This window comes from Haliotis rubra, unplaced genomic scaffold (assembly GCF_003918875.1).
Source record: "Haliotis rubra isolate DU_JTF1 unplaced genomic scaffold, ASM391887v1 Scf100, whole genome shotgun sequence".
Classification (NCBI taxonomy): Eukaryota; Metazoa; Mollusca; class Gastropoda; order Lepetellida; family Haliotidae; genus Haliotis; species Haliotis rubra.
Window position 1 is genome coordinate 1173179 of NW_025764893.1, and position 72089 is coordinate 1245267.

The following is a 72089-nucleotide window of genomic DNA, read 5'->3' on the forward strand; positions in this document are numbered from 1 at the left end:
TGGTTATTTAGGGGATGATATGTAGTTGATTTTTTAAGTGTTCTGAATATGACAAGTGTTGCCTTTTCTGATTGTCTTATTCTTGTACTTTAATGTACTCCACAAAACGAAAACTGGACTACAGGCAAATCAGCATTATCTTTGGCTAGCTCTGTTCCATATTTAATAAGTATATGTTCAGTGTTTCTTCCTTAATTCCTGCTGTCAAAAGAGGACTTCACCTTTGAGGATCTGAATGAAATGTGACTAGTTTTACATCTAGACAGTATGCCAGATGCCAGTGAATGTATGTCATGCATTGTTGGAGCTCTCATGATCACAGTGGGAACTGGGTCCTGTTGACAATGAAAATGATAAATATGACTATTTACATATACTCTCAAAAAAAAGTAGGGAAACCTGAACTTTCAATTTGGATAGAAAGCATAAGCGTTAACAAACTTTTCAAAAAGACATCTTATGAACGCACCACCATTTCTTGTCATCACCACCCTAAACGCAACGCATGGGATGCACGTACACAACGCAGTAGCCCCATACAGGTGCATGGGGTGTCATTCTTGGTTTTGACGGTTTTCAAGAAGGTCGATAAATCACTGCGGACCATTAATTTTGACGATCTGTTTTGACAATTGTAAATTATGAAGTTCCCCTACTTTTTTGGAAGTGTATACTCATATTTATGTCATGATATACAGCTTCATTGTACAAAACATTCTGCTTTGAGAGATAAAGACATAGATTGTAACCATTTGTTTGAAGTTTTAAAGATTGTTAATTTAGCTTTACAAAGTTTAAAGAGTGTTCTGTATTATGAATAAACGTTGAATGAAAATTGTGTTGTCGCTGTTACAATATTCCTGCCATGATATGACCAAGCTGTGGATAATCTGGTCCGAGATAAGCCAACCTTTCGTCACTATGAGCAATGAGGTCATCTGCAGACAATGTTCATGTAATAACGCGGATTCAGCAATTAATGCATGTTAACTTTCCTATCTTAAAGGGCTACTCAACAAAACAACTTCAATATTTCAGGGCATAATCACAAATGCTTGACAAAAATTTAAATAAACAATTAGACAAACGCATGATAATAAATGAAAAGCAAAATAGTCCCCAAAAACAAAAAATTGGCCACTGAGGGGATTCCCCTTTTGGGCAAAGACAGGATTGATTGATTGATTGTTGTTTAATGCCGCACTCAAAAAAATTCCAGCTGTATGGCGTTGGTCTGTAAATAATCAAGTCTGGACCAGAAAATCCAGTGTGAGTCAACTAGGGGACCGTTCATAATTTATGGCTGGGGGGTGGTGATGATGATTTTAAGGGTGGGGAGGCCCATTTTATTCTGGATGGGTGGGGGTGTCATCACTTTTGTACACACTAACTGGGGGTGGGGTTGGGGTTTCCATCAATTTTGTACATAAAAATATGTTTAAAATTATGCTTAGAATTTATGGGTAGGGGTAATTGATTTTGTACATGACATGCAGGGGGGTCACTTATTTTGTACATAAATTTTAGGGGGTGTGTGTGTCATTCACATTGTACATGCTTCTCCATAAATATCATCATCAAAGCCCCCTAGCCATAAATTATGAACGGTCTCTGACCAGTGAGTCTGACCATTTGATTCCGTTAGTCGCCTCTTATGACAAGTATGGGTTACTGGATCTTCTAAGAAAGATTCCCAGTGGTTTAAAATGCAATTTCACTTATTGTGTTGGTGCCAAGACTGCCTGGTTCTCTCTGGAATTTCTTACATTACGTGACATTTTCTGTCTACTTGGGATTATCCCTTAATTTTGTCGAATAGATTTGTTTGTTTGTTGTTTAACGCCGCACTCGGCAATATTCCAGCTATATGGCGGCGGTCTGTAAATAATCGAGTCTGGACCAGACATTCCAGTGATCAACAGCATGAGCATCAATCTAAGCCATTATGATATGACGTGTGTCAATTACGCGAGCGAGCCTGACCACCTGATCCTGTTAGTATAATGTGTTAGTATCATGATGCATCACTGTAGCCATACAGTTATTCTCTGTAGGCAAGCAACTTGAAAACAACTCCATACAAACGACAAAAGTCTACATTATGGTGGATACCCTCAAATCATTTATTTACATAAAGCGAAGAGTGCTGACAATGATCATCCATCATTTCTTATCTCCCTTGTCGTCTATATCGTCCTCATCAATCTGGGAAGAAAAACACAAGAAAATGGATGTAATTCACAGTGATGAAGACTATGATATAGTTTTCACCTACCATGTCAACACTGTGTGAGAGAGAAACGATATTGTTTTGTGCCATGCAATCTGGTTTTCATTTACAGCAATATTCTAACTATGAGCGACTGAATGAGGTTTTATGCCGCTTTTAGCAATATTCCAGCAATATCACGGCGGGGGACAGCAGAAATGGGTTTCACACATTGTATCCATGTGGGGAATCAAACCCGGGTTTTTGGTGTGACAAGACACTTTAACCACTAGGCTACCCCACCGCCCCTTCTAACTGTGACAGTGTCTGTAATTAATTTATTCTGGACCAGACCACAGTGGCCTGTAGATAATCAATAGGGGTGGGTATTGCAGAGAATTTTCATATTGCGATGCGGAAGCGTATATTGCAATATGTATTGCAATATATTGCAAGGATTATTTTTTAACAAAAACTACTTATGATCGAGTTAATGCTTGATTATAAAGCAAAAACACAACAAAATCACTATGATTGATTAACCTTTTATAAAAACTTTTAATCATGACAAAATAAAAATGTAAGTAACATTTGGCACTAATGAAACAGGGAAAAGAACAATTAAAAAACCGGACATATCCGAAGATTTCCGAGTGTTACGAAGTTTTCCGAATGCATGTCAAAATACCGGTTTTCGATCAGCGTATCGCAATACGTATCGTTTTCATGTCTGAACCGGTAAATACCGGTAAACCGGTTATATTGCGCAGCCCTAATAATCAAGTGGTTGATATCATGAGCAACAATCATCTACAATCTGACCACCCAATCCACATGTTATGCCCAGGATCTGACCAATTAGATCACAAGGACTCTCACTGAAGTTTGACTCCCATTCTATGACACCTATCAATTAGAGCAGGGACGAAACACTATGTCACGTTACGATACATATCGCGATATTTTACCTGCGATACGATACGTATCATGATACATACACCTTGAAAGAATGACACGGTATCAAGAATTAAAATGATTTATTTCAAGGTATTTGTGTTTAACAATAACACTATTGTAATAAACAAACAAGTAACTCCATTATAATTCTCTAAATATGTACTGTTTTTTAAAAGAGTTGTGCATCGTTTCGTATCGATACACCAGTTGATGATACGATAGCTGCATCAAACTTAAATGTATTGTGATACATCGGTGAATCGTCCCGGCCTTACCATCAATACATAAGTATCTACATGATCGGGAACAGTGCTCATGGGTGAGTTAAAATGTTTACATCACATCAGCAATATTTCCGCCATATCCTGACAATCGACAGTGCTCATGAAACCAAGATCAAGCATTGACGTAACTTACAAAATATCAAAGATCTGCACCATTTAACCTCGGATGTCCACCCTTAAAGAACATTCAAAGCCATATGTACCAAATAAATACTTAATCCTGTCTTCAGTATAAAATTTATTCGCCTCATGGCAACCACAAACTACCAAGAATTATGCCTACGGGAGCAGAAACTGGTTGAAATGAAGTGTGAATCTTTCCTTAAAATGATCCTATGCTTTGCCATATGCACTTCATGTATATGGGCCTAAGGCCTTTCACACAATAAACTACACGTGAAGGTCTTCAAACAGACTACAGACCGCCACCATATAGCTGGACTATTGCTGAGTGAGGCGTAAAACTAAACTCACTCACTCATACAATAAACATTTTAATTTTAATTTTAAAGCTGAACTCAGCAATATTCCAGCTGTATGGTGGCGGTCTGTAAGTAATCCACTCTGGACGAGACAATCCAGTGATCAGCAGCATGGGCATCCACCTACACTGTTAGGATACAATGACTTGTGTCAACCAAGTCAGCGAGCCTGACGAACTGATCCCATCAGTCACCTCTTGTGACAAGCATGGGTTGCTGAAGATAATTTCTAATCCAGATCTTCATGGGTCATAAAGACACCATGATGCTCAAGAAACCAAGCACCAACGTTACCTGTTTCCATTTCTCTGGAAGTATGTCCCACAGATCGTCCTTGACATCGCCTTGGATGACTATCTCATCCTCGCCCATCACTGACGACCCACAGGAAAACTTGGTGGCGAAGAACTTGCAGGCATCCTTCTGGTCGATTTCTGTACAAAGACATAGGAACATGTATCACAGACTGTACCCATATGGGGTCATTGAACCTGTGACGAACGAATGCTTTAACCCAACACCTGTATCGTGTATGAAAAGCATGATATCAGAGACCATTCATTTTTAATGTCATGATCCAAGAGAACTTGCATAACAGTAACCTTGTCCAGAGACCTTACCTCGGACAATATTCAGGGGTGTTCTGGCTGTCACAGTGATCCCTATATCGTTACAGACCCACCCTAAAATCTGTGATGTTGAGTTATAGTGACACCACCAGACATGTCAATTCCTACCCAGAAAGTCAAGAGTAAACATGGACTAATTTGAAAACATTACATGAGACCATGGACACTTCTAAGCTCTTGACACCATTACCCACTGACTAGAATGTGTCAGTTTGGTCTGACAGCCACAACACATGATTGCTGAGCATGCAGATTATTGTTTATCAAATGATCAGTATCTTTAAATCCTGTGATTCATGTAAGCAGACAGCGATATGATTCGCTGTTAGGGATGATTTCTTAAGCCTTGTGATTAATGACTGTGTCTGTGTCAGACATCTGTTCCAAAGACTGCAACTCGCAGACTGAAGCAATGAACATACTGCCTACCTGTCACTAAGTGTGAGTCTGCATGCCAATAGCCCTTCACATTCATGTCAAACACTCGGCAACCCCACTGTCCCATGTCACACTGTAGAGGATGCTATCCCAATCTGACTACAAAATACAGCGCTAAGGCAGCTTAAACTGACTGACTGAGTTTGGTTTTACGCCGCTTTTAGCAATATTCCAGCAACATCACGGCGGGGGACGCCAGAAATGGGCTTCACACATTGTACCCATGTGGGGATTTGAACCCGGGTCTTCGGTGTGACGAGCCAACGCTTTAACCACTAGGCTACCCCACCGCCCTAAGGCAGCTTAGATGCCACTATGGATCACGAAAATCAGCAAAACTAATGATTAACTTGACAACCTTTCTGAATACGCTGAATAAACAAAATCAAAAGTGACCTGCATGCATGGAAAAGTTTCATGGTCCCTGAAAAGTGTTTTGGGGGTGTTGGACGTATTTTGTTCAAAAACCTTGCCATCTCTGCCTGTAATTTTTCAAAGCTGATCTTTCTGTCACTGGTGATGTACAGATGCATTACAATTGTCTTGAAATGCAAGTCAGGTGTCATGTGACATCCCCAGTATTAACATGAGAGACAGGAAAAAAGTACAGACTTGTCAACTGAATAATCAGCCCGATAATTTGCTTGGTTGACAACCAGTGTTCACGAATAGCGTCTGACCCTCTGACAAATCCGGCAAATTCGCCAACAGTCTGATAGAAGTCTACAACCCACCGGCCCCAGTGTCTGACTGTCACAATGACTTTGACTGAAGTTGTTGTATGTGACATGTGACACTTGTTTGCTGTTTATAAATCTTATGTTTGTCAATAATTTCAATGCCAATTATAAGAAATGTTAAATCTGAAATGTGAGTTTAATTTTATTGTATGGGTCCTGTAAATTTTCAATGGGTCAGACAGACACATGAGACTTACAGGACCCAATGTCGTGTTACTTTGAAACACCATTCGTGAACATTGGAACTTAGTTGTTTAATGCAGCAATATTTCAGCTATATGGCAGCGGTCTCTAAGTAATCGAGTCTGGACCAGACAATCCAGTGATCAACATCATGAACATCGATCTATGCAATTGGGGAACGATGACATGTGTCAACCAAGTCAGCAAGTCTGACCCTTCAATCTCAATAGTCGCATCTTACGACAAGCATGGCCTGCTGAAGACCAATGTCCAACCCGCATGTTCATGGGTTGTATATAGTTTGTTTGAACTAGAGTGACATGATGATTAAAAACATGCAGAAAGTTTCACAAAGGATAAAGCACACACGTCACTTGCATTCACGGTATTTGTGTACCAGATATTGGTTTTGCTTGAAACAATCTAAAGGGAGGTAATTCAGGCATTACCATGGACACTTGTTTCTGAAGACTAAATAAAAAATACAGTCAAGGCAACGTTTCAATTTCATCAGTTGTGTTTATAAAACAGTTATTGCTGTCTTGAGACCTTCCTCGGATTTTCTGACTATCACACATGACTTTCTGTACTTTTGCAAACATTATAAACTTCTATATGTCCTATCACGAGTCAGAGCTAATTACCTCCCTTTTGTCCAATACCAATCAATGCTTTGAGAGAGAGAGATTTTCGATTGAGAGATCCCTTGCTACTGTCCTCACATGAGATAAATATTAAAATAGTATGCTTAAAAATCATGGGAAAGTTAACTTACCTTGTACATAAATTTGGGGTGGGGGATGTGTTGTGAGGTCATTCACATTGTACATGCTTCACCATTAAAATGATCACCACTCCCCTTGCAACAAATTATAAATGTCGCTTACATGGTATTTTTATTATGCATTTTATTATGTTTCCTGGAAAATCATAACTTGACAACTTTTGCTAAATATAGTGCCTTTTTAGGGCAAGTCACTGGCAATTAGGACCTTTTCAAGACTAAAATGACTTTTGTAGAAAAATGTCCCAATTTCAAGACTTTTCAAGTTGGTGTGAAGCCTGCTTTATATCAACAATGTTCAATTCCTTCAATCCAATGGTACTGATTCTGTCAAAGTCTGCAATGACATTTCAGCTAAGTCTCCTTACCATATGATGCCAAGCCAGCAACAAATGTGACCTTCTTCTTCTTGCCCCTCGTCGCTGTCCACATCTTGATCCCCTGTGGTTCTGTCTTCTTCTTGGCTTTCATCATACCTTTCCCCCCTCGGGTCTGTCGCTTCTTCTTCTCCCCCGTCCTCTTCCCCAGCCTTCCCCTCCTCTTCATCTTTGTCTGGAACAAGCACCAGGTCAAGGTCACACAAGCACACCAAGGGACCATTTCAAAAGTTCGACTCAGATAGAAACCTCCTTAAGAGTACAGGTGCAGTTTAATGGCTCTAAATTATTTGTCAGTGATTTAAATATTGACTAAATATGCAGAAACCTGTATCCTATTTCAAAAGCCTGCTTTACAAGATCATTATCTAAACTGTTAACTTTTAAATAATCATGTGTTTAAACATTTCAAGATATTGTTTATTTTACACATGTATTAAAATATGGAATCGGACTTAACTATGTTTGTCTTGCTTAATGACAATATGTTCTTGGGTACTGCAAGGAATATAACATTTTCAAATCAAGTTTAGGAGGTATGTTGCAAGACTAAATATGCTTCAGGAAATAGTTTTCTATTCTACTCTTGACTTTTGAATCTGGCGCGAAAAGAGTGATCATGGTGCTGACAGATTATTTTGGTAACATTAATTTGTTTGTTGTTAACGCTGCAATCAGCAATTATCTTAACTACTAGTATATGGCGGCTGTCAGTAAATAGTCGAGTCTGGACCAGACAATCCAGTGATTAACAACACTAGCATCGATCAACGCAACTGGGATACGATGACATGTGTCAACCAAGACACAGAGCCTGACCACCCGATCCCGTAACATAAAGGTTGGCAGTTTCCTAACAATGACATAATGGGCTTCACTCATTGTACCCATGTGGGGGGCTACCCCAAGCCCCTCCAAACAATGACATAGGGCACTCATGATGGGCCAACTTGATGAATACTGTTGATCCATCATCAAACCTGTGAATATCAATAAGATAATCATGATGAATGTATTTTTTCAATTTTGAAAGTTTGCCCATGTCCATTATACTGAGACTGATAATTCCAGTTTTCATTTCTGTTTAACCAAGATCTTCACAGGTTTACAGGTCTATGGTCCCTCTGACACATTTAAGAGCTACAACTGTGCACAGCAGATTGTGGCACCTTAGATTTCTGGTGCCTCCTGTCCATCAAGCAGGGGATTTTTACTATGAGTGAGTGAGTGAGTTTGGTTTTACGCCGCTTTTAGCAATATTCCAGCAATATCACGGCAGGGGACACCAGAAATGAGCTTCACACATTGTACACGTTGGGAATCAACACGGGTCTTCGGCTTGACGAGCGAACGCTTTAACCATCAGGCTACCCCACCGCCCCTTTTTTTACTATGAGGTTTTACAGGGTAAGTTTTGTCCCCACCAACCTGCCATGAGCCTGGAAAACTCCTCTGGAATGTTACTCTTCAGCCATTCCTTGCACTTCTCGTAGTTGGGGTAGAATTCACAGTACTGCAACCAATGGTAACCACGATAATTAGAGGGATGCACACATATTTCACCTGTGTCTTTATGAGTGAGACCCTTCCCCATCATGGCATATTTGAAGGGCTCTACAGGAGGACCCCAAATTACCAAACACAGACATGTAGCTAATATTCCGCTGTCATGTAAACACTGTAACTGTTCTTACCTTCAAAACTCTCCTCAAATTCTTTCACAATCATATAGCTGGATACGTTTTTACTGACACACCCTGTCCAATCCTCAGGGAGGGACGGAGTATTGTTTTACATACCGGTACTAGTTTCATCATCATCATCATCATCATCAACATCTCCTCTGATAAATTATGATGTCTCTCTGTGAGAAGATAAGACAACGTCCACTGGAGGTCCATTAGGTGAACTTATTCATCAGCCAATCAACATAGAAGCTTCTATCTCTTGTAATACTGACTGAGTTTGGTTTTATGCCGCTTTTAGCAATATTCCAGCAACATCACGGCGGGGGACACCAGAAATGGGCTTCACACATTGTACCCATGTGGGGATTCCAACCCGGGTCTTTGGCATGACGAGCCAACGCTTTAACCATTAGGCTACCCCACCGCCCCCTATGTAAGTGAAGCATTCAGACATGCATATCTGACTTTCATATTGTGGATATTTTATAAATATTGTACTTTCTGAAAGTCACAACATCTACACCAATGTACTATCAAGAGTATATGCATGTTCTATGATGGCATCACTTTTTGCAAAACTAAACCCTGAATCAAGGTGAATCAAGGTGCCTCAATATCCATGCATGTGTGTGCTTGCTAGTCCTAGTTCACCAACACTAAGACAAAGTTTCAACAAGTACCATCTTGTATTGTTATTTAGGGACTGAACCTCTGACAATCTACCCCCCTGGGTAACTGCTCTATCCACTAGACCGATCTGAGATGGTACAGAAAGAGTGCCAAGTCTTTATAAGATGCTAAAGAGCCCATGCATCCTTCACTTAGACTGGAAGTAGTGGAAGGTCATTACTCAGTGGGGGTTCACCTTCTGTGGAGGTGCCATCTGATTTTCATGCAAAGAGGTATTGTATCACAGAAAATATGATGAATGACTGATCCTTAAACATGAAGATTCGTTTTCTTGACCATGTTGAGTGAGTTTAGTTTTACACCACAATCAGCAATATTCCAGTTATATGGCGACAATCTGTAAATAATCAAATCTGGACCAGACAATCCAGTGATGAACAGCATTAGCATCAATCTACGCAACTGGAATAAGATGGCATGTGTCAACCAAACCAGTGATCCTGACCACCCGATCCTGTTAGTAACCACTTACGACAAGCATGGGTTACTGGAGATCAATTCTTACTCGGATCTTCACGGGTTGAAGATTCTGAATAAACTCTGTCTTTTTCATTTCCTACTTTAATTCAAGTCTGATAAAACATGAGGTCTATGTTAACAATGTTCCACAGTGATGAAGTTTCGGATAAGACACAGACTTAAAGTTACTCCTTAAAGTTACTCCTCATAGGTCATATCCAACCAGTCCAGCCCTCTTTCCGAAGTGGAGTTTCAAAAATATAACTAGACTGGAGAAATATCAACTTGTCCCTCAAGATTTCACTAGTTTCTGACCAGCCGGACTAACAGACCACTGGCAATGTTGATGCACTTTGTGTCTTTTCATGATTTATGGATAACATTGAGCAAGTAATGGTCGTCAAATATCTAATTATGAACCAAATACTGGAATATTCACTTGAAAACATGCATGAGAGCCTAATACATGCTTCACTTGGATTGGAAGGTCATTACTCAGTTGGGGTTCATCTTCTGGGAAGGTTTTATCTGATTTTCAAGCAAAGAGGTATGGTATCAGAGAAAAACATCTGATTACAGAACATGATGAATGACCGATCCTTGAATATGAAGATTTGTTTTTATTTATTGAGTTTATTCACTTGAATTCTCACCCTTCAAAAACATCAAACTTACCTCCACAGGCATACTACACTCTGAAAGACAACAATGGAAACAGTTACAAATTGCAAGATTGGAAAGAACATTGGGGTAGTATCTAATTCTAAGCATTGACTGATTCCGTAAATCATTGGAAATTCTGTAACATGTAGTTTTCATATTATTTACTCATATTTGTACACATGCAATTCAAAATTAATTTTTTTATGTTTTCTGTGGAAATGCCAACTGTATACAGACTCCTTCTTGAGCGATTGTTTTAAGTATGTTGTGAAAACAAATGTCGCATGATCATACTGCTGATCTCACCTCCACAGTAGAGAACCCTCATTGGGTATTTAACCCCCTTTCCTTGGGCCATCATACTCCAGAAACTTGTGATCACCACATCCTGATTCTGCAACATCTGCAGCAGCCATTCTTATAGCTTTCTGTAAACAATGGTAGAGTGACTGTACCGACATATACAAATATTAATTCATGACTCACAAAAGGTGGTAAATTATTTAAACCCAGCCTCAACAAGTAAAGGTTCAATGCTTTCAGGGTTTTACATAGCTCTTTGAAACTGGGAGTCCTGGGGACTCAGGGCATATGTATTCTGAGAGTCCATTTCCAAACTTGGGAGTCTATCAATTTGCATGAAATCAATGATCATGGATGCTTCCCATTTGATAATGATTATGTTATAATATGTGTTACTTTCAATGTCATTAGAATAATGATTGTAAATAGAATGTTTATATTTTAATATGGGATATCATTACAAACTCAGAAAGTTCTTTCCTAGAAAAAAATTATATTGCGTCCAAAAGGACTCACTGGATTTTATTTTGGGGTACTTCATCAAATTTCTGCGTCCAATACGCAGGAATCAAACGTCCCGTAAAACCCTGTGCTTTAGCAATATTCCGTCAAGATCACTATGGAGGACACCAGAAATTGGTTTTCGTGATGTTTCTGTCAAGCGAACACTTTACCCACAGTGTTATCATGGTTATAGTTCTGATTACGTCAAAACTACAATGGCCCGGACAACCAAGACCTGACCCTACATCATTATGAGTATATCTTGCAGAGGCCATAAAATTTCTGAGTCCCATGGTGGGATTCAAACCATGGACCTTATGATTTGAAGTCAGACGTCTTTACCACATGATCATGATGACCAAACAGGTTTAAGTTTAAGCTCGTCATGACAAGGTAAGGATATTAGGGCTGCAAAGATTCACACAGACCTCGATTTGATTCGAATTTCAATATTGGACCCTTGATTCGATCATTTTTTATTTGACTTTTCATACAAGTAAAAACATCAGATTTCATTTAACTCTCAGAGTCAGCGTTTTTAGCGTGAAATCCATCGTCAACTTGGTGATGTCTACTAATAACAATTCTCACTGGCTAATAATCACTGGCCCCACGACAATCATCATGTTTCGCCTTGTTACAGCGCTCAAAACTGCTCGAGTTGGGGTCAAAATTACTTTCCGGCAGTGTGGAAATAATTTAAATAGGTATTCAAATAATGAATTGAAATAGTGATAATGGTTATCGAAAATCAAAACTAATGCTTCAGATTTGATTTTTAATGAATGGAACCCAATCGTTGCAGCCCTGAAGGAATGCAGGGATGGCAACAGGTAAATCAATTTTTGGCTGAAAACTTAATATTGTGTCATCAAATTGGGGGGTTGAGGGGGGATTCAACAGATATAGACGATTCACAGAAATGATCAATTTGAAACAAAATTGGCGGAACTCTGCAGATCCGCAGAAAATTGCCATCCCTGCGAATGACCATAAAAGCCTGCCACAATCACACGCAGTAGGGTCATCAAGGTCATATCTTGACCCCATTACAGTTTGGGGTTCTGACTAACCAAGGACAATAGTTCTGACCATCTTTCAAAACACCTGATTGTTTGTAAACTTTGATGTCGCTAGAAGTTGATAAAAATCATATGGACTATCCTTAAATCAATTTGCTGTTATTCATTGAAAGAGGTCAACTTAGAACTGAGGATCAAGGATCATCCCAAAGGATCATAAAACATACTTTATACTTTCAGCCAACGCTTGTAAAGGAGTATTTGGTTAGCATGGGTTAGCCGAGTGAGTGAGTGAGTGAGTTTAGTTTTCACGCGGCTACAAATCTTATGATGAAAACGAAAATAATCAAGTCTGGACCAGACAATCCAGTGATTAACAGCATGAGCATCGATCTACACAACTAGGATACGTTAACAGTGTTCACGAATGGTGTTTCAAATGTCTGTCTGACCCATTGAAAATGCACAGGACCCATGGAATAAAATTAAACACACATTTCAGATTTAATATTTCTTATAATTGACATTGAAATTATTAACAAAAATAAGATTTATAAACCGCAAACAAGTGTCACATGTCACATAAAACAACTTCAATCAAAGTCATTGTGAAATATAGAGTCAGACACTGGGGTCGGCGGGTTGTAGACTTCTGTCTGACCGTTGGCGAATCTGCCGGATTTGTCAGAGGGTCAGACGCTACCGTCGCCTCTTGACAAGCATGGTTACTGAAGATCAATTCTACAAGCAGCGCCAAAACAAACTGCATTACTGTCAGTCCGACAAGTGTCTCTGCCTTTTGCCCTTGATTATGCGTGAATGAAAACTTACCTTAATGAACTTCCAGTAACCAACTTCTCTAAAAGCAGTCTCTCAATGAAATTATATTCCAATCTTCTGCCAGCCTCATGCACAGGAAGGAAGTAGATTGTGAAAGAGTCGTGCGCGCATGCGCTAGAATATTTGTCTTGTAGCGAACAGTGTAATACTAAAACGGAAATATTCTATTCCTCTTTGCTTTAAAGTAACATGTCTAATTTTGTTCAAAGCACATCTATTATTTTCTATATTTTTATTATCATGACAAGGTATATAGGCGTATACATACATGTTCAGTAAATTTTGATTTAATACAAAGAGATAAATAGTATAATCTTTCTTTTATTATAACCCATTCGCCGGATGTTTGGGACTGTGGCTAACGAACGTGATTGAACAAGCGGAGTTCTTGCCAACTATGTAAACAATGATCAATGAAGGAAAAAATATATTTTTTGACGAGGACATTTGTGGACAATGATATTTTGCGTTTCGTTATGAAACAGAATGGTCATAGGATACGTTTCCGAAAAGCAGACTCAAACCGACAAGTGTGAAGTGAAGCAGGTGAACAGATGAAACTCAAATTATCGTTGGCAGAAAACTTCAGACCATTGTACAGGATTGAATCACTGTTACAATCAGTTAGATTGTTTTACATAAAACTGCCCATAAAACACACCGTGCAGCAAGTAAGATAATTCACGTCGTCGGTTAGAAACGGTTTTGCATTTGTCCATGATGATATTGGCGATTTAACGGGCGCTTCAGTTGAATCGACCGCTCTCAGTGAGTACTGGTAGTAATAGGCGGCCTGTAAAACACTAAGTGCTACGAGCATGGTTCAGTATCCGCTATGGGAAAAAAATCCCATCCTTCCTGATACCTTCTTTTGATGGATCCTGTCCTCATTCATTGCTAATTATCTTTCATCTCACTTTAGTTTTGACTTTAATGCTAAGAATGCATTCATAAGACACCTTCCGTCATATTCCATTATTCGCAGCTTCCATCAATTTACTTTGATAGGTTTATTTGAGGGTTTGGGAGGTAATCCAATGTGGTTGGTAGGTGTCAGGTGTAATGCATGTGTACCTTGTTTAATTAATATAACTCGCATATAATATTATTTAATTAAGTGGCTGGAATGATTTGAAGTCTTATTCTGCCCAGAGTCTGAGAATTTTACAGTAGATAGTGAAGCCATGTTCTGGTGATGTCAACTTTGTGTTCTTTTGGGGGAGCACTTAAATGAATGAGCATGTAACAGTTTTGATAGGACAACGCTGTTACAGCGTAAAAATTGCAGCTTCTGGTTTGATCACCCAAATACTGCAGTCTACCCTCAGTACTTGTCAGCTACCCCTTTCTTACACTCAGGTTAGTTTGACAGCAGGAGATATTTCACCTTTTAAAGAATTATTCTAATAAAAACGAAAACACTTATGTGTGATAGCTTATTAAACAAATACCTCAGCTGACACTGTGACAGTGCCTGTTTCCCACTACTCACACTGTGCTACTTGGAATGCGAAAAAAGTGCACACTGTAAAGTACTCTCACTCTCTCACTCACTCACTCACTCATGTGATGACCAGATGTAGTTGGATAATTCTGTGATAAATCAGTGTTTGTAGTACCCATTCAGTAAATTACCATATTTATTCATCTTTTATATTCTTACAATCACCTATCTATTTCCAAGTGGGACAAAATATGAAATTCGGCTTTACATTCACCCTGTTTTGGCTCTTTTATTTATTGACATTTGCTTTCATTACTCAGATTGAAACAGAAAACAACAATAAGCATAATAAATGATGTGGTGACTGAAGGAGTTCCAGCCATGAATACCAGATTGTTCTCAGTGAACATAGGCTTGCTCACTTGGTTGACACATATCATCGTATCCCAATTGCGTATATCGTTGCTCATGCTGTTGACCACTGGATTGTTTAGTCCAGGCTTGATTATTTACAGACTGCCAGCCGCCATATACATGATATAGGTGGAATATTGCTGAGTTCGGTATTAAACAAATAAACAAACAAACTCAGTGAACAACAGGCTTTAGTTGTCTTACTAGTGAGGGTTTGGAATCCTTTGGGACTAAACCCCAAATACTGTACTTTACTGAGAGAGTGTAACCTCGAATATATCACATGTTGCACCTTCTCCGAGTTGCTTGGGGCCAGCCTAATTTCTCTGTCATACCATCCTATTGTTCATTCATGTATTTTCCATCTTTTTCATTTTGTTGGAGTATCCTACAAATACCCTTTTAAAAAAAAGGACAGATAAAAAAAGAAAGAAGAGTTGTGTTATATTTGGCAGAATCTGAAGACCAGAAACATGTGTCTTGTTTTTGGCCTTTCCACGTTTTCATCTATACAATCAATCAATAATGCTGAATATTTGCAGTGGTGTCCTCCGATTTGTGAGAACTCCCAGTTGTGAGACACATTAATTAATGGTTCAGTGCACATAGGTGGTGTTTCCACATCCCTACAATGAAAGTGGGATCAGCCCAATTGTTGAAGAGAACCCACAGGAGGCATAGTTCATTGACGAGTTGATAAATGAAATAGATTATCAAAGATTTTATTTACAAAGAAGAAATAGTTCATTAAATATTTTATTTATTCAGAAGAATATGTAATTATGATAACACATTTGTATTGACTATTATGAAGTTTGAAAATCATTTTGGTTTAAACATATTTTATTATCATTATCAAAGTGTTTAATTTTTAAGGACATTTACTGGAGTATGTTAATCAATATATCTTATAAAGTTTCATTAAGTTACCTCCAAAAGATTTAGTTACATAGCAAATCAGTAAGTAGCTATGGTTAATCCATTCTATTAGACAGGGGAGCATGGTGTGTTTTCTTTGTTAATTACCTACTCCACTCTCATAACTGGGAGTCTAACAATTGGGAGTTCTCACAAATGGGAGTAGACCTTTGCAGTTCAAGCTACCTCATACGTCCTTGATGTTTGTTTCAGTATATTGATATCTCTCTGTGATTTGGACCTGGTGACAACTTCAGATTACAGAAATGTTTGGAGATGAATCTGGTAAGAATTTCTGCACATTCTGGCTTTGAAATGAAGATGTATTTATTCATTATATATTTTAGAATGGTTTTGTGAACATGTCAGTTGTGCTTGTTGCTTTAGTGAAACAAGTGAATTTGTAATTTACAGAAAATATATCACACTGAAAAAAAGATAGCAACACTGGAAATGTTGAATATTCTCACAGGAAGATCTGGGTTAGAATTGGTCTTCAGGAACCCATGCTTGTCATGAGAGGTGACAAACGGGAGCTGGCGTTCAGGCTCACTGACTTGATTGTCTTTAGTATATTATGTATATCTTCTTTTCAAATATCCTGCAACTGCCTTTTGAGGGCCCTTGACTTCCATACTAATTTTTAACACTCATGAAGTGTTTAATTAACAATAAGTTGTTGTTTTTTAAAGATGTTTTTTCTGAGAGTCTAGTGGAGAGAGAAGGTCCGCACCATAGCACACCTATCAAGGTAAGAAATACCGCTGATGATTTTACCGATATGTATTGTAGTGAGTAATATGCAGTAATATTTAAAGGTTCCGTCTGTTCAAATGCAATATACATCCGGGCTAGAATTGGTCTTCAGTAACCCATGCTTGTCGTAAGAGGCGACTAACGGGGTCGGGTGGTCAGGCTTGCTGACTTGGTTGACACATGTCATTGTAGCCCAATTTTGTGGAATGATACTCATGCTGTCGATCACTTGATTGGTTCAGACTGGATTATTTACAGACCGTGGCCATATAGCTGTAATATTGCTGAGTTTGGCGTAAAGCTAAACACACTCACTCACTCACTGACACTCCAAATGCAATATGTGTTCTGAGAACCGGTATTTTGGGTAAAACATCACAACAAAATTTGTCCTGATTGCTACAGTTTAGGTTAAAATCTACTCAGACTTTTATTCACCTCTGATGTTTCCCTTTGAATAATTGACAAATAATGTGTACTTTACACACTAGAACTTGTATAAAAGGGAAGAATCTTTAACAATCTAACCTGTTCTTGAAATTGATGTTATCACATTGATATCATTTGAGTTCAGGGACTTAGTATGGAAAAAATAGGATCTGCTTGTACAATCAGTGTTACTCTGTGTCAAACACTTCCACTCCCACATATCACATATCACAATTCACCTTTGTTATTGTTATCACATTATCATATGTACATGTATCCTGTATATAAACTGGTGTACCCCATCATTACCCCCATATGCTTGAAGATGGTATGAGAAGCTATACCAAACATTGCTATTGTGAAAATACAAAAGTTGATCATGTCCACAATTCATATGCTGTATTCAAAATTATTGCAATACAGGGGTGGAAATAACTTTAAAATTGCTAGTGTACACCGGTACAGTGGCACATGTAAAATCACTTGCCCTGATAATTTTTCCTCTATACCAGCCGATTTTCTTGTTGATTGTTTAAATAAACAACATAATTAACATGGAAAGTCAACTGGACATTGGTACAGCGTGATATACAAATTTGCTTGCCCGACTGGAAAAAACACTGGACTCGGGCGTCGGGCAATGGGTTATTTCCACCCCTGCAATACAATTTATTTGCCTATACACAGCATAATTATCGACAGATTATTTATCATCTTTCTGAGTTTTTGTAAGTTAAGATTACAAAACATGACTTGAGGCAGTAAAGGAGGTAAACTCACTCATTTCTTTAATTAGTGCATTTTTCATGTCACAAATGTCACAACACAGCTATTGATGTCCTGCTTTATTCTAACAACTAGGATGGTCCCTTCAAACGCCCTCTTCGTCCAGTCCGTATAACAGCGAGAGTGGAGCCCTCTTCTCCAGTACGTCAGGTTGTCAGTGATGGTCACCAGTCTGAGAGGAACGGGGATGTTGACAGATCCAATACCTCCATGAACTCAGAAAAACAGCAGTCACCAGTGAGCCTACATTCTCCAAGACATGTATGTATTGACTTTGTGATCTAGAACCGAAATCCCATTTACCCCACCCGACATTTATGCTCACTGTAAATCTGAAGAGTTGGATACTAGATCTCAGATTGGGAAGTGTTTTATAAGAACCCTGGCAAACACTATCTAGGTACATGTAATCATGCAGAAGGGGTCATTGTAGCAAAGGCACTTCAGACTAAACACAGGTACGTTTTTGCATACAGAAATATACCCTAAACAAAGTAAACAAACAGAAACGTAGCCGGTACCCTAAAGGGCTTAACAGTCCATATTCCTCAATACTTAACTGAAACTTTTTGTAGTATTTACTTTACTGTAGTAGTTAGAGTGATACAGTGCATCGCGAAAAATATTGTGGAATACTGGAGATTCTTGTTTCATAATAAGCGCAATCAAATTCATCTCCTACAACAATATGACAGTTCCAATCAAGGTAACGATGAAATAGGGATTTGACTTGTCATTGGGTACATTTCTGTATTCTGATTTTAGCAAGGGTTCATTTCTGTGTACTGAAACTTGTCTGTAGTACCTGTGCTGACCCCTTCAGCCATTATGATTGATCTGATCATCTGTACATTGAATTTGACTGAAGCGTTATGTTTTTTCTTTATCTGAAACATTAGAGATCTGAACATTAGCAACTTGCAGTGTAACTATTGACTTTCATTGTTGTTGTCAACAATGCATCACATGACTAACCACAGGCTCAGGTTGTCCTTTGGGTACCAGGTCCTTCTCAGGACGCAACTCACCTGATTATCTTGTGGGTACCAGGTCCTTTTCAGAATGCAACTCACCTGGGTATCTTGTGGGTACCAGGTCCTTTTCAGAATGCAACTGACCTGATTATCTTGTGGGTACCAGGTCCTTTTCAGAAAGCAACTGACCTGATTATCTTGTGGGTACCAGGTCCTTTTCAGAATGCAACTCCTTATTAGACTGCAACCGACCTGGGTGTCCTGAGGGTATCATGTCCTTCTCAGAATGCAACCGACCTGAGTATCTTGTGGGTACCAGGTCCTTCTGAGGACGCAACTGAACTGGGTATCTTGTGGGTATCAGGTCTTTCTCAGGACACAACTCACCTGGGTATCTTGTGTGTATCAGGTCCTTTTAAGAATGCAACTGACCTGAGTATCTTGTGGGTACCAGGTCCTTCTCAGCACAACCAAACTGGGTCCCCATATTCTCTGTTACAAGCCCTGGAGTAAACACTTACTGAGCTTGTTTAGCATGTATCAGTTGTCTGGATCAGAAAGGGACATAATGTATGATTTTTTGTTAATTAATTTTATTTTATAGTTTCATTGATTAAAAAAAGTATGCTTGAATTTTTATTTTTACACTTTTTCAAAATTTGGAGCTAGTAAATACTTTTCTTGCAATAAAATATATTATGCTGAAGCATGTTCCTTCCTATGAACCTACGACAGTTTGGCATGTCTTTTCCAGAATCCCACATCTCCTATAGACAGCACAACGCTACAGAAACAGCGACGGGAGATTCAGCTGTTGATTCAGGAGCTGAGGGAGCGAGACCATGAGCTGAATGAGACAGTGACAGCTCACAGCAGTCAGCTCCTGGCCTGGGAGCGGGACAGACAGAGGCTGTTGATGCTGGAACAGAAGTGCTCTCGATATGAAGGTCAGCAGATCCCAGCGATAGATTTGTTTGTTTGTTGTATAACACTGCACTGTGCAATATTCCAGTTATATAGCGGCAGTTTGTAAATAATCAAGTCGGGACCAGACAATCCAGTGACAGAGCCCACTTTCATGAAGCGATCTTTGTGTTACAACTATCTAAGTCTATATTTGAGCATGTGAGTTACGATCATCGTAGAGCTAAGATCGAATTGTGTAAGTGGGCCCTTGACTGATGGTGAACTCTTATCTGTATCAGATAATATACCACTGAACTTTTAATTGGGTTATTCTGAGTGTCTGATGAATTGATGTGAGTGTTCACTGAGAGAAGTTATGCTAATAGCATTGTCACATAAAAGAATTCAATATTGCCATGGAACTTACACATTTTCAGCATTATTACTAATAAATAAGAAAAAAAGCTTGATCTCCTTCAAAGTACAATGTAATAAAGTATAGTTTTGCCCTGAAGATTTTAAGTTAAAGCGTCAAGATGTACAACAAACATCTCCAAACAATCAATCAGATTTATTCCCTACCTGGACATGCTGAACCATCCTGTCCCATACCTGTCTGCATACCTGTCCCATACCTGTCTGCATACCTGTCCCATACCTGTCCTATATCTGTTCATACCTGTCTGCATACCTGTCCCACACCTGTCCCATACCTGTCTGCATACCTGTCCAATACTTGTCCATATCTGTCCCATACCTGTCCCATACCTGTCTGCATACCTGTCTCGTACTTGTTCATACCTGTCCCATACTTGTCCATACCTATCCCATACCTGTCTGCATACCTGTCCCATACCTGTCTGCATACCTGTCCATACCTGTCCCATACCTGTCTGCATACTTGTCCCATACCTGTCTGCATACCTGTCTGCATACCTGTCCATACCTGTCCCATACTTGTCCATACCTGTCTGCATACCTGTCTCGTACTTGTTCATACCTGTCCCATACTTGTCCATACCTGTCCCATACTTTTCCATACCTGTCCCATACCTGTCCACTTTCCTGTCCCATACCTGTCAGATGCTGAGTTGTACAGTATTGTCCTTAGCCAGAAACACAATCACCTGTTGATGAGCTTTTTATCATTTCCAATGTGTTAGAAGGCAGGATTCCTGGGATTGTTATTTATACACTCTATTCAATTCCAGCACTGTGACAGGATTAAAGTTGAGATGTGGGGTGGATGTATTAGCTTGTCTGCTATTTCCCGTCATTTTTCTTTGGATGAAAGCTGTGTAAACTGTTTCTCCCTTTCCAGGTGAGCTACAACAAAAGAAGAAGCAGGTGGATATGATGAAGGGGAAGCTGAAGGCAGCTCGAAGTTACCAGGAGACCCACAATGCCAGCCTCATCACCACCAAGGAAGAGCTGGAACAGCTGAGTCGGCAGAAACAACACAGTGTCGTTCATATGGATACACTGGAGGTGAGAAAAGAAGTCCTGTCGACTGCACCAACATTTACATGATCATTTGTTAACAACTTTTCCCTTTCTTCTGCCCCCCGGACAACTGCCTCCCGACAACTGCCCCCTGGCTTTCTGCCCCCCGTCCATTGTACCCCCCGGACAACTGACCCCTGGCTATCTGGCCCCCGTCCATTGTGCCCCCCACTCCGATAGCAGTACCTGTCAATCATCTCAATAAGCGTGCAGATCTCTAAGATGATCACGTGATGGTCTCTGCCTGTCATTCTCTTTCTTGTCGCTACACCGAGTGGACGTGTGTTGTTCTCTCGGTTAGACATTATTTGATTGTCAATATGGGAAGTAAATGGTATCAAAGTTCTTCTAAGAAACACAAACACTATGATCAGTGCAACAGCAACTTTTCCGCTGCTTCCACACGCTTTGTGTGTGGATTGTATAGGCTGTTGTAGTTGGTCACATCGGTCTTCTGTTTGTTCACACTTGAATAAGGATGAATGATGGGTTGCATCTAGACGTAGATCAGACAGAGACTGGCGTTCAACTGCTGAAGGTCCTTCAACTTTTAAGCATGCTATATTGTAACGCCGTTCGAAGAGAGCAGTTTGTTGATCTAAATCACTGTCCCCGGACGTAAATTTTTTAGAGGTGACCTCAGACTCCTACTTGAGCGAGTATCTCTGTCGTCTCTGTCGTCATCAAACGTCTAGTCCTGTCTCCAGACAAGTTTTATCTCCTCCGAGAGTGGTAGTGCTAACAACTTCTGCAGCACAGTCTCAGCCTTCTAACTTGGTGACTCCTAGTTTACCTCAGGTGGTTGTTTCCAATGCGTCGCTTTGGTTGAGTGCTCCACGCCTCCCTGTTATGGTGGGTGTGCTTGGTGAAGCGTTCACTCTAATGCGGCGAGTGCAGTCATTTCGACGCTTTCAACCACATGGATCAGTTCGTCAGGCATGACGATAGTATCCAGTGTGGCACTTTCACAGTGTATGAAATAAGCCAAAAGTCCAGCCAGACATCAGGGCTGGTAACTTCAAAATGTTACCAGCCCAAAATGGATTTAACCAGTCCAAATATGGTGAATTTACTCAGATGTATGGAACATCTGGAGACCGTCAGGCTGGCTAGCTGTAAATGTAGACCGTCCGTCAGAAATATGGACTGTCTCAGGCGGTTTGACGGGCCTTTTTTTTTCATACACTGGCTTTCAACACCTTTCCCGTACCTTGCACCGCCTGTCTATGATCCACCGCTTAGTTCCAGTGCGCCGCTTACTACTAGAGCGGCACTTGTTGTCCATTCATCACTTTGTTTGTACCAATGCGTTGCTCTCGCTAGACGAGACCAGTGCATCGTTTCACTTCAGTTCACCGCTCTCGTTCGGTCCAACTCATTAGACCGTTGCGCCACATTCGATTGGATCAACACTTTAGCCCAGTGTGCGTTTTTGATTAGATCAACGCTTCAGACCAGTGCCGTTTTCGATTGGAATAACAATTCAACCTAGTGAATTGTTGTTTGATCGGAACACCTTTTCAGTCCAGTACAACATTATTGTATGGTACGACGTTTTAGACGAGTGCATCGGTCTCGATTGACTCAGCGCTTTAGATCACGCTGCCGAACCGGATCATCTATCTGATCCAGATCGTCGAACCAACCAAGATCGCAGAACCGATCCTGATCGCCGAACCATACCAGTTCGCCGCTCCTACAGTATTCACCGATCCGAATGTGTTCGCTGTACTGTCAGCATTCGCCGAATCATCTGTTTACCTCTATGCGCCTTCTGTCATCATGACTTTGTTTGCTAGTTCGCACACTATGTTACCTACAGTGTTGTTTTTCTGCTGCGAGTTTACCTTGAACACTTCTTCCAACTTCGGCGTTGATACCTCATTTCTACAGTTTTTACCGGTGCTCAGCTTCACTTTGGGGTTAGCTTCCTGATTTTGCGGTGTCTATGTACGGACAGTGCGTTCACTCCAATGCGGTGCTTTCATTCTGTTTGGCGCTTCAGAGAGTACCTTGGCTTTTTGATTGGCTCGTTTCTACACACTAGGTCAATGCACTGTTTTCTGTCCAGTGCGACGCTTTGCTCCAATGCACCGCTTTCATTCACTTCCTTGTTATCTACTAGTGCGCTGATTGTATCCAGTGTGCCGTTTTAAACCAGTGCGCTGCTCTCTAAGTATCAACGCTTCCATCCAGTGCATCTTTTCTGCTGGTTGTATAGAGGTGGTAGTTATGTCAGTAGCGCAGGCCTCTATTTTACGACGGCGATTGACGATCCTGGATCTTTAAGATTCCTCCATCTACCTTCCGATCTTCACCTTCGATGAATGATTCGATTCAACAACTCTACCCTTCGTCGTAGATGTCAGCTCTACAACCACCCTGTTTGACATTTCTGTCCAGAAACTGGTTGATGTTAAAGGAATGATGATGAGGATGACGAAACAGGCCCCGATTACACCCAGCGATACATCATAATGCTGCTTTGAGTAGTCTGTAGTAACCAGACTCAGTGAAGTGTCGTATACTATTCCTGAATATCAAGTTGGCCTAGTATCCACAGTTTCTGCGTGTGGTATCAATGTTTGGTCAAGTAGTGAGCGTCCCTTAACACGGATGTTATGGGTTGGGACTCGCCTGGTTAACCGAAGAACGTGGTGTCTGTTTTTTGTCACTATTGCATGTGGGAAGCGTTTGCAATGGCGGACTACTGTTTGTTTACGGAGATTTTTTGATAATTAGAGTGATTATGGAGTGCCCTGACAGACCGGTCTTGGTCCTACAAAGCGGATAACTATCCCAGCCTTTAATTGCCAGTGATGATGGACAGTGCCATTCCTGGTAAGAGTGATTATGTCGAGTTTCGTCAGTCAGCCGGGAGAAACAGTTTACCGAGGGTGCCAGACAGTATCGCCATGACGCTTTCACTTTGGCTGGGTTTACGCGGTTCTTAGCTTAAGGTCTCAGTTCAGAGGTCACTGCAGCTATGTCCGGACTGTTCGTAGGCATCGATGTTACTACCTTCCGTCTCCTTTACAAACGTTCCTGGGGTCACTGGTCTTTTTTACCTCCGCCATTCCATCAACTTTACGAATGTTCCGGTAGACTGACGATCCCATACATCGCATCTACTAACTTTCTCACTCTATCTGGCGGACCAACACTTCATTTGGCGAACTAGACATTCTCAACGATCACTGTTTATACAGCCTTCATCACTCTGTGTACAATGTGTACGTTCCTGTAGGTTAACTGACATCTCCATGCCACGAACCTCCTACATTCAGCACTTCTTCAGTGCTGTCATGGTAGCTTGGCTACTCGAACGTATCCTATCTCTGGAGAGTTTTTTTCTTCAGTGGCAATAGTTGCTAGGCCTTCTGACGTCAGCTTAAGCCCCAACATACAGAGACCATCTCCAACTTCAACAGATACTGCGATTCTACGCTCGTATCTCAAGGTTGATAACTGAACCCAATGGAATTGTTTCGCCTTCCTGAACCACTTCGTCCAGTCCTTCAGGGTGGCCCGACAGGATTGGCGTCCCTCAGGATCTCTCTTCCTCCAGCGCTCCATCTCCAATGATGGTTGGATGGGTTGAATAATTACAGTGGAGTCTCTTTAAGGCCGTTTGCGCCAGTACATCGCCTGTACGTAGTCACTTTTCTACACGGGTGGGAAGCTCACTTTCTTGATCAGCAAGTGGCAGGGTTGTGGTCTCCCCCAGACCGCGCATGTCACATCAACGTTTGGAGCTCAGGGCAGTGATTCGTGCGTTCACTCATTGGCATCACCTGTTACAATCAACCAAGCTTTTGTTTCGATCGGACTATGCTGCGATCATGTGGCACATTAATAGAATGGGATCCACGGGGTCTCCTCAGCTTCTTTAGTTGAAACAACAGCTTTTTCCACTTAGTGGACTCTTTCAACATCATTGAAGTATGTCATTGCAGATTCTTTGTCCCGTCTGGTTCGACAATACCCGATGGGGTGGAAACTGCATCCGCAGGTGTTCAAGACTTTGTGCCTTGGGATGACTTGAACGCGTATGCGTTTCCACCAGTGGCGCTACTTCCACGCATACTGCTCAAGTTACACCCAATGCAGCGGTTGACATTGATTTTGGGTTGCACCGTTTTGGCTCGTTAGATTGTTCCTAACCTGCAAGACTTGGCCGACCCATTCCAGTACCACTTCCCGTCACGCCGATATTATGGTTCATCTTCACTCCGATCAGCTGCATGGTCTCCGCTCACACTTAATTTTCACGCTGGTGCCTTTACTTGAATCGCTAACTGCAAAGGGATATTTAAAGCGAGTCGCTGCGGCAATTACCATGGCGCATCGAATTCTACTAGGCCACTCTGTGGTGATTTTGAAGCGTACTGCTAGACGATGGGTATTATATCTCCCACTACAGCATCACCTCAGATGGTCGCGGAGTACCTCCAGCATCGTTGAACTTCCAAGGAATTGACGGGTTCCACCTTGTCTACATACCTGGCCATGCGTAACACAGTTATTGTGCCGGCTACGGGTGCGAAGGTTTCAACTGTCCCTGAGCTCCAGTCTCTCCTTAGATCTTACAAGTTGCTGATCAATCCCGGAAGTTCTGGCCACCAGCCTGGGACCTTTCCGTGGTTTTTAATCATCTCATGTCAGAGGAGTATGAACCTCTGGCAGAGAAGGCTTTCAAGCATGTCACGTTTAAGTCTTTCTTCCTCCCGGTTCTTGCGACTGCTGCCTGCATCTCCGAGCTTCACGCACTGGATGTCTCCCGGTTGCCTTTCAAGAGGACCAGACATGTCAACGCCCTCCCTGGCTGAAGTGGGATCTCTTCGCTGAAACCAGTTGCCTGGACAGCCGGACAGACTATTCGCCTTCCCGCATCTTCTATTTTGGGCCCTGACGACACTGAGAATCTTTCCCTATGTCCTGTCCGGAATTTACGGGTCTTTTAACTGCCTCCATGGACCGTCGTCGGTTACGCAAGAGACTGTTCATTTCTCTGTCATCTGCCTCATCTACAGAAGTCTCTCGTACCACACTGACCTTCGGGATGCGATCTACCTTCGTGTAGGTTTTGCATTTTCTCTATATCATGAACGATATCGGTCCTATCTTTCTTATTGGTATGGATTATATTGGGCATAGACCACCTCACCTAGGGTACTAGGGTGTGTCTGCACTGTCATAGTTATGACTCGATAGACTGAGAGGCCAGTCTTGTGCTAAATGCAGAGGTGGTCGACACTCCACTTACTGACCTCTACTCTCTGAGCAATTACGTCAGTAAAGTGTTCATTTCCAATTACCTGCGTGGTTTTCGAAGCGTTCCGCTCCTAAGTCCTTTCTCACCTTTGGTAAGTTAGGGGGATTGGTACTGAACGTTAAACTAGTTGAGCAACCGGGCTATTCCCTCTTTCACCGCCTTCCAGCGTGTGTCTGTGGGGGGTAGTTTCGAAGCAGGGACTGGCCAGATTAAGGTCCTCGACTCTAATTCACTGGTGTCACCTGATAAATCGCGGGGCAGCGGGGCCTACTTGCCAAACTGCGTCCTTTTGCTTGTCAAAAGTTGCGGCTGAAAACCACATTAATTCGGAATCGCCCACTCCCTAGAGATTTTTTGCTGCGTAAGCCAAGGGGTTATCTGAAGCAACCCATCTCAAGTTTGGAGTTTGCATATCTGGAGTTGGTGCTTTCTGCTGGCCTCCTTGGGTTATGCGTCTTCACGGTTGTAAGTATTGACAGGGTAATCTGCGGCCCTCCTGCCAACCGTGGGAGTATGCATACCGTGAGATAGGATAAGTTAAAAAAATTGAAAATTTTACTATAAATTGTATATTTATATACTTATCCTATCTCACGCGATGGATACCCACCTGACCTGCCCCACATCACAGATTAAAGGAAGCTCCAAGACGAGAATGACAGGCACAGACCGTCACGTGATCATCTGAGCGATCTGCACGCTTATTGAGATGATTGACAGGTACTGCTATCGGTCGGGGGGTCAGAGGCCAGATAACTTTTGATTCAACTTAGTCTACAGCACGTTTCCACACATGGTCGTAGAAGAAGAGAGGTGAATACCGTGAGATAGGATAAGTATATAAATATACAATTTATAGTAAAATTTTCAACACATGGTCGTAGAAGAAGAGAGGTGAATACCGTGAGATAGAATAAGTATATAAATATACAATTTATAGTAAAATTTTCAATTATGAACTTTCTGAAAAATGAGCTCTAAGTGAATCTGATATGTTGTGTTGTAATACATAGTGCAATAAATTAAAAATTTGAAACTATTACCTTTAGTTTGTGTGTTTTTGTTATGATGGGGGGCAGTTGTCCGGGGGGCAATTAACCCAGGGGGCCTAGACCCATGTATATATATTTCATAAATAGAGAATCGTAACAGTTCAGTAGAGAGAGTTTAACAAGTCAGAAAGGCCTTTTTATCAGTCAAAATGCCCATATTGGAATTTATTTTCAAATTATTGCCTTTGTCCAACTATTGATATTGAGTTTTTGAGTAAACTTGCATTTCACTAAAACAGGGCTGTGTATGATACCTCTGAATTTGGTAATTTTCTGTAAAATACATAGGTGTACATTATTGCATTGAATATAATGACAAATGTCCAAGGAAGTATAGAAATACACAATAAACAAGAAGTTGTCATCCATAAAGTTGTATGTTCCATTTTTGAAGTATAGAACAACTGCCAAAAATTTCATTTTTGTACAATGTACTTTGTTTTAAAAAATCTGCTCACCAATGTCTCTGAGTTTGGAATACGCGATAAATTGCTGTGTTTGCATTTTTCTTTAAGAAACAGAATGAGAGTTTGGGTAACTCTTTGAAGGCCATGTCCGGAACAATCGGTCAGTTGGAGGCTCGGGAGCAGGAACTGATGACACTGCTCCGTCTCAAGGTACGCCCCATAACGCAAGAATGGAAGATAACTAAAAAACAAACAAGCCTTAGGGGCAGTGGGGCTGCAAAACATTACTTGTCTCTTTAATATTTATTAATAAATAAGAAGACTTTCAGATGTCATTATATTTGAGAGGGAGAATTGAGAGGACCATAAATGAGGTAAAAAACTATAAGGCTCCATGTGCTAGAAGTATTGTAATTTTATTTGTCCAAGGTAATTTCTACTGGCCTCGGACCTACAGGTGAAATGTAAATTGTGACTTTGAATTGGATATTCAAAATACCAAAGAAGCAAACAAAGGTGCCTGCAGTAAGTACAGATAACTCACTCTGAGTGTTTCCTAGGAGAAGGACGTGTGCCAGGCCACCAGCAGCATGGCGGAGCTGAATGCCCGTATTCAGCATCTGGACATCCGATGTAATGAGTGCCAGACTCGGGAAGCCGACGCCCTGCACCGTGCCACGCAGTGGAAGCAGAAATACACTCAGGCCAGAGAGGAGAATGAAGAATATGCAAGTAGGGGTGCCTCTATGGCCTTGTTCTCAGTTGTTTAATGGGCTTTTGGTGAAGCTCTGCGCAAACAGCATGATAGTATTGTTAGTCTGCTAAATGTCCAAATATGAGATAGTATTCTTGTGTGTTTGTAACAGATAGGTTTTCTCAGGAACTTAGTATGTGACATACATCCCATCAGCCGATAGTACTGTGTACATTCTGTGGAATGATGTTGATTTGAACGGTTTCAGGTTCTTTACAAAGCAAGGACAATGAGCTGAGTCTAGTCAGGAGTGAGCTGCAGCAGCTGCAGCAGAGATTGGTGGCGGCGGAGGAGGAGCTTATGATGACAGGTGGGTGTCAGTGAAGTGTGGAGGGAGGAATCAGTGATAGTGTTGAGTCAGTGGAGGATGAGAGAGAGAGTCAGTGTAGTGTGGAGGGAAGAGTCGGTGAAGGGAGGAGTCACTGGAGTGTGGAGGAGGAGTCAGTGAAGTGTGGAGGGAGGAGTCTGGAGAGTGGAGGAGGAGTCACTGGAGTGGAGTGTGGAGGGAGGAGTCAGTGAAGTGTGGAGTGGAGGAGTCACTGGAGTGTGGAGGAGGAGTCATTGAGTCAGTGGAGGAGGAGTCAGTGATAGTGTCTAGATGGAGGAGGAGTCAGTGAAGTGTGGAGGGTCCAGTGGAGGAGGAGGAGTGTGGAGGGTGGTCAGTGAGGAGGAGTGTTGAGTCAGTGGGAGGAGGACTCAGTGATAGTGTCTAGATAGGAGTTACTGAAGTGTGGAGGGAGGAGTCACTGAAGTGTGGAGGGAGGAGTCAGTGATAGTGTGGAGGCAGGAGTCAGTGATAGTGTGGAGGGAGGAGTCAATGATAGTGTCTAGATAGGAGTCATTGAAGTGTGGAGGGAGGGTCAGTGGAGGGAGGAGTCATTGAAGTGTGGAGGGTGGTCAGAGAAGTATGGAGGGAGGAGTCATTGAGTCAGTGGAGGGAGGACTCAGTGATAGTGTCTAGATAGGAGTTACTGAAGTGTGGAGGGAGGAGTCACTGAAGTGTGGAGGGAGGAGTCAGTGATAGTGTGGAGGCAGGAGTCAGTGATAGTGTGGAGGGAGGAGTCAGTGATAGTGTCTAGATAGGAGTCATTGAAGTGTGGAGGGAGGGGTCAGTGGGAGGAGTCATTGAAGTGTGGAGGGTGGTCAGAGAAGTATGGAGGGAGGAGTCATTGGAGTCAGTGGAGGGAGGACTCAGTGAGGAGTGTCTGATGGAGTTACTGAAGTGTAGAGGGAGGTCACTGATGGGGTGTGGAGGGAGTGGAGGAGGGTGATGGTGTGGAGGAGTCAGTGATGAGTGTGGAGGGAGGAGTCAATGATGAGTGAGATAGGAGTCATTGAAGTGTGGAGGGAGGTCAGTGGAGGAGGAGTCATAGAAGTGTGGAGGTGGTCAGAAGAGAGAGTATGGAGGGAGGAGTCATTGAGTCAGTGGAGGGAGGACTCAGTGATAGTGTCTAGATAGGAGTTACTGAAGTGTGGAGGGAGGAGTCACTGAAGTGTGGAGGGAGGAGTCAGTGATAGTGTGGAGGCAGGAGTCAGTGATAGTGTGGAGGGAGGAGTCACTGAAGTGTGGAGGGAGGAGTCACTGAAGTGTGGAGGGAGGAGTCAGTGATAGTGTGGAGGAGGCAGGAGTCAGTGATAGTGTGGAGGAGGAGTCACTGTGAGTCCTGGTGTGGGAGGAGGAGTCACTGAAGTGTGTGGAGGGAGGAGTCACTGAAGTGTGAGGAGGGAGGAGTCAGTGATGGTGTGGAGGCAGGAGTCAGTGATAGTGTGGAGGAGGAGTCAATGATAGTGTCTAGAGGGAGGAGTCATTGGAGGTGTGTGGAGGGAGGGTCAGTGATGGAGGTGTGGAGGGAGGAGTCAGTGATAGTGTGGAGATAGGAGTCATTGAAGTATGGAGGGAAGGGTCAGTGATAGTGGAGGGTCATTGGTGTGGAGGGAGGAGGGTCAGTGGAGGAAGAGTCATTGAAGTGAGGGTGGTCAGGAGAAGTGTGGAGGAGAAGTCATTGAGTCAGTGGAGGGAGGAGTCAGTGATAGTGTCTAGATAGAATATACTGAAGTGTGGAGGGAGGAGTCAATGATAGTGTCTAGATAGGAGTTACTGAAGTGTGGAGGGAGGAGTCATTGAAGGGTGGAGGGAGGGGTCAGTGGAGGGAGGAGTCAGTGATAGTGTCTAGATAGAATATACTGAAGTGTGGAGGGAGGAGTCAGTCATAGTGTCTAGATAGAATATACTGAAGTGTGGAGGGAGGAGTCAATGATAGTGTCTAGATAGGAGTTACTGAAGTGTGGAGGGAGGAGTCAGTGATAGTGTCTAGATAGGAGTTACTGAAGTGTGGAGGGAGGAGTCAGTGATAGTGTGGAGGGAGGAGTCAGTGATAGTGTGGAGGGAGGAGTCAGTGATAGTGTCTAGATAGGAGTCATTGAAGGGTGGAGGGAGGGGTCAGTGGAGGGAGGAGTCAGTGAAGTGTGGAGGGTGGTCAGAGAAGTATGGAGGGAGGAGTCATGGAGTCATTGGAGGGAGGACTCAGTGATAGTGTCTAGATAGGAGTCATTGAAGTGTAGAGGGAGGAGTCATTGAGTCATTGAAGGGTGGAGGGAGGAGTTATTGAGTCAGTGGAGGGAGGACTCAGTGATAGTGTCTAGATAGGAGTTACTGAAGTGTGGAGGGAGGAGTCATTGAAGGGTGGAGGGAGGGGTCAGTGGAGGGAGGAGTCAGTGAAGTGTGGAGGGTGGTCAGAGAAGTATGGAGGGAGGAGTCATTGAGTCATTGGAGGGACGACTCAGTGATAGTGTCTGAGATAGGAGTCATTGAAGTGTAGAGGGAGGAGTCATTGAAGGGTGGAGGGAGGAGTCATTGAAGGGTGGAGGGAGGAGTCATTGAAGTGAGTGAGTTAGAATTTAACGTCACATCGGCAATATTTCAGCCATATCGTGACGAGAACATACTTGACATTGAAATGGAATATATGTACATTTTAAACCTGTCGACGAAGGACAGTAAAACAACTAGAATATCACACTTAGAATTATAACTAGCGTGGAAAGTTAAAATTAATAGCACTATTTGGACAATTCAATATAAAAGGCTACAGATCGCCAACAAGAGAAGATAGATCACCGTACTAGGGACGAGTCAGTGAAGTGTGGAGGGAGGAGTCAGTGGAAGGTGGAGTCAGTGAAGGGTGGAGTCAGTGGAGGGTGGAGTCAGTGATATTATCGACAATGTTCCTTGTTAAGATGAATATCCGTATTGTTCAAAGGTGAGCGTGATAAGAGCAAGGATGACCTGATTGAGTCACTGAGGTCAAAGCAGGAGCGGACGCTGGCCGAACTCCGGAGTGTTCGTGAGGGTAGGACAGACATTCATTCATAAATACCCTGCCAGTGCTTGCTAGGCCAAAGTGACAGTCCTTGTAAAGGTCTTGAATTAGAATTGACCTTTTCAAGCCTTCAAGCTGTAAGCTCAGAATTTGACACATTTTGATATAATTAGTTCTCTGGAAAAATTTGATCCTTGACTTGCAAAGACTTCAAGTTCGGTCACTCAATCAATCAGTTTATTTCGTGAAAAGACCTTAGGCCCACATACAAAATCATGATAATATTTCAGTATTTAGTGTTGGCCACCATGATATTGCTGGAATAGTGGCATAAAACTAAACTCACTCACTCACGCAGTATATACATGATTAACGTAGTGCAAACGCATCTTTTACATAATTTTCACAATTGGAAGCAAGCGTAAAATCATTAGAAAGACGTGTATTAATGAAATAATGGCTATTGATCCATAAGGCCTTCCAGTTTTTTTAATAAAGGAAGTGCACATATTGTTAGTAAAGTAATTCTACGTCTTGCATCTTTAGATTTGATAATAGTTAGATATGGTTCAATACTGAAAATCTGTTTAACTGATGAATAAGCATCTATAGATGATAATTTATGCAAATCTTCAAAAATTGGTTGTTGATGGCAGTCTTTTACTCTAATATTAATGATATGATATAACATTGCTTAGGGTACCTTTCATTAGTTAAATTCAAAAGTTTAAACCAGTATCTAATTACTCCAATGTCAGTGAGTGAGTGAGTATGGTTAATGCCACTTTAAGCATTATTCCAGCAATATCACGGCAGGGGACACGAGAAATGTCAGTGTCAGTGAACTAGTACAGTGTCTAAGGTCATTGTGGATGATAAGAAGGCAATTTCTGGTGTTTCCCACAGTAATATTGCTGGAATATTGCTAAAATGAGAGTAAAACCTCATTCACTAACAGAAAAAGCATACCTCATCCTCAAAAAGTGGAGCGTCAGTGGTTGATTCAAGTTTGGTTATCCCCAAATATGTAAAGAGGTTGCAGAAGAATTTTGTTCTGAAGTACACTTTTTGCATGACGTGACACTGTATTGACATCACTACACCATTCTTGTCTGCCCCCTTGGTACCCGACGTCACGATGCATGTCAGTTGTCATCTTCTCGTACAGCCTCCTACAGTAAACTACTCCGTAGCACCCCGTTTCTTGGTTTGCAGTTGCTTCACTCAGCTAAAATCACTGGTGGAAACATTGCATATATGTTTTTCGACGGATAAAATGTCAGAGGGATGACGGAGATACGGCAACGTTCACAATGTTTACATTCCCACAATGTATATAAGTTGTAGAATGATTGAATTCGCGTATTTGTTATGAATGAACAAGTTGTTCCGTCACAACAGGACCTGAGTGAGAGGTCATCGGTTATCCAATCAAATCGGTAGAATCTCAGGTCAAGTCGTTACGACACAGGTCAACGCGATACGACACTCGTTCTCGGTTCTCCTACCATCATATTATTAACCTTTTTAAACCTTTTCTAAAGTATCTAAACATCAAATTATTTTGTCAAAATCTATGCATTTCTTTGCTAGACGGCTCTTGTCAATTTTCTGCATTATGATCATGTCTCATATACCGAACCAAAAGCCTGGTACCACAATTACTAGTACAGTACTGTGGTAGGAGTGTACCGTTTCACCCCTACTAGTCACCTCAGAGACATCATGGTGTGTCTGAATGAGGCATCCACGTATGTTAAACTGTGGCATGGTGTCTCACTGGACTAGCACCATGCAAGCTATATTATTCCCAACTAGTAGTAGTACCTACCTTTACACATTCATGCACATTGCTGCACAAATCTTGCAAGCGATATTTACCCACAAAGGTGCAGGTTAGAATTGATCAACAATCCATGCTTGTTGTAATAGTCGACTAACGGGTTCGAGACTCGCTGACTTGGTTGAAACATGTTTACCATTTCCCAATTGCGTAGATGATGCGCATGATGGCAGTCACTGGATTGTCTGGTCCAGATTCGTTTATTTACACTACCACCTTATATCAGGAATATTTCTGACTGTGGCATTAAACAAAAACAAAAGTGATGTTAAATTGTCATTTTACACCTGACCGCCTCCGTGGTGTAGTGGTTAGAGCGTCCGCCCGGAAAGCGGAAGGTCACGGGTTCGATCCCCGACCGCGTCATACCAAAAGACGTTAAAATATGGTACTTGTTGGTCCCTGCCTGGCGCTCGGCATTAATGGGTACAACAAGGACTGGTCGGCTCGGAGTCAGTTTAATGTGTCTGAGTGGGGTATTCATGCTTCACTGCGGTATGGTATCTCAGTGGGCTAGCACTATAAAACCAGCTTAAGTCTGGGCTAGTACAAGCAGCCACACATACACATACACATGCATGCACGTCGTCATATGAGCGAAATATTCTCAAGCTCGATGTTAAACCCAATTTCACCTCACCTCACCTTTTTACACCTTCTCTGTTATGTATGAGATGCACAAGGCCAAAAGTCACCGAAGAATCACACCAACCGTGTTATGTTGATAATGTCACTGATGAAACAATCATTTGCAAGTTCTCTCAGTACATCAAACATCGTATATCAAGAATACACATTGACTCCTGCAATCCATTTGTATTCCAGTTGTATGAGCGACAGCAAAGGGAGATAACTCTGATGCAGCTCAACCTGGACAGCTCCCGGGAGAACAGCAACCAGAACAGCAACATGGAACAAAGGTTTGTAGTTGCTGCTGGTCAAAGAATAATACACTGAATGTGTAACACGTTACGTGGTGGCGTCAGTGATTTCCTGGACCAGCGGCTGAGATGCAAGAGGTCGATGATGTGCCCAAAGAATTCTTCAGCATCTGCTGTAAGAGGGTCTTGACGCCATTTTTTTACCCTGGTTTGAAAAAGCATGTCCATCTGTCTATAGTACTGGTCATTTCTCACAATATGCAAACTGATAATCGGAGCTGAGTAATCAATCAATAATCAATTGTCACCGTAAACCCGACCAAAAAACTCATGTAGGCAATAACAGGAAATAAGACAGGCATCAATTAATACCACGATCAAAACAATCAAGGATATTTCCTGTTGAGATAAGCGGGGGGTAGCCTAATGGTTAAAGCATCCGCTCGTCACGCTGAAGACCCGGGTTCGATTCCCCACATGGGTACAATGTGTGAAGCCCATTACTGATGTCCCCGCCGTGATATTGCTGGAATATTGCTGAAAGCGGCATAAAACCATACTAACTCATGACACTTGAAGTAACCTTCCAATCAAACTGCATGTTACTGGTTACAGGAGAAGTAATGACATCACAAGTGCTTGACCTTTGTCCTTATGACCTTGACCTCAGATAGATTTGTATTTGGTTTGAATTCTGGAAAAAGTGTCAGTTTACTCGGATTTCTATCCCTTCTTTTTCTTCTTAATATTGGGTATATTGATCTAGAGAAATCAGTTTAACAAGAAACTACAGATTTCATACCCAATTATTGAATGTTTTTCTCACATTTCTAGCATTGGTCTGGAGGATTCCATCAGTTGCCATGGTAATGATGAACCAGTTCAACATGTGTCTCCACGGCAACATGATGTTGACAGTGACAATCTCCGTGTTTCATTTGAGGACCGTCTGTCATCATTTCTAGATCAAGACACAGATAGTGAGGTGAACTGATGAGAGAATAGCCTACAACAGCGTTTAAAATTCCCGCCTGCCCGACCGTCCGGAACGGTCTATTTTCATCTCAGACGGTCAAATTTCAAAAGTAGCCTGTCCGGTGGTCTGGTAGATATTTCTGTGATCGTGATTGTGAGGCAGAAAATGCAACAGATTTCTAGTTTGTAAACCAGGCCATGTACCTTAGCCTTAACATTACGATACATGCAGTAAAGTATTCAGAAAATTGATTTTATTTTGTTTTGTTTTTATTGTTGAAAATTGGACAGGCAAGTTTGTATCCGGACTGGTAAGTTTTTAAAGTTACCAGTCCGGCTGTCTGGCTTGGAATTTTGGGAGTCTTAAACGCAGCCTACAAGCTTTGATTGTTACTGATATGTCTTGTGTAAAACTGTGTAAATCTCAAAAACTTGGTGATGGAGTCAAAGTATTTGTTATATTCCTCTAATTTAGGTATTCACATTTGTGTCTGCTTCTGGATCGGTGTTTGACAGCAGAATATTAAAACTTGACATGCAGAAGCTTTGGATTCCTCCACCTAATCCACCTTAAACTCTGTTGATGCCTATTGCCTATATCTGATGTTTTATAGTTGATCAGGATTTGTAGCAGAAAGATTTGTTTCCAGGCTCTGACCCATGCTGATGTTGCCTCACCTGCCAGTAAACTACAGCGGCTGTTGACAGAGTCAAGGATGATGATAGAGAGCCTGGAGAAGTCCACTGTACCAGCCTCCAGTAACACCCAGGTGAGTCAGTAGAGGTGCACTGTACCAGCCTCCAGTATCACCCTGTGGCCGTATGCATATGTCGGGCGTAAATTCTAGTCCGGGCGTAAGTAAAATGTGCGCCCGGACGTAACGTTAACCGGTATGCACATAGTAGACGTAGTTAAAGTTACGCCAGTCGTAGCGCTCTATATTCACGCCACCTACCCAGCGAAGCGTAAGCCGAAGCGTAGCCTTGTAATGGCGACACTGGATGCGAGTTTTTATCAAGCACATTTTCAAAAGTTTTAAAAGTGAGCGTTATGCGAGAATTGCGCTCAGGCGTGGTCCTGGATCTGCGTCACGGCTATAAAATTGCACAGAAATGTAGAATATTTAATTTCATATCCGTTGGTATAAATATAAGTCGCGACTTCCTCGGCGGTTTGAGAAATAGACACTGCTAAATGTTGTCTAAAAATTTTGTTGCAGCGTTAATACACTGTCAATTTCTCCGTTTTTGTCGTGCACCGATAAAAGCACTCTGCTACGATTTTTTAATTTGGCATCTTTACAGAAAGTGTGGCGAAGAAAATACAGCCTGATATCTGAGCGACATAAGTGTATATGAATTGGGTTTATGTGCTAATGCATAGCGTTAGGCGCTCAACATTAAAATGACTACCAATAAGTGTCAAAATGGATTTTCTTCTATGGCGTCAACTGGCGACAGAGAGGTCATACTGCATATATAAAAGATAAGGGGCATAACTGAGTTATGCTTAACACTAGGTCAATGTTACTCAGATCACTTGGAGAAAAGTTGTTGTGGATACTTACGGTATATTTTCGTTATGTTGTGTTCACGGTGAACCAACCTATTCCATTACAAAGTTCCCCAATGTGGCCGGATACGTTTTGGTAGTTTCACAATTTATAAGAAAAGATGGCAATGTACTACTTGAGAAAGCAGAATAGCGATTTGGATGGCCCTATCCGATATGTAAGTTAGTTCTTAGATTCCCATATTCTCCTGTTTGTGTAGATGTATATTGACTAATTTTGCATCATTATTAGCGAATTACTACCCATATCTTCAAATGTACTGAAATTACTGATAATAATACAACATTTTAGTTGGCGTCATGGCTTGTTATATGCATTTTGCGGCGTCGGAAAAAGGCGACATTGGTTTGCTGATTAGTATATATCTTACCTAAATTCCATTAATTGTATGAAAGGTCTGCGGCTTCTATGTCTGAATTTAACACTCTTTAGACCAAACATCAAATGAATGATTTTACCAATTAAATAGTGTCCTGAATATATCAACAATTAGGCGGTTTGACTGCGTATCTTGTGAGCAACAGCACCTGTTTGGCATCAATTTAGCGTAAATGAAAAATAATATTTCACAACACCCAAATATTTTGCAATTATGGCTATGTGTGCCAATTTCTTATGTAAATATTATTCAAACAATCAAAACTTTCAAAGAATAAAAAAGCATACCCTATATCCAGGTATAATATGGTATTGAACAAGGCTAAATGTATATACTGAAAATAGTTTGATGAAAAAATATCTGAGCGATACGCAAAGTATACATCATAATACTGAAAGTGTAGTCGGAAGGATAGGGCGATTGGGTTTACACTTGTTCAACCGACCTTCACCTCAAAGAAATTGTTTAACATGTACAAGAATGTTGACGTATGACATCACTACCACCGACCGATTACTTATAATTTGGCGGCTACGCTGACAAAGGTACACAGGATTTTGCGAGGACCCTTCCTTTGATTCAGGGATCGTTTGTACAGAAATATGAGAAATATTTAAGCAGAATGATTCTGACTATATGTGTATTGTTATATGTTTTATCGTTTTCATTGTAAGTAAGGGAAGAAGCCAGAAATGCTGATAAAAACCTTTGTCGTTCTCGTCAGTCATGGCGTCCGCTGCACGGACGCCGACAATTTCTTATGAAATATCAAATGATTGCATTGCTTCTTTTTAATTTCCCATTTCTTGCTACGATACTCTTTCCATGCATATTCTAAAGCTATTGAGCCATTGCAAGCAATGAATAGGCGGCTGCATGTCGGAAAATTTCAGAAAATGCTACATTAGTATAAAATCGGAATTTTTCTTTCTTTACAAAGCGCAGACCTTCGAGCACAAGCGTTCGTTTGGACTTTTGACACTCAATATCTTTCGTTTCATTTTATCCAGACAGTTGATATTGGTGACAAAGACCATTAGTAATTTGATTCTAAAATGTATGGGGGAATTCAGTGATGCATTTGTCGCAGGTAAATGTGATATACCACGTGATGTAATTGGCGTCTCATTACCGTCCTCAGCGAAACTTGATTTTGTAAACACTATCAATATGGCGGAGCGCGCCGGCGTTCGTGTTTACAAGTGTATTTTCAGAATTATCATTAGTGATTTCATGAAAACCTGATATCAGTGATCATTAATATGCTATTTTTTGAAATTCAATACATCTGAGTAGTAATTATCCGATTTGAACATTTGAAAACATACACCAAATAGCGCTGTGAATCGTGATTTCGAAATGTGTTAAATATGGCGACATTTATGGTGAAGCCCATTTTGAAAGTCCATGTTATTTCTCCATGAGGATGCATCGGTAAAGTTGGGTTTTCTCGGTTTTCTTTGGCTTTCCATGATTACGGCTGCAAGGGATGTACCGCGAAGTTGTTTCGCGCCTTTTACCAGTGGTTTAAAAACGTTCGAAAATCTAAAAATAGCACACCGAGCCTTGACATAAATCCGTTAAGCCGGTAGTATGCGCCTAGAAGCTTAACCGACGTTAATGCATGGCGTGTAAGAGGAGGCTGCTAAATTGGCGTAAGTGTGTTACGCCTGACGTTAGCTACGCCCAACATGTGCATACGGCCACTGGTGTGTCAGTAGAGGTCCACTGTACCAGCCTCCAGTAACACCCTGGTGTGTCAGTAGAGGTCCACTGTACCAGCCTCCAGTAACACCCAGGTGAGTCAGTAGAGGTCCACTGTACCAGCCTCCAGTATCACCCAGGGGTGTCAGTAGAGGTCCACTGTACCAGCCTCCAGTAACACCCAGGTGAGTCAGTAGAGGTGCACTGTACCAGCCTCCAGGGAGGTAACACCCAGGTGAGTACCAGCCTCCAGTAACACCCAGGTGATTCAGTAGAGGTCCAGTACCAGAGGGTGCACTGTACCAGCCTCCAGTAACACCCAGGTGAGTCAGTAGAGGTCCACTGTACCAGCCTCCAGTATCATCCAGGTGAGTCAGTAGAGGGTACCAGGTGAGTCAGTAGAGGTCCACTGTACCAGCCTCCAGTATCACCCAGGTGAGTCAGTAGAGGTCCACTGTACCAGCCTCCAGTAACACCCTGGTGAGTCAGTAGAGGTCCACTGTACCAGCCTCCAGTAACATCCAGGTGAGTCAGTAGAGGTCCACTCTACCAGGTGAGTCAGTCCAGGTGAGTCAGTAGAGGTCCACTGTACCAGGTCCACTGTACCAGCCTCCAGTAACACCCAGGTGAGTCAGTAGAGGTCCACTGTACCAGCCTCCAGTAACATCCAGGTGAGTCAGTAGAGGTCCACTGTACCAGCCTCCAGTAGCACCCAGGTGAGTCAGTTGAGGTCCACTGTACCTGCCTCCAGTAACATCCAGGTGAGTCAGTAGAGGTCCACTCTGCAAGTCTTCAGGAGCAAGCTAACAAGTTTAGGACCACACTCCCAGTCCCTGGTCACACAGCGACAAAAATGCTCAAATGAAGAATCGGCCTCTGTAAAAACCCAGATTTAGTGCCATTTTATCCTTTAGGTATAGGTATAGAATGAGCCATTTTGCTATTGTCGTAAGACTAGGTTAAGGTATATTTGAGATATGTTGAGAGCACTTTGCACAGTGGGGTGAGTGAGTGAGTTACACTTGTACGTGACATCAGCATTGTTTTGGCTATATAGCGACTTTGCACAGTGGGGTGAGTGAGTGAGTTACACTTGTACGTGACATCAGCATTGTTTTGGCTATATAGCGACTTTGCACAGTGGGGTGAGTGAGTGAGTTACACTTATGCATTGACATCAGCATTGTTTTGGCTATATAGCGACTTTGCACAGTGGGGTGAGTGAGTGAGTTACACTTGTACGTGACATCAGCATTGTTTTGGCTATATAGCGACTTTGCACAGTGGGGTGAGTGAGTGAGTTACACTTGTACGTGACATCAGCATTGTTTTGGCTATATAGCGACTTTGCACAGTGGGGTGAGTGAGTGAGTTACACTTGTACGTGACATCAGCATTGTTTTGGCTATATAGCGACTTTGCACAGTGGGGTGAGTGAGTGAGTTACACTTGTACGTGACATCAGCATTGTTTTGGCTATATAGCGACTTTGCACAGTGGGGTGAGTGAGTGAGTTACACTTGTACGTGACATCAGCATTGTTTTGGCTATATAGCGACTTTGCACAGTGGCACCCAAGCTGCATTGATTAGAGGCAGGCATAATATTGCTGACTGAGACATATGAGTGCATGGTATATACTTTCAGGGGAACTCTGTGTCCAGCCATACTTCACCAATGACCTCTCGGAATTCCTCAGTGCAAGAAAGATCAGCAAGTGAGCAGACACTCGGGGGGACCATAGTTCCACAGACCCAGGAAGTCCAAGAGAGCCTCCAGTCTTATCCTGTGTTGCAAGAGCAGACCAACTTTGGGATCATATCCCCATTAGAATTCAGGCCAAGGCCACATGCATCACACTACCATGAATCAAAATGTGATGTGAAAACAACTCAGCAAGACCCCTCTCTAAGTTCTGAATCACTGGAGCCTCACACACAGGGGTCAAGGGAACTTGAATTTTCAAGACCTTATCAGCATAACAAAGATCAGTCGAGGTCACAAGATGTTGAGTCTCTTGGGTCAAGGTCACATGACCCTTATTTTCAAGTGTCAAGGTCACTTGATTTCCAGTCCCGAAGAATTAAGGTCACATGACCCTTATTCACAGGTGTCAAGGTCATATGACTTCCAGTCCCAAGGTGAAACATCACAGGAAGGTGAAGGTCATGATGCAAGGTCACAATATTTTCAGTCCCAGCATTCCCTGTTTGGGTCAGAGTTACCTTCAGTGGCTCAGAATGAGTTCAGTGACACAGAATCGTCCAACATTCTCAGAAGACAGATTGACAGCTGACAATAGGCTCCAAACAGTTGATGTCAAATCTCAGTCCCTGCTCACCATACATGTGAAGGTGCTCTTGCACATTCATCATTCCATATCTTCTTCCCTATACAGTATCTGTACACTGTAGTCAATGTTTGCAAAGGCTATAAGTTCACTGTGTATACTACTCCAAGGAACTTAAGACCTGATTCTTTCCTATTACTACAGTTATTCTGTCATGCCAGGAATTGTGTTCCTTATCTTCTTTTGAGTGGTATACTCTGATTACCATTGATTGATAACCTTACATGCAAGCAACTGAAATTTGTAATGATTTTCAAGGCTCAAACATGCTATTTAAATTACTAAATTAGAATGAATTTGAGAAGAAAGAAACCCATTACAACATAGACAACTGTGCTTCCTTTTTGAAATGTCTGTTAACGGCTTTGGTCTCGTTTCAAAGATTGTTTGTCGGTGGGGTAGCTAAGTGATTAAGGCGTTCGCTCGTCACGCCGAAGACCCGAGTTCGATTCCCCACATGGGCACAATGTGTGAAGCCCATTTCTGGTTTCCCCCTCCGTGATATTGCTGGAAACTTTCTAAAAGCGGTGTGTAAAACTAAACTCATTCACTCACTTGTCTCGAAGTCATTTTGCATTCCAAAACATATTTCCAGCACACTCTGGAAAGTCAACAATTTCTTTTCTGGTTTCTTTGTTGCATATGTTTCATGGTTTTAATTCATGAGTTTATTTTTAAGTTGTGCTGAACCTCTGATAACTTGAAGTATTTGCGTTGATCCCTTCATCTTTCAACAGGGTGTTAGATTGAATTATGTTTTGGGAATATTCTTGTATCATACAGTTAATATTCCTGATATATGCAGGGGTGGAAATAACTTTAAAATTGCAAGTGTACTCCGGTACAGTGGCACATGTAAAATCACTTGCCCTGATAATTTTTCCACTCTACCGGCCGTTTTCTTGTTGATTTTTTAAATAAACAACATAATTAACATTGGAATATCAACAGGACACCGGTACAGTGTGATATACAAATTTGCTTGCCCGACAGAAAAAACACTGGACTCGGGCGTCGGGCAATCGGTTATTTCCACCCCTGATATGTCTATTCAACATGAGGACATGAGGGAACTTCCAAATGTATCATACAGTGCTATACCATTTGCCTTCCTGTTTGTCCTCTTTATTAGGATTGAAAATTATTTAAGAAAACAACCATCTAGATTCGTTGGCATCAGAAGTCAATAGTTAAATGACACAGCAGAAACAAGATCGATGAATGAAGTTTATATGTAGTTCCTGGTCTATTCATCCTGCATACCTGTCTGATGTGATATCAGATATATGACCTGTGTTAAAATAGGTCTTCAGCAACCCATGCTTGTCATAAGAGGTGACACATGTCCACGCATCCTATTTGCGTAGATATCAGATTTATCACCTGTGAATGTCCTGGTTAAAATAGGTCTTCAGCAACCCATGCTTGTCATAAGAGGTGACACATGTCTTCGCATTCTATTTGCGTAGATCGGTGCTCATGATGTCGACCACTGGATTGTCTGGTCCAGACTTCATTATTTACAGACCACCTCCATATAGCTGGAATATTGCTGATTATTAAACAACAAACAAACAAATCAAGTTTATAATATTGGGTTTAGTGCCTTGATAACATTATTAATGATATGATAATTAGTTATAAATGTATACTTTGCCAGTGTGTACAATGTACGTTTCCTCCAAATACTGATCTTCCTTCATAGTATACATCTGGAGACTCACTTATTATTCATTTCTTGATATTATATTAGGTGCGTTACATCGTTATGTAAGTCATGGTGTCCCAATAAAATCAAAAGTTTAAAGAATCTTTTTTGCTGTAATACTTATATTATAATTTTGAATACTATACAAAATGCTGCAGACCTATATTAGCGGCACCATTTATCGGCCGTAATAGTTTTCTCTTTTTTGAAAATAAGTTCCTTGGGGTTCAGCCTAGTGGTTCAGCTCTGAAGGCCCACATGGGTACAATGTGTGCAGCCCATTTCTGGTGTCCCCGTCTTGATATTGCTTGAATATTGCTTAAAGTGGTGTAGAACCCAACTCACTCACTCATGAATAAGCTGTTTGAAGATGTATGTTTTGAGTGATGCAGTACAAATCCCAATGCCTTAATACTCACACAAGACACTGTTGCAGATGTGTTATGTTGATAATGCCATCAAGATTGTGGGTGGGCGAAAACTATAAATAATAAAATATTTTAACAAATCCTTTTCACTAATTTTCTGAAATTTTAATATTTTGCCCACTTGTTAATAGTCTATAAATGAATTTATGATGTACATTAAGTTGTTTGCTATGGAAAGAATGGCTCTAATAAAAATAGATGAAGAAATGTCTTCAGCAACCTATGCTTCTTGTAAAAGGCCACGAACTTGATCCGGTGGTCTTGCTTGACACGTCATCGTATCCCGTTTGCCTAGATCGATGCTCATGATGTTGATCACTGGATTGACTGCTCCAGATTTACAGACCGCCACCATATAGCTGGAATATTCCTGAGTGTAGTTAAACGAAAATCAAACAGAATTTAGCTGACCAGGCATTTTTATGAGTATGCAAGAGTGGGGAAGAGTATTGTTTTAACCCATCAGGGCAAACTTTTCCATAACAGTGGATAAAACTGAGATAAGGAAACGTTTGATTATTTCCAGTAAGAATAAAAAAATAGGGACAACCGAACATCACCAAGTATGGTATGTATTGAATATTAGAAACTTACGAAAGTAACAAATATATTCATGGTATTTGTTGAATAGGTTCAACAGTTTTATGACATTTAAAGTCCGTCCAATATTTATTATTTTGTTTGTGTTTTCCATAGAATTCATCATTTTATAATCGTATATTTTTTGGACAATAAAATTTTGTTAAAAAATGCAACGGTGTTGCCCTAAAGTTTTGAAGGACATTTTTGAAAATACATTTGCCACAAAATGTGAATGTCGTGTTCTTTTATGAGAAAAAAACACTTAGATAGTTGGAATATAATGATTTATAAATCTCCCGTGTAGGATACTGCAGTGTAATACTTTTAAGTCAATATTACACTAGTGTAATACCGCTAGACGTATAACGTCATAATGTTTTACATTTATTACGTCACCAGAAAATGAAAGTCACCAGACACTGTAGGCAGTTTCTATCAATTTATGTTGGCGAGTAATAAACAGAATACTAAAATCGCTTCCGTGAATTACCAGTTTTATTAAACTCGTGAAAGATTATTAACTCGTTTAATAAAAATGGTATTACACGGAAGGTCGTTTAGTCTCCTCTACTTCTAGGGCTGGGACGGGTACTCGGGTACTCCAATCCGGGTCGGGTGCAGCTGGAATCGAGTCCTATTTCTAGGAATCGCGTCCTATTTCAACAACAGTCCTATTTCTAGGAATCGAGTACTTAAAAGGAGAGAACTCTGTAATGGCAAGGGCAGACAATGACTTGTCTTTTTCATTATTGACGTAACACACGTTTGCATCATTGGTATTGTCCGATTGATGGAGGTTATTTATAAACGACTGTAATATATCTGAGCATGAGCAGTGAGGAGTCAAGTTACAGTAACAGCAGGAGCGAAAAGTTCAATCTGTGTTTTAAGGAGGAATGTAAGTAATGGTGTTACTCTCTATTGTTTAAACAGACTCACATTATATAGCCTAAGTTCAGTTTCAGTGTCTTATTGCTATCATTTCAAGTTTTCTTTAAAAATGTCTGTCAACTCGTGATTGAATATTCAGAAAGTTGACAGAAGCGCTTTATTCCTTACATTTCCGGGTACTCGATTCCGATTCGGGTAAGTACATGCGGGTACTCGATTCCATGTTTTCCTACCCGTCCCTGGCCTATCTACTTCTCCCTCTATCAATGTGGGCACGGAAGAGTGGTGGTTGTGGTGATATAGTTTTAGGGCGAGTTTGACCAGAAGTAGTGTCTATTTGCGTACATGACGGGGAAGAGCATTTTGTGTAGAGTTACGCCCCTTTGTTGTGTCAGATTCCGGTAGGTATAAATCTCACATTGGCTCCAGTTGTAAGCCTCGTTCTGTCAGCATCAGACCCTAAGTTCATGGGTTTCACAATAGTGGTTAAAACGTCCACGACGCATCAGTTCAGGTTTTCCTTCCGATGTTTGAAACACCAGCATTACACCCAACTCAGACCCGTGACGATCCGGGTTAGACTTGGTATACACCAACCCATGCTTGTCGTAAGAGGCGACTAACGGGATTGGATATTCAGGCTCGCCGACTTGGACAGACGTTATCGTATCCCAATTTTGTAGAACGATGCTCATGATGTTAATCACTGGATTTTCTGGTCAAGACTCGATTATTTACAGACCGCCGCCATATAGCTGGAATATTGCTTAGTGCGGCATAAAACTGAACTCACTCACTGACTGTTGAAATCAACTGGGATGCGATTGCCAGCCGATACCTTGCCCTGCACGCGCAATGCAGGTGCTCTGCACGTGCTACCCGTGTCCCGAGGAACACATGGTTCATACTGACAAACAATCACTTCACAGCGATCCTTCGTAGCCTAGTGGATAAACCCGCCAAGCCAGTTAGCGAAGGGTTGCAAGTTCGAAACCAGGCCTCGCCACAGTATATATGTCGACGGCATAACGAATGAACGCTTCAACAGCTATAGCCTGGTTGCAGTGAAAACGTACCAATGAATTTCACTTTAAACAAAAAACGGAATTCAATATAAAGTGAAAATAAGATTGCCAATCCTCATAATTTTACCTTGCCAATTGAACATTTAAATCTCAGAATTTTATTCAACTAAGGATGAAAGTTGTTTAACAAACGACCATATATTCAAATCGCTATTAATGGTTTGTATTACAAGGGGGTAAGCGCAGTAGTTGGAATAGTGAAACAAATGCACGTGTGGTACGTGATGACTTCGACCAACCCTACATGTTCTCGGTGTTTCATTTAATGTGCATAACCCCTTGTAATATAAACCAATAATAGCGATTTGAAACTATGATCGTATGTTAAACAACTTTTATCCTAAGATGAATAAAATTCTGAGCTTTAAATGTTCAATTGGCAAGGTAAAAGTATGAGGATTCGCAATCTTAATTTCACACTATTCGATTTACTTTTTTGTTTAAAGTTAAATTCATCGGTACGTTTTCACTGCAAACAGACTATAGGCTACCAGTCGTCTAAGGCGGCGCACTACAAAACGTCCATTAGGCCGTGATTCTGGGTTCAAACCTGGCATGCACTGATTATATTTCTATGGCTGTCTGCACTACACCCGTTGTCATATGTTTTGCAATGTCTTGCATCACCACATTCTTTCCCCCACAACTTGATTCCGTGCTTTGTGTGTTATTTAACACCGCACCGCACCGCAATATTGTAGCTATGTGGCGACAATCTGTAAATAATCGAGTTTAGACAAGACAATCCAGTGATCAACATCGTCAACGCAATTGGGATACGATGACATGCACCAACCAAGTCAGCGAGCCTGACCACGAGATCCCGTTAGTCGCCTCTTACGACAAACATGGGTTACTGAAGACCAATTCTAACCCGGATCTTCACGGGTTGCACCATATGTGAAAAGCAAGGGTTTTGAATTTGAAAGTTAAGAGTCTAAGTTACGGAGCTGAAGTTATGTATAATGCGATTTTACTTATAGTATTGTAAAAGATCAATCTAACGGGTGGCGGGGTAGTCCAGTGGTTAAAGCGTTCGCTCGTCACGCCGAATACTCGGGTTGGATTCCCCACATAGGTGCAATGTGTGAAGTCCACCAATTCCGGCGTCCCCCGCCGTGGTATTGCTGGAATATTGCTAAAGGCGCCGTAAAACAAGACACAATCACTCACTCTAACGGGTTGCAGTCATGGTGAATCATCCGACATATGTTCTAAAGCTACGAACCAAACCCACACTCTCAAAATACCCGAGTGTAATCAGAACGCGTGAGACCTTCATAAGTGCGGACTTCCTTCAGCATTACTGATATATCCGGAACGTTGTTCAAATTACACAACCCACTCAAGCACTCGATAATACACGTTCTGGCAAGGTTCGTGCTAGCCCCGTAATGGTCAGGATGAGTGATGCAAGTTAAACATTTTGCTGACTCAAAATGTGTCGTAAAAGATATTCATATACTTGAACCTTTATTACCTTTATCTGGATCGTGTCCAAACGAATCATAGATGATTGGACAGGATGCGGGTAATGGCTGTTGTTTCCGAAAATCATAGCTCAGATCAGGGTACAGACGCATCGAAAATATAAGTATTGACATGAAATACAGACAGTTCTGCTTCTTTTTCTCTAACATATATATCATCTTCCGTCGGACCGTCGTACTCGGCGTGATATAAATGAGATAATGGTCAAGGTGGCGTAAAGCAGTGATATTACCATTTCTGTAGACATTGTCACAAACTGTAAGTCACTCACTCATCCTACATGACTCACTCACTCACTTACTCAGTCACTCTTCAAGTGGGAAGATCCGGGTTACATTTGGTCATCGGCAACTCATATTTGTCGTAAGAGGCGTCAGGCTCGCTGACTTGGTTGACACATGTCATCGTCTCTCGGTTGTGTAGATCGATGCTCAAGGTGTTAATCACTGGATTGTCTGATCCAGACTCGATTATTTACAGACCCCCGCCATATAGCTGGAATATTGCTGAGTGGGTTGCTGAAGACCAATTCTGACCCGGATCTTCACTGGTACAAGCATTTGTTGCAGGGTTACAAGGTTCCCCCTTAATGACAACGGAACGCCGTGTCTACCGACCTTCAGAGATACACAACCCTTAATAGTTTATTACATGATTTCAGGTATGTAACCGCAACAATACTTTTACGTGTCTCACAGAAAAACGATCGACTGTCAAATTTAGAGAATAAGTTGTCTACCGCTGTATCACAGCTGTCCAAACATATATTTTTGAAAACAGAATATTTATCAAATTTGAATATTGATTAAATTAAATTTACCAGCAGAAGTTGGGGCATGGTGGGTGAGCTGCCTAGGCGCCAGGCTAGTGATCCAGCGAAGTTGAGGTGTCGGGATCGAGCCAACCTGTGACCGGGTGTAACGACCCTTAGAGTCAACTTTGTGAGCAGACTCAGTGTTGTCACAACCCCTAGTGTACAGTACACAACCCTCTGCACTTAAAAGAACCCACGAATCCGTTGGTATATGATCAGATGGTGGCCACATGAATACGTGCAAACACCTATTTGCAGGTACAGTAACGTGCAGTGAACTTGGGACAAAGTACTGTGACTATGTGTCCAAGTCCACCCAGCTGTGAATGGGTACCTCGTAAGGATGTGAAAGCCGCCTAGTGGCTGCAAGAGTTGTATGCTCCCAAGGGAGTTGAGTTTGATAATACGATGTGCCGTTGAGATTGACATCCAATGATCAAGGTAAAAATACCAGCGCCTTGAGCATGCACTAGTTGCGTGGATATGTGCGCTATATAAATCCCTATAATCATAAGTTAGTTACATAAACATGATGTGTTCTATATGTGTTTTAATAACCGCCGTCGAGACGGTCTAACATGCTGACGTACGGTCTGTTTTGAAAGATTGTATGCCTGATGATCGGTAGTATCGCATTCGATAAGTTACTTAAGTACATGTATTCTTATATTTCTTCAGTGAAAAAAGTAATTTAACTATAAACCAGTCACTTTCGAATATGTTTTTTTAATAGGGACTTTCGCTTATGTTGATATCACGTTTTAAATTATCCTTGGAAACTGAATATAAATTCAATGATATTAGGCTACTAAATTCAAGTAAGTTGTCTTAGTTCCGTTCTTAAGTCTAGAGAATATCTCAACTGGAAACGTTTTATTTGTAACATATGTTCTATTTGGGATTACACTTTCTTAGTAAAGTACAGATTCTAGTACTTTTGGAGGGGTTGAGTCCCATCCGATATCCGAACCCACACCCTCCGAGTCAGGCACCTAATGGCCAGTAGAAATGTCATTATTACGTTATTTCACGTCCAATGAATTCTGTACAAATGGCACATTTTGTATTCAAATTGTCAATACGGAAAACCACCTGCCACTTAATGTCACGTGCAAGTCGCTTTATCCATGGAAAGTGGAGGAAAATACACATGCATTGGTGCGTTTTCTCTGTCGTTCACTGTTCAGGTACCTGTTTGAAATCGCAGCTTAAAATGAGACGTTTTTTCACACTTGCTGAAAGGGGACAGGCGATAGGCCTTTTGGAATCTGGTCAAACTCAGCGGCAAACTGCTGTCCGCTCTATTGTGGTAGACAGCTAAGGGATTTCAAGCCAATGGGTCCGTTGACGGACCCATGGAATGTGCACGTGGACCAGGTCGCCCCAGAATCGGAAAAGTCCGAGATTATAGGCACATGATGAACACTGCGTTAATGACGTAACAGATTCCTTAACGCAGCAGATCTGCAGACAGAGCACTTCAATGTTAACAATGTAAGGATATCCAGGAGCACCCTTTTGTCGACGTTTAAGGGCTGCCGGACTCCGCAGGAGGCGACCAGCAGTTCATCAACCACTAACACAACGTCACAGGCAGGCGCGTTTGAGACGGTGTCGACATCATGGCCGCTGGAATCAACGTCAATAGTCTCGTGAGCTCTTCACAGATGGAAGCAGATTCAGTTTGCTCTTCCATGGTGGTCGGCAGAGGATTTATCGTGGAGAGCTAATCACATATGCAACTGTGACCACGCATAACCGATTTGGCGGGGGGTCGGTCATGGTTTGGGTAGGGAAACTTCTACTGGACGTACTCCACTGCACGTGGTCGACGGTAATCTTACCGGACAGCGTTATCGGGACGAGATTCTGACTCCTATAGCATTACCATTCCTGCAAGCTGGCTTTTATGGTCGACCCTCTTTACTGCAAGACGACAACGCTAGGTCTCATAGGGCCAGGATTCTCAATGAAATCCTTCGGCAGCAGTCTGTAGAGCTGATGGAGTGATCAGCATGTTCGCCAGACCTTAACCCAATTGAGCATGCCTGGGATGAACTCGATCGACGTGTGTACACACGTCATCCAGCACCAGTGGATCTCCCAGGACTCCGCAGAGCTCTAGTAGAGGAATGGAATGCGATTCCGCAAGCTTTCTTTATGAACTTGATAAGAGGAATGAGAAACAAAGTGCACCTGTGTCTTGGACGCGCGAGTAGGGTACACAAGATATTGAATGACCGAGTGCTTCATGTTTGTCATTTTCATTTTGGGAGGTTGGCCTATACAATTGATGTTTGACTTTTTGTCTGTAAGTCACGATGTGTCACGTTCGTCAGCACAATAAACATTATGATGACACTCTTAGTTCTAATATTTCTGAGAAACTTTTCTGTACATGCGCTATCATTTGACCCTTTATTAATGATGACCTGTATATATGAAACATGGCACGAAGTATATCATCACTCAACAGCCATTCGCCGGTCATGGACGCTAGACGGAACGCCATAACCTAACTTATCCACTCAAGGTCCAAAGTAGGTGTTTAAATCATTCCCGCATCTAAAGCCCCTCCTCGCCCATTACACCCAGTTAAGGTGTCCTATTGCTTCGCATCACACAGAAAGACCGCAATGACCTCTATTTCCATCACATCAATCTGAGTTGTTTTTTGAAGTATCGTGACGAGACATAATTAAGACACGATCAAATTTAGAAACCAAAATGATTCTTGTTAAAAGAAAAAAAAATGCTTTTGAACACATATGTATATATATGCCAGTCCTCTTCCAAGATAAAACCACAGACAGGAACATCCCGTCGAGTGTGAGCAGAATGGTACGACTACATGCACCAGCGTTTGTGATGACTGTGGCGATGATCCTGACTGGACCGACTCACCTTGTCCTCGGATCCTTACCGGGTAAGTATATTCAGATGCTCTGACTTTGAGAGGGGCGGTGGGGTAGCCTAGTGGTTAAAGCTTTCGTTCGTCATGCAGAAGACCCGGGTTCTGTTCCCAATAATTGTACAATGCGTGAAGCCCACATCTGCCGCCCCCCCCCGTGATATTGTTGGAATATTGCTTAAAGCGGCGTAAAACCATACTCACTCACTCCATAGGTGAGAGGGGCGGTTGGGTAGCCTACAGGTTAAAGCTTTCGCTCGTCATGCAGAAGACCCGGGTTCTGTTCCCCATATTTGTACAATGCCCATGTCTGGTGTCCCCCACCGTCATATAGCTGGAATATTGCTTAAAGCGGCGTAAAACCATACTCACTCGCTCCATAGGTGAGAGTGGCGGTTGGGTAACCTAGTGGTTATAGCTTTCGCTCGTCACGCCGAAGACCCGGGTTCTATTCCCCATATTTGTACAATGTGTGAACAACACTTCACATAACGGTGGAACCCGTGAAGATCCGGATTAGAATTCATCTTCAGTAACCCATGCTTGTCGTAAGAGGCGACTAACGGGATCGGGTGGTCAGGCTCGCTGACTTGGTTGACACGTCATCGTATCCCAATTGCGTAAATCAATGCTCATGATGTTGATCACTGGATTGTCTGGGCCAGACTCGATTATTTACAGACCGCCGCCATATAGCTGGAATATTGCTGAGTGCGGCGTAAAAGTGAACTCACTCACTGACTGTTGAAATCAACTGGGATGCGACTGGCAGCCGATACCTTGCCTTGCACGCGTAATGCAGGTGCTCTGCACGTGCTACCCGTGTCCCGAGGAACACATGGTTCATACTGACAAACAATCACTTCACAGCGATCCTTCGTAGCCTAGTGGATAAACCCGCCAAGCCAGTTGGCGAAGGGTTGCAAGTTCGAAACCAGGCCTCGCCACAGTATACTGAAAGATTGAATATTGTGATATTTTACGATCATATTCAGTAATAGCCAGACAAAGTTATATCAGTCTTCAAAACTTTTCGCAGTTTCGCGGGCATTCTCAATGAAATCCCGGGAATTGTCTGAGGAAGAGTCCAGGGCCCCGTTCCTCAAAGCGATCGTAGCGCTACGACAGTCGTAAGTCTATGTTAAAGTATGGGAGTTACGATCATCGTAGCGCTACGATCGTTTTGAGGAATGGGACCCAGCGCTCCGGTTCACAAAGCGATCGTAACGCTACGACTGTCGTAAGTCTATGTTGAAGTATGGGAGTTACGATCACCTTAGCGCTACGACTGTCGTAAGTCTATGTTGAAGTATTGGATTTACGATCACCTTAGCGCTACGACTGTCGTAAGTCTATGTTGAAGTATGGGAGTTACGATCACCTTAGCGCTACGACTGTCGTAAGTCTATGTTGAAGTATGGGAGTTACGATCACCTTAGCGCTACGACTGTCGTAAGTCTATGTTGAAGTATGGGAGTTACGATCACCTTAGCGCTACAATCGCTTTGTGAAACGGGGCCCAGGACTCTTCCTCAGACAATTCCCAGGATTTCTTTGAGAATGCCCGCGAAACTGTACCCACCTGGGGAATCGAACCCGGATCTATGGCGAGACTAGCGAACGCTTTAACCACTAGGCTACCCCACCGCTCCTTGGACTGGGTGAAATGGGAAATGATACAGTTAAGGGACTGTGAGACTAGATTCCACTACTGTTTGAGAAACATGGTCTTTGCACCACAGCGTCAGCTTTGAAACACTTGTTGGTATTTTCGAGGATGTAATTTCAAATTTGATAACAATTTTTTTTCCTTTCCAGGGTTTAATAAGGCGCTGCATTGTCCACGGGCAGTGGCTGGTCTGACGGCCAACGAGATCTTACAACCAGCTGACACGTCCACGGCAGATTGTGGTAAGACTGTTATTTCCTAAAGTGAGTGAGTGAGTTGACTTTCGTCGTTCGCTGCAATATTTCAACTTAAAATAACCGAAAACAAAATCGAAATTACGAAGACATCATAAAAACGCATTTCGAACCCTCAGCTCAAAGTTTTCAGATTTTAGTTTTAATATAAATTCACCGGGGCTTGGTATACCAATTCATTACTTACTAGGGGAGTGAGTGGAAATGTATGTTAACTGCATGGCAAAAGTGTTCCCCGTCACCTAGTGATTTTGCGTTAATATTGTCTCCAGCGGGGTAAAACCATAATAATCTACAGTTGTGAGATGAAACCCGTGAAAGTCAGGGTTAGAATACTTCAGTAACCCATGCTTGTCGTAACAGGCGACTAACGGCATCGGGTAGTCAGGCTCGCTGACTTTGTTGACACATGTCATCGGTTCCAAATTGCGCAGTTCGATGCTCATGCTGTTAATCACTGGATTGTCTGGTCCAGACCGCCGCCATATAGCTGGAATGCGGCGTAAAACTAAACTCACTTACTCACTCGTGTGAAATGATCCAGCGTCTGAATCTAAGCTGAGTAAACTGATAGTCTTCAGGGCCATGGCCCCGTTTCACAATCCTCTCGGACGCCTAAGATCTCGTAACTTTTCTCGTAGCATTCGTACCTCCTATTCAGATTTTCGAAGCTATCTTAGCGCTAAGATAGTCGTAAGTGCTATACATTAACATTAACTTACGACTATCTTAGCGCTAAGAGAGCTTCGAACATCTAGGCTGTAACACTGACTTACGATAATCATAGCGCTGCGAGATCTTTGTGAAAGGGGCCCAGCACATTAAGTGAGTGAGTGAGTGAGTATGGTTTTACGCCGCTTTTTAGCAATATTCCAGCAATATCACGGCGGAGGACACCAGAAATGGGCTTCACATATTGTACCCATGTGGGGGAATCGAACTCGGGCTTTCGTCGTGACGAGCGGACGCTTTAACCACTAGGCTACCCCCACCGCCCCCCAGCACATTAAGAAAAACATATAAGCCCAGTTGACTGACTGACTGACTGACTGACTGAGTTTGGTTTTACGCCACTTTTAGCAATATTCCAGCAACATCACGGCGGGGGACACCAGAAATGGGCTTCACACATTGTGCCCATGTGGGGATTCGAACCCGGGTCTTCGGCGTAACGAGCCAACGCTTTAACCATTAGGCTACCCCACCGCCCCTATAAGCCCAGTTGAAAAACTGTAGGTGCAAACATTTTAGACGAACATACTGTTCCAACTTAGACTATGACTGACAAGTAAGGCCACATCTTTACATCACGAAATAGCCTCACGAATTGTGGAGACGAACAGAAAATTTCGTATTGCCAACAAAAATTGTTTTTACGAGCTCTATAGCAGCATTATATGCGATGCCTACTGCACTGCAAAGAGTGTCTTTAGGTTTCCGGTCGGTATAACGGATTAATCAGTGGAGTACTTTGAAGCAGGATCCTGTTTTACAAAGCAATATCAGTGTTATAATTAATTTACCATGTTCACAGCCTCAAATACACTGCAAGCCTTAAGGTTCTTCTGTAATTTAAAACTACCATCAATGGTCGTACTTAGGGACCGTTTATAATGTATGGCTTGGGGGTTGGGGGTTGGGGTTTCGATGATGTTGGAGAAGCATGAACAATGTGAATGACCTCCCCTAAAAGTTGTACTAAGTAAGTGACAACCCCCCACCCCCCCATGTCATGTATTAAGCTTAATTTCTTTCAGATTTTCATGTACAGAATTGATGACTCCCACTACCTCTCCAGAACAAAATGGGTAACACTCCCCATAAATTATGAACGGTCCCTTATTTTACATAGAAACGCAAATCTATATAATAATATGATCCTTGACCCCATATTGGCACTAACGTTCCTCTTTGGTCCACAGAAGTCAGCTTGAGTCGTCCCTGGACTGTCCAATGTGCACCCTACTGTGGGAGCGGTCTGCAGCAGCAAATATACCTCTTCGTCGTCATCAACGCCAGTTGCTGCAACATACAGCGCGTCGCCATCAACACCACAACGTTCTCGGCGGCGACCGATGTTAGACGTGCTGAAGAACTAAACGGAACGCTGAGCATTTTGTGTGGCGAATACAGGCCATTCATAAGTGGTCTGTTGGTCATTCCCGGCGATTTCTGTGGGGCCAACCACTCCATCTTGCCCGACATCACTGTTACATTGTTCGACAGGTGTGGCAGTCGGAACCACTGCTGCCAAGAAGATGAGGTTCGCGTTATAGGATTTACCGATGTGTAAGAGAAACACCACAACTGTCCCATTTCAGACATCCTGACCACGTTATTTGAAATTATAGCCCACCTTCATATGTTTTATTCTGTATAATGGCTTATATGACAAGTTTCTACCACGACATTTTAGAACACTACATACTGATTGGTCCGCGAGCATAAGACGATGATTTTGACAATGGCTGCATCACTGCGAAAGAAGGTATTTATTCAGAGGCACCTTCTTGATGTACCTATCCGGTTGGCAAGGGGAGATACTGATGTCATTGCGGAATGTCTTAGATTATTCAGATCGATCTATCACGTACTTTGTCGCAGTATCTTTCTTGCTCAGAGTTGCCTCCCTTAGCGTCCGATATGTAGAGTTACCGCCCTTAGTATCCGTTGTTCGGAGTTGCCTCCCTTAGCATCCTCTTCTCAGAGTTTCCTCCCTTAGCACCTGATGTGCTTCGAACTCACTGGTCGTTTGTTCATATAACAAACGGACATTAATTATCCTACAGCGTTAGTTCTTACTGTTAGGTAAATCAGTACTATCAAAATCCCATTTTTAATGAATGATATCATAGCTATGTTGTAAATCAATACTAGAAGGACTACGTATTTCGAAATCAGCGGCATAACACAGTTGTACATCAGTAATATTACGGTTTCGAATACATTGTATGTTACGCTATTGCAAATTAGGGGTATCATTGCACCTCAGTAAATGAGCGATACCATTACACTATTACCCAAGACGATCCGGGTTAGAATTGGTCTTCAGCAACCCATGCTTGTTGTAAGAGGCGATTAACGGGATCGGGTGGCCAGACTCGCTAATTTGGATGACTCATGTCAGTGTATGAAATAAGGCCCGTCCGACCACCCGACACGGTCTAGATTTCTGACGGACGGTCTACATTTACAGCTAGCCAGCCCGATGGTCTGGTAAATTTTTTAGATGTTCCATACATCTGAGTAAATTCCCCATATTTGGTCTGGTTTAATCCATTTTGGGCTGGTAACATTTACAAGTTACAAGCCCTGATGTCTGGCTGGACTTTTTGGCTTATTTCATACACTGCTCATGTTATCGTATCCATATTGTGTAGATCGATTATCATGATGTTAATTACCGTTTTATCTTGTCCAAACTCGATTATTTACAGACCACCACCATATAGCGATATCATTACACTATTGTACGTTAGCGATGCCATAAAGGTATTGTGCAGTAGTTAATACTACTACAGCCCATATATCACTTCTTTGAGTGGCATTTTAGAAGTTGGGAAGTAGAATGTAGACAAACTCTATGGAAAACAACTTCTTTATTTCGACAACTGCTTGGCAATGGTACACGAATCGCAACGTCGCACTCACGAAATAAGGAAGATGTTATCCATGAATTGTCTATGTTCGTATCATATCAGTTAAAGTGTAAATACTATTTCCTTCAAAATGTTAAAAAGCAGGTTGACATTGTCATTGAAACCGATAGGAAACAACTCTGTTTCTTTAGTTAAAATAACATTAGTTGTCACCCATAATGCATTCGTACAATTTCGATGGGTACCGCTTCACAGGTTTTCTCAGGTTTACACATGTGTTTTAACCACAGACTTTCTACTGTCGTAACGTTATCAAGAGCACTTTGTGAAACGGGTCAGTGTTTGTGTTGAGGTTCCTTTTGTGCAGTGTGATGTCAGTAATTGATTGGTGATGCAGAACATAAGGCAGTGTGTCGTCGTGTACCTTGTTTTGTCAAAACTCGGTCAGCCCTCCAAGAGCATCTAAAACTTCCAATAAAATGTTGCACATCAAAGATGGTGTCTGGTGATTTCTTTGAATTTATATTATAGTATGAGTCTAAAACAAACTCCGTTGAGTGGTTGGAGTATTTGCAGTACGAACGAATATTCCTATTGCTGTTATTAGTGTTATACTACGGAACGACAGGAGAGCGGAAGGTCGCGGGTTCGATCCCGACCGCGTCATACCAAAAGACGTTAAAATATAGTACTTGTTGGTCCCTGCCTGGCGCTCGACATTAATGGGTACAACAAGGACTGGTCGGCTCGGAGTCAGTATAGTGTGTCTGAGTGGGGTATCCATGCTTCACTGCGGCATGGTATCTCAGTGGGCTAGCACTATAAAACCAGCTTCAGTCTGGGCTGGTACAAGCAGCCGCACATACACACACACGCGCATGCACGTCGTCATATGAGCGAAATATTCTCAAGCACGTTAAATCCAATTTCACCTCACCTCACCTCACCTCACCTCGCCTCGCCTCGCCTCGCCTCGCCTCGCCTCGCCTCACCTCACCTCGGAACGAATGATTTCGTTACCACTGTGGATTGTCTCATGCATCATGGTATATCAGGGAGATGGTAATTATATCTTTCGGTCTATAGCAGAACACTGCAAAAAGCAATAGATATATTCATACCAGAGAGCTGCATAAAAGTAAATTCATTCACAATAAAACAACTCACCATATCGCCAGTCTGCCCAACCCAGGGCCAACACATTTATCTACCAACCCACCCACTCACTCACTAAATCAGACCAACCCACTCACTCACTCACTCACTGCGGAGATAAAGATGTCATTATGGTCATATTGCATCGTGAAGCAACGCTCACGTGCTTCATCCCATAGTATTACGACAGACTGTACTACAGTTGCTACTGCCACAGGTCATAATATTACTGCAGACTGTACTACAGTGTCTACTACCACAGGTCATAGTATTACTGCAGACTGTACTACAGTTGCTACTACCACAGGTCATAGTATTACTGCAGACTGTACTACAGTGTCTACTACCACAGGTCATAGTATTACTGCAGACTGTACTACAGTTGCTACTGCCACAGGTCATAATATTACTGCAGACTGTACTACAGTGTCTACTACCACAGGTCATAGTATTACTGCAGACTGTACTACAGTTGCTACTACCACAGGTCATAGTATTACTACACATTGCACTACAGTTTCTACTGCCACAGGTCATAGTATTACTGCAGACTGTACTACAGTTGCTACTGCCACAGGTCATAGTATTACTGCAGACTGTACTACAGTTTCTACTACCACAGGTCATAGTATTACTGCACATTGCACTACAGTTTCTACTACCACCGGTCATGGCATTACTGCAGACTGCACTACAGTTTCTACTACCACAGGTCATGGTATTACTGCAGACCGTACTACAGTTTCTACTACCACAGGTCATGGTATTACTGCAGACTGTACTACAGTTTCTACTACCACAGGTCATGGTATTACTGCAGACTGTACTACAGTGTCTACTACCACAGGTCATAGTATTACTGCAGACTGTACTACAGTGTCTACTACCACAGGTCATAGTATTACTACACATTGCACTACAGTTTCTACTACCACAGGTCATGGTATTACTGCAGACTGTACTACAGTTTCTACTACCACAGGTCATAGTATTACTGCAGACTGTACTACAGTGTCTACTACCACAGGTCATAGTATTACTACACATTGCACTACAGTTTCTACTACCACAGGTCATGGTATTACTGCAGACTGTACTACAGTTTCTACTACCACAGGTCATAGTATTACTGCAGACTGTACTACAGTGTCTACTACCACAGGTCATAGTATTACTACACATTGCACTACAGTTTCTACTACCACAGGTCATGGTATTACTGCAGACTGTACTACAGTTTCTACTGCCACAGGTCATAGTATTACTGCAGACTGTACTACAGTGTCTACTACCACATGTCATAGTATTACTGCAGACTGTACTACAGTGTCTACTACCACAGGTCATGGTATTACTGCAGACTGTACTACAGTGTCTACTACCACAGGTCATAGTATTACTGCACATTGCACCACAGTTTCTACTACCACAGGTCATAGTATTACTGCAGACTGTACTACAGTTGCTACTGCCACAGGTCATAGTATTACTGCAGACTGTACTACAGTTGCTACTGCCACAGGTCATAGTATTACTGCAGACTGTACTACAGTTTCTACTACCACAGGTCATAGTATTACTGCAGACTGTACTACAGTTTCTACTACCACAGGTCATAGTATTACTGCAGACTGTACTACAGTGTCTATTACCACAGGTCATAATATTACTGCAGACTGTACTACAGTTGCTACTGCCACAGGTCATAATATCACTGCAGACTGTACTACAGTTTCTACTACCACAGGTCATAATATTACTGCAGACTGTCCTACAGTTGCTACTGCCACAGGTCATAGTATTACTACAGACTGTACAACAGTTGCTACTACCACAGGTCATGGTATTACTGCAGACTGTACTACAGTTTCTACTGCCACAGGTCATAGTATTACATCAGACTGTACTACAGTTTCTACTGCCACAGGTCATAGTTTTACTTCAGACTGTACTACAGTTTCTACTACCACAGGCCATGGTATTACTGCAGACTGTACTACAGTGTCTACTACCACAGGTCATGGTATTACTGCAGACTGTACTACAGTTGCTACTGCCACAGGTCATAGTATTACTGCAGACTGTACTACAGTTTCTACTACCACAGGTCATGGTATTACTGCAGACTGTACTACAGTTGCTACTACCACAGGTCATGGTATTACTGCAGACTGTACTACAGTTGCTACTGCCAGAGGTAATGGTATTACTACAGACTGTACTACAGTTGCTACTGCCACAGGTCATGGTATTACTTCAGACTGTACTACAGTTTCTACTACCACAGGTCATAGTATTACTGCAGACTGTACTACAGTTGCTACTACCACAGGTCATAGTATTACTGCAGACTGTACTACAGTTGCTACTGCCACAGGTCATGGTATTACTTCAGACTGTAGTACAGTTGCTACTGCCACAGGTCATGGTATTACTGCAGACTGTACTACAGTTGCTACTACCACAGGTCATAGTATTACTGCAGACTGTACTACAGTTGCTACTGCCACAGGTCATGGTATTACTTCAGACTGTACTACAGTTTCTACTACCACAGGTCATAGTATTACTGCAGACTGTACTACAGTGTCTACTACCACAGGTCATGGTATTACTGCAGACTGTGCTACAGTTGCTACTGCCACAGGTCATGGTATTACTTCAGACTGTACTACAGTTTCTACTACCACAGGTCATAGTATTACTGCAGACTGTACTACAGTGTCTACTACCACAGGTCATGGTATTACTGCAGACTGTGCTACAGTTGCTACTGCCACAGGTCATAGTATTACTGCAGACTGTACTACAGTTGCTACTACCGCAGGTCACAGTATTACTGCAGACTGTACTACAGTTGCTACTGTCACAGGTCACAGTATTACTGCAGACTGTACTACAGTGTCTACTACCACAGGCCATACTATTACTACAGACTGTACTACAGTTGCTACTGCCACAGGTCATAGTATTACTGCAGACTGTACTACAGTGTCTACTACCACAGGTCATAGTATTACTACATACTGTACTACAGTTGCTACTACCACAGGTCATAGTATTACTGCAGACTGTACTACAGTGTCTACTACCACAGGCCATACTATTACTACATACTGTACTACAGTTTCTACTACCACAGGTCATAGTATTACTGCAGACTGTACGACAGTTGCTACTACCACAGGTCATAGTATTACTGCAGACTGTACTACAGTTGCTACTGCCACAGGTCATACTATTACTACAGACTGTACTACAGTTGCTACTACCACAGGTCATAGTATTACTGCAGACTGTACGACAGTTGCTACTACCACAGGTCATAGTATTACTGCAGACTGTACTACAGTTGCTACTGCCACAGGTCATACTATTACTACAGACTGTACTACAGTTGCTACTACCACAGGTCATACTATTACTACATACTGTACTACAGTTGCTACTACCACAGGTCATAGTATTACTGCAGACTGTACTACAGTTGCTACTGCCACAGGTCATACTATTACTACAGACTGTACTACAGTTGCTACTACCACAGGTCATAGTATTACTGCAGACTGTACGACAGTTGCTACTACCACAGGTCATAGTATTACTGCAGACTGTACTACAGTTGCTACTGCCACAGGTCATACTATTACTACAGACTGTACTACAGTTGCTACTGCCACAGGTCATAGTTTTACTTCAGACTGTACTACAGTTGCCACTATCACGGGTCATAGTTTTACTTCAGACTGTACTACAGTTTCTACTGCCACAGGTCATAGTATTACACCAGACTGTACTACAGTTTCTACTGCCACAGGTCACAGTATTACTGCAGACTGTACTACAGTTGCTACTGCCACAGGTCATAGTATTACATCAGACTGTACTACAGTTGCTACTGCCACAGGTCATAGTATTACTACACATTGCACTACAGTTGCTACTGTCATGGGTCATAGTATTACTACAGACTGTACTACAGTTGCTACTACCACAGGTCATGGTATTACTACAGACTGTACTACAGTTGCTACTGCCACAGGTCATAGTATTACATCAGACTGTACTACAGGTGCTACTACCACAGGTCATAGTATTACTGCAGATTGTACTACAGTTTCTACTGCCACAGGTCATGGTATTACTGCAGACTGTACTACAGTTGCTACTGCCACAGGTCATAGTTTTACTTCAGACTGTACTACAGTGTCTACTACCACAGGTCATAGTATTACTACACATTGCACCACAGTTGCTACTGTCATGGGTCATAGTATTACATCAGACTGTACTACAGTTGCTTCTACCACAGGTCATAGTATTACTACACATTGCACTACAGTTGCTACTGTGACGGGTCATAGTATTACTACAGACTAAACTACAGTTGCTACTGTCACGGGTCATAGTATTACTACAGACTAAACGACAGTTGCCACTGCCACCGGTCATAGTATAACTACAGACTGTACTACAGTTGCTCCTACCAAAGGCCATAGTATTACTACAGACTGTACTACAGTTGCTACTGCCACAGGTCATAGTATTACATCAGACTGTACTACAGTTGCTACTACCACAGGTCATAGTATTACTACACATTGCACTACAGTTGCTACTGTCATGGGTCATAGTATTACATCAGACTGTACTACAGTTGCTACTACCACAGGTCATAGTATTACTGCAGATTGTACTACAGTTTCTACTACCACAGGTCATAGTATTACATCAGACTGTACTACAGTTTCTACTACCACAGGTCATAGTATTACTACACATTGCACTACAGTTGCTACTGTCATGGGTCATAGTATTACTACAGAATAAACTACAGTTGCTAGTGCTTGAGGTCTTACATCTTTGAAAAATTTAGGCTAATAGATTTAGGCATCCCCATGGGCACCAATTGTTGTCCTCTCCTTGCGTATCTGTTTCTTTATGCATATGAATCGAGATTTATGTTTGCGTTGGCAAAATGAAAACAAGGTTATTTGGCCAAGAAGTTTACATTCTGCTTCAGGTATATCGATGATTTATAACGTTCAATAACCATCAAATGGCCAATCACCAATCAATGATTTAACCACTTGAACTTGAAATTATGGTGACAAATGAGACCGCATCAACTGTTTCAATTGACTGACTGACTGATACTGACTGACTGAATGATACCGATTGAGTGATACTGACTGACTGATACTGACTGAGTGAGACTGACTGAATGATACTGACTGATACTGACTGACACTGACTCACTGATACTGACGTATTGATACTGACTGACTGATACTGACTGACTAATACTGACTGACTGACGGATACAGACTGACTGACGGATACAGACTGACTGATTGATACTGACTGATACTGACAGACTGAAACTGACTGAATCTGACTGATACTGACTGACTGACTGATACTGACTGACTGATACTGAGTGACTGATACTGAGTGACTGATACTGACTGATTGATTGATACTGACTGTAACTGACTGATACTGACTGATACTGAATGATTGTGACTGACTGATACTGACTGACTGACTGATACTGACTAGCAAGCTGATTCATACTGACTGACCGAATGATTGTGACTGACTGAGTGACCGACTGATACTTACTGAGTGATACTGAGTGACACTGACTGACTGACTGATACTGACTGGCTGACTGATACTGACGAATACTGGCTGACTGTTTGATACTGACTGATACTGACTGATTGACTGATACTGACTGGCCGACTGATACTGACTGACTGAATAATACTGACTAATACTGACTGACTGATACTGACTGATACTGACTGACCGGTACTGACTGATACTGACTAAGCTTATTCATACTGACTGACCGAATGGTTGTGACTTACTGAGTGACCGACTGATACTTACTGAGTGATACTGACTGACTGACTAGTACTAACTGATTGGCTGACTAACTCTGACGGATGCTGAATGACTGATTGATATGACTGATACTTATTGATATTGACTGACTGACTGATACTGACTGATACCTCCTGGCTGACTGATACTGACTGACTGACTGATACTGACTGAGTGACTAATACTGACTGACTGAATGATACTGTCTGACTGACTGTCTGACAGATACTGAGTTTCTGACTGATACCGGCTGGCTGACTGATACTGACTGGCTGACTGATACTGACTGATTGTGACTGAGCGACTGATACTGACTGATACTAACCGACTCACGGATACTAACCGACTGACGGATACTGACTGACTGATTGATACTGGCTTATACTAACCGACTGACTTACTGACTGGCTGACTGATACTGACTGACCGACTGACTGATACTGATTGATACTGATTGATATTGACTGACTGACTGATACTGATTGATATTGACTGATATCTACTGGCTCTCATACTGACTGATACTGACTGACTGACTGATACTGACTGGCCGACTGATACTACTTAATACTTACTGACTGAATGGTACTGACTGATAGTGATTGATATTGACTGTCTGACTGATACTGTCTGACTGATACTGTCTGACTGACTGTCTGACTGATACTGAGTTTCTGACTGATACCGGCTGACTGACTGATACTGACTGACTGATACTGACTGGCTGACTGATACTGACTGATTGTGACTCAGCGACTGATACTGACTGATACTAACCGACTGACGGATACGAACCGACTGACGGATACGAACCGACTGACGGATACTGACTGACTGATTGATACTGGCTTATACTAACCGACTGACTTACTGACTGATACCGACTGACTGATACTCGCTGACACTGACTGACTGATGTTGACTGACACTGACTGACTGACTGGCCGACTGATACTGTCTGATACAACATGTGTTATATTTGGGATTACACTTTCTAAGTAAAGTACAGATTCTAGTACTTTTGTTGGGTTCAATCCGGGATTCGAACCCATACCCTCAGAGTCAGGCACCTAATCGCCAGCACACAAACCCGCTCAGCCACCGCGACTTCCACAAACATAAAAGTCGGACAACTGGTAGTCTAGACTGCGGACTTGGTGTACCCCTCTGATAAGTATAAATAGGCACGGCTCAGATTACACAGTACCATTTAGAAAGTGGTCAAATGTAACATATGAGGGTGTGGGTTCGAATCCCGGATGTGACCCAACCCAACAAAAGTACCAGAAACTGTACTTTACTAAGAAAGTGTAATCCCAAATAAAACATATGTCACATTTGACCACTTTCTAAATGGCATTGTGTAATCATGTCTGATACAGACTGGCTAACTGACTGACTGACCTACATGAATTGGTTGACGGGGGAAGTCTGGTTGTTACTGAAATGTTATCTTCACTTAAAGTAGCAGACTATTTGCACTTACAAACAGAATTCGTAGTTTTAAATTTGCATATCGTTTTTAGTGTCAACAAAAGCAGTAAATAGTCAAGCGTGTCACTTGATTGTCTGTTCAAGACTCGACCGTCTACTGATGGTCTGCGTCTGGCCAAGAGAAAACAAAACTTTCAGTTACTTTTATTTGAAAATTGTTTGAAGGCGGATGCAACCGTTAGAGCAGGCCATGCTTACCCTTCAAGAACACCTGGTGTCATCCATTCATAAATGTTTCAGCCTTGCTTTGTCCTTTACACCAATAGAATCCGTATGGGAGGACAATTTAGATTGGGTATTTTCTGGCTATGACTTTTATGTGTATTGATCCGAACTTGGTGTTAAGGATAAAATTTAAAAATGTAGTTTCTTCTAAAGCTCAAAGTTTCAATAGAAGGTATCCTAGTTTTTCTTGATCTGAGCACATTAACAAGACGACGCGTGATATATTTGTTATGATTGCGCTTCAACGAATTGGATCCCTTATGCCAGGAAACGGCTGATTGTAGGTTATGGACGCGGGAGTCTAACACGTGGTAATTTGCTCGGCAGTAAGGACACAGGATGTATATTAATAATTGTAGAAGCTTATTAAATGACAGAAGACCTTTTTCGTCGTACATCTCCATTAATATGTAATTCCCCACAGCTCTAAGGGACCGTTCATAATTAATGGCTGGGGATGGTGTGTGTCTGTGTGTGTCTGTCTGTGCGTGCGTGCGTGCGTGCGTGCGTGCGCGCGCACACAAAGTGCCCTCACATCTTAGAACACAGCCTGTCTAGACTTTGCACGACACTGCGTCATATTTGTATCCATAAACGTTGATGTGAAGGGCAAATATTTCCATTAAACAATATAAAAATTGTTTCAGAATTGACATAAAGCTAGAGATGATGAGTCTGGGTTTTGCTTTGAGAGCACATATAATCAAAGTCTAGGTTTGAGGACCTACCTGTTGTAGTAGTGGTTCAATGCGTCTATGGAGGTCATATCGAGAGGGTAGGCAACAACAACAACACCAATAACAACAACACAACAAAATCAACAAGATTAACAAGATTAACAAGAACAAAAACACAGCCACCAACACCAAAAGCAACAATATTAACAACAACACAACAACAACAACACAACAATAGTTATACAGAGAAGTGAAGCCCACGTACTCACCTTACCAAGCAACAAATGTAAAAATATACTGTCCTAACTTCCTGAGTTTTTAAATTAACTGTACATCGGAAGTGCGAGATATTTAATTTGTACCTAATCAGACACCTGACACAATGCCGGGTATCGGGCTCATCACTCAATATTGTCTTGTCGTGACAAAGGTAAATCAGAACGTTAGTACAAGTACTTCTCAGAGGTAATCAAACATGCCACATGATTCGCGTGGGCTATAAAAAATATGTGCTGTCCAGGGTATAAAGACACACCCGTCGAGCATCTCACACCAGACCTCCCTCAAGGTAGCAGAATGGCCCTCCGTCAGATGCCTCTCCTCCTGCTGATAGTATCCATGTTCCTGTTAGCGCCGAATATTCATGTGCGTGGGGGTAAGTCTATTTCATACAGCTTTACTTTTCATAATGGACGCCAGAAATGGGCTTTACACATTGTTCCCATGTGGGAATCGAACCCAGGTCTTCGGCGGGACGAGCGAACGCTTTAACCACTAGGCTACCCCCACCGTCCCAAATGCAATGCGGCAATGATTGGGTCATAAAGAAAGACCATGCAGAGGGGCAATGAGATAACAATGCAGAGGGAGTGAGTGAGAATATTTGTGTGCGCGCACGTGTGTGTGTGCGTGTGTTTGTGATGATTTTAAGGGGCGCGAGTGACCCATTTTTTTCTCACTCGAAGCTGCGCCCATGGGCTTAACAACGGGATATTTTCCCGTTATTAAGCCCATGGGCCTAAAATAAAATGCACACGGCGAAGGTCTGCATATATAACGTTTGTAGTGCAGTTAGAGGTTTTTACGTGTACAGAACGTTTCGGAGTCCCAAGAGAGGTCAGGTACTCTATACCCATATAGACAATCTCAATCCATAAGACTTAAACGCAGTCGCAATAAAATATGATAATATCATTATTAAAGTTCATTCCATTTTACTGTGTCTTAGAATCATTTCAGTTACAAGCATTTCCCGAATTTAAAGAACCACTAAACTTTGTTTTTTGTTACTCTTTTAACCATTACATATGCAGTGACGTCATATGAGGAACGATTTTCAGTTAGTTGTATAGAAAGTGTGTAGCACGCTCATCATTTTGATGATTTCTCGACATGAACGACGACATGCCGAATCGTTGCTTTGTCGTCAATTGCTCCTAGGGGTCGGGTGATGGTGTCACCATGCACAGATTTCCACAGGACCTCGCAGTTCGTGCTAAATAGGTTATGTTTGTGAGTGCGAAGCGAGCGTTGTGGAAGCCTGAAACGATATCTTACTTGTGTTCAGATCGCTTCACGGAAGTTAAAGAATCAAAACTACTTACTAGTTATAGTAAAATATGTATATGATTGATGACCATAAAGATTTTCCATAACACAACTTGTAACATAACGATTTCTTCCTCGGAAGTGAGGTTGTGGTCGAAGTAACAATAATATTGTAAGTAGTATTATATTGACACCCACCTCGCTGCCAGAGAATTGTTATGTTATACGCTATGTCATGCAAAATCCTATTGGCCATCAATAAAATACATATTTTACTACCAGTAGAAAGTAGTTTTGATTTTGTAACTCGGTGAAAACAAACCTAAATAGCATTTATCCACAGACTGGCGGATGTTCCCGACAGGGCGCCGCCATTTTTGAAAATCGTAAAGTCTGTTAGAATTAATGAGATTATAGTTTGTTTTCATCAAGTTAGAAAATCAAAACTACTTTCTACTCGTAGTTAAATATGTATTGGAATCATAACCAAACGGATTTTGCATGACACAACTTATAACATAACGATTTCTTCCACGGAAGCGAGGTGGGGGTCGAAGTCACAATACTGCGCGATAAATTTCTTGCTACATTCACATGGTTAATGTCCACTCACCAGTATGTAGATACTAGTCAATGTGCGTCTTTATATTTGGTCTTATAATCCTAATTAGTTTATTATCATACTTTTATGCGTTTTGAAACTAAATAAAAAGCTGACGATCTGCTGAGACTTATAGTGAATTTATAACAGAACTGTAATATCTAGACATTTTACAGTTTGCCAATGTGAATCATAATTCGCACACACACCCTAGTGTATGTTGTCTGTCTCATTACACTTCACGGTGAAAACAATGATTCTGTTGAATACTACGACAAATAAATAAAAAACAAAATGCAAATATTAAAATTAAAACAGATTAAAGTTATAGGAACAATATCAGGCCATTACCTTGTTTGAGGAATGTATCCATCAATATCCACAAAACTGTTCCAAATGATGTGTCTTTTAACAGTTTAATATACGAAAAAGTGATAAATCTTTTCAGGTATTGGTGTATAGTCTCATTGGTCACCCAAGATAGCACACCTGGCAACTAATTGCATAATGTCCGCCTTTCATTAAAAACAGTAATTTAGTTAGCCAATAATGGGCAATCAATCAATGTATTGCCGGTTAATCCTTTGAAAGAAGGACGTTGTTTTTACGCAGACACCGACACGGCAGAGTGTATTCAGTATAGATTAGTTAATCTACATACATAAACACTACCTTTTGACAATTCCGCTGTGTAAGATAAAAGTAATTAATCAATCAGCGTGTTATCGGTTAACCCTTTGATCGATGTTTATAATGTTGAATATTTACTCCAGACACAAGAAATGCCTAATAGGAACCTTTGTCGGGTAATCTAAGTGTGTTACCACTAATTATACCTGTTATAAATTCATTAACTGGCCATCAAGTGAATGATGACAAATAACATGTGTAGGTTTATACCACCTAACACGGGTTACAACAAGGGAGTATTAATTGCTGTATTGCATGTGAAAACTTATGGGCCGACACTGTTTTGAGAATACAAACAGATTTTTACATGACATGATTAAATATCGAGGTAAAAAAACACAGAAATGGGATCAATTTGGATCAGTCATTATACAAATAGGGCCTAACGACACCAATCAATTGTGACAGAAGCGTCTATGAAAACAAGTTGTAACTCGGAAACTAGGCAAAGCAGGAGACAAAATTAAATGACAGTAGATAGTGAGAACATAGCTTTCATTTTCCACAACAACTGTCACGATTTCAGGTTTATACAAGCCTGTAAACAAGATAATTTACCCCCTAAAATGTAGATGAATTCTGCATCGCCCCTTAAAGCTATTCCTCATATGACGTCACAGAGTCGCGCCGCTCTGATTGGTTGAAATTTCGTTCGCGGGTGAGAATTGTGCACTGTTGTCAAAAAGGTCGATTTAAGTCAATTAAAGGTCGAAATGAGTAGTTTTAATGACGGGGTTTCATTTATAACGATGCCAGTTAGTGATTTATGTATTTTTACCCCCTAGGGTTTATGTGACCTTTAAACAACAACATTTACGGTTCAGTGAATAGATTATCTACTACCTGTTACCTACACATTATAATGGAATAGTCCAAAAAAAAACCCACAGGAACAAACTGAAGCTATATTATTTATTTTGAAAGATGGACGAAAAGTAATTTGAATTTTTATTGCTGCAATATAAAAACAGTTTATTTTCATAAACATTTCGGTTTAACCTTCTAGTCTAACGGGTGTCGGCATCTTCATATTGAAAACATTAGCTTAGCTATTAGAAATTGCGACACTGTTGTATCATATAAATCAAATGAAGACAAATGTGAACCTAAATATTATTCATATGGAATAAAGAAGTTATATGTTTTGCACACAATATTAAGATATATGACGAGTGCACTTAATTACGATTTATTTAGAATAAATATTTAAAATATGACGCATCATGTCAATAGTGGCCATGGATGTGAGAATGTTTTTCATAACTTCCTTGAATGTCCATTGTATACTATACTCAAAGACATAAACTGTTACAATCTTTAGAAAGTATTGTTGAAATTAGAACACTGATCGGTATTAATCGTATCTTACATGGCAATACAGGTGTCTCATTTACTGCAAATCAGAATGTTTTCAAATATGTACATATCTATATCTCTCCAACAAAACTTTTTCTCAGTTAACTTCTGTTGTACATATGCTATTATTGGGAGGGGTCTTTTCTATCAATAAACACAATCAAATCTCTCAGTGACAAACCTGTTTTTATATTCGGTAGTAATTGATAGTAAAATCAATTTTGAGAAGAGAAAACATTTATCATTTAATCACAACAAAGTTCTATTTACACACAATCAAACTTCTCAGTAACGAACCTGTTTCAGGCTCACCCTGCTCTACTCACTAGAAAGTGGACTGTTCCATTATTCCCGTAGGTGTAACCCTAATTAACTTTCTAGTTCAGTGTCTGTCAATTGGGTGTCTGTCAAATGGGTGTCTGTCAAATGGGAGATAACCGATAGGTCACTCGCTTGCTTTCTCTACCATTTGTACTAATTAGTGTGTGCCTCGTCATGCTCCAACGCACACCGTGACTTGGTCCGTTCCCAGCGCAACTTCGGTTGTGTTAAACAGTACTTCAGCCAGTGCATTATATCAGTCGTCGACTATCGCATACTTTTTGTCAAGCTATACTGTCAATATGATCATGCATGTTTCCTTAAATATTTACACAGATGTGTACAGGGCTATTATGATATATGTTTGAATTGATCTGTTACGCAATTAAAATGTCTCACTATGTTTCAATGCTTTTCTGTTTATGTTGAATGCTTATGAGTTCCCCTCGCCATTTCTCTCAATTTCTAAATTGTCTTCCAAATTTTACAATGAATGAAAAAATGAATTATGCCAAGAATTAAGAGCAAGAGTTATATGTGAATGAATGAAAGAAAAAGAACAAAAGAAAGAAATACATATGTGAATGAATGAAAAAATAAATGATACACCCCTCCCCAAACATTTTAAAGAACGCAGAACTATCGCTAGAACGCATGTGTTAACATTTAAAAAAAAAATTAAAATCTACTTTGAGACGTTTTTTTACAGTAGTAATTTAGCCTTCAGATATCTTCATGCATGTGTGGAATAGCATGGACATTGACAGAAATTTAATTGACACTGTCACACACCCCTCAAAAG

At 41.6% G+C, this 72089-nt stretch overlaps 3 protein-coding genes across 5 annotated transcripts; 2 read left to right on the forward strand and 1 right to left on the reverse strand.

Annotated features, from left to right (window-relative positions):
- Positions 1–2099: 2099 nt before the first annotated feature.
- Positions 2100–11011, reverse strand: LOC124266664 (density-regulated protein homolog). Its single transcript, XM_046701468.1, is given in 8 exon segments — positions 2100–2205; positions 4227–4366; positions 7075–7217; positions 7219–7258; positions 8512–8596; positions 10596–10615; positions 10890–10932; positions 10934–11011. Coding segments are annotated over 8 exon segments (579 nt in total). The 5' UTR covers positions 11000–11011; the 3' UTR covers positions 2100–2163.
- A 2585-nt stretch (positions 11012–13596) lies between these two features.
- LOC124266685 (coiled-coil domain-containing protein 62-like) lies at positions 13597–41888 on the forward strand. 2 transcript variants are annotated; one of them, XM_046701492.1, is made up of 15 exons: positions 13597–13798; positions 14527–14611; positions 16242–16313; positions 16721–16779; positions 18075–18260; positions 19728–19920; positions 21201–21367; positions 28225–28326; positions 28677–28848; positions 29079–29180; positions 32131–32219; positions 34859–34953; positions 35749–35899; positions 36540–36659; positions 41194–41888. In XM_046701492.1, the coding sequence occupies exons 3-15, from the start codon at positions 16295–16297 to the stop codon at positions 41641–41643; spliced, it is 1905 nt and encodes a 634-aa protein (XP_046557448.1). In that variant the 5' UTR covers positions 13597–13798; positions 14527–14611; positions 16242–16294; the 3' UTR covers positions 41644–41888. The 2 variants fall into 2 exon arrangements, with proteins under 2 accessions (XP_046557448.1, XP_046557442.1); XM_046701486.1 differs by lacking the exon at positions 14527–14611.
- A 9811-nt stretch (positions 41889–51699) lies between these two features.
- LOC124266704 lies at positions 51700–56865 on the forward strand. Of its 2 annotated transcripts, none has more exons than XM_046701503.1 (3): positions 51700–51821; positions 53625–53717; positions 55652–56865. In XM_046701503.1, exons 1-3 carry the CDS (start codon positions 51734–51736, stop codon positions 56020–56022), a joined length of 552 nt encoding a protein of 183 aa, XP_046557459.1. In that variant the 5' UTR covers positions 51700–51733; the 3' UTR covers positions 56023–56865. The 2 variants fall into 2 exon arrangements, 1 of the variants encoding a protein (XP_046557459.1); XR_006895823.1 differs by lacking the exon at positions 51700–51821 and adding an exon at positions 53292–53487.
- The last annotated feature ends 15224 nt before the right edge of the window (positions 56866–72089 follow it).

Coding starts and splice junctions, on each gene's coding strand:
- LOC124266685 (XM_046701492.1), top strand. Junction 28,327..28,676: donor TGACACTGCTCCGTCTCAAG/GTACGCCCCATA, acceptor AGTGTTTCCTAG/GAGAAGGACGTGTGCCAGGC. Junction 28,849..29,078: donor GGAGAATGAAGAATATGCAA/GTAGGGGTGCCT, acceptor GAACGGTTTCAG/GTTCTTTACAAAGCAAGGAC.
- LOC124266704 (XM_046701503.1), top strand. CDS start 51,734: ATGGTACGACTACATGCACCAGCGTTTGTGATGACTGTGGCGATGATC. Junction 51,822..53,624: donor TGTCCTCGGATCCTTACCGG/GTAAGTATATTC, acceptor TTTCCTTTCCAG/GGTTTAATAAGGCGCTGCAT. Junction 53,718..55,651: donor CACGTCCACGGCAGATTGTG/GTAAGACTGTTA, acceptor TTTGGTCCACAG/AAGTCAGCTTGAGTCGTCCC.